Source organism: Bos taurus, chromosome 17 (assembly GCF_002263795.3).
Source record: "Bos taurus isolate L1 Dominette 01449 registration number 42190680 breed Hereford chromosome 17, ARS-UCD2.0, whole genome shotgun sequence".
NCBI classification, from domain to species: Eukaryota; Metazoa; Chordata; class Mammalia; order Artiodactyla; family Bovidae; genus Bos; species Bos taurus.
In genome coordinates this window covers 46,938,567-47,010,655 of record NC_037344.1, presented here as the reverse complement: position 1 = coordinate 47,010,655, position 72,089 = coordinate 46,938,567, and the positions used below count along the sequence as shown (strand labels likewise).

The following is a 72,089-nucleotide window of genomic DNA, read 5'->3' as shown; positions in this document are numbered from 1 at the left end:
CTTTGTCCCTGGAATTTCCCAGGCAAGAATACTGGAGTGGGTCGCCATTTCCTTCTCCAGGAGATCTCCCTGACCCAGGGATTGAACCTGTGTCTTCTTCATTGGCAGGTGAATTTTTTTTTTAGCACTAAACCACCTGGGAAGCCCCTGGTTTACCACTTTGGGGCTGTGTTTTCTTTTATTTCAATTTTAATTTTATAATGGAGTATAATATTGTGTTAGTTTTAGATGTAGAACAAAGTGATTCAAATAGATTCATATACATGTATCCTTTCTCAAATTCTTTTCCCATGTAGATTATTACAGAATATTGAGCAGAGTTCCCTGTGCCATACAGAGGGTCTTTGTTGGTTATCTATTTTATAGATAGATATAAAATGGGTAGCAACTGTGTTTTCTTATTCTACAGTCTTGAGTTCCTCTCCAAGATTTGTTCCAGAGGCCCTGGGAAGGAGTGTGGGTCTATATGTCTGCTCTGTATGTGTGTCTATACATGTGTCTTTTTAAAAATTAAAAATATATATTATTACTTATTTATTTTTGGCTGTGCTGGGTCTTCCTTGCTGCACGGGGACTTTCTCCAGTAGCAGTGACCAGGGGCTACTCTTCGTTGCAGTGCGCAGGCTTCTCATTTCAGTGGCTTCTCTCGTTGCAGAGCACAGGCTCTTGGTGCTCGGGCTTCAGTAGGTGTGTCACGCAGGCTCAGTAGTTGTGGCAAAAGGGCTTAGTGGGCTTCGTTGCTCCAGGGCATGTGGGATCTTCCCAGACCAGGGATTGAACCCGTGTTTCCTTGCATTGGCAGGTGAATTCTTAACCACTGCACCACCAGGGAAGTCCTACCCGTGTCTTTTCTATGTGTGCATGTGTCTGTGTTTGTGTGTGTCTGTGTGTATTTGTATGTGTTTGTGTGTGTGGGTGTATTGAAGAAAAAGGCAGCGTTTGCCCTTGTTCTTTTTGGAGTCAGATGCTGTGGAAAGCGCTTGCTCTTTCAACCACAGCCCAGGCCCTTCGAGTCTGAATGGCACTCAATGCCCTTGTTCTGACTTTCTCCACCCCCCCAACAGACCAATCACCCCAGGAAAGAGAAGAAAGATACAACCTCCTGATGCTTTATTTAGCATCTCCTCTCTCAACAAGGCTGCCTGCCTCCTTCGCTTACTGGCATCCTCCGGGTTCCTTTGATCCAGGCAATGGCTCCTAATCACAGCCAGGAAAACAATAGGGCCCTGAGTTGACCTGTTAGGGGCTCAGGACCCCTGGGAGGAACCTACTCTCTCCTAGCAGGTCCCTGAGTTACATTGGGCCCACAGACCCAGATTCTAGTCTCCACAAGTACCGCATCCAGCCAGGGTTCACACAAGTGAAAACCCCTCAAAGATTTGCCAGAGTTTTCAGTCAGGCTCTGTAATTGTTAGCCACCAGGGTTCTTGGCCGCCTTAATCTGTAGAAATGGACTGGAGGCCAGACAAGAAATTCAGACAAGGCTTTATTGGGGTTCCAGCTGCAGCAGGGGCAGCAACAACAAACAGGTTCCCTCCTTGCTTGCTGAGGAGTCTAGGGGAGCTGGTTCCTTATATGGGGTGAAGGCAGGCGTGTGTCCAGGGGTCAGGCAGGAGGAGTGGCTCAGGTGTTTTGCCCACCCCTGAGGTGGTATTGTGTGCTGGTACCTGCTTTTGCTCCAGGCTCTTCAGGGGTAGCAGTTGGGTTTTTGGTCTTTTTGTATCTTGTCCAGAATTTGGCCCATCTGCACATGCAAGCAATGGCTTAGCAGGTAAAGAATCCACCTGCCAATGCAGGAAAGCCCTTGTTACAGTATTGCTTCTGTTTTATCTTCTGGGTTTTTTTGGCCCTGAGGCATCTGAGATCTTAGCTCCCTGACTAGGAGTCGAACCTGCACCCCCTGCATTGGAAAGGGGAGTCTTAAGCACTGGACCACCAGGGAAGTCGGGACAGAGCACTTTAAACAACAGAAATGTACTTTCTCACCGTTCTGGAGGCCGGCGGTCCAAGATGGAGGGGTCAGCAGAGTTGATTCCTTCCAAAGGCATCGAGAGAGGGATCAGGTCAAGGCCTCTTCTTTGGCGTGGAGACAGCTGCCTTCTCTCCCCATATCTTCAGGTCATGTTCTCTCTGGACGTGTCAGTGTCCGAATCCCCCTTGTTACTTGGACCCCCGGCATGTTGGATTAGGGCCCCACACATAACCTCATTTGAAATTCATTACCTTTGTAAAGGCCCCACCTCTGGACTTCGCTGGTGGTCCAGTGGTTAAGACTTCACTTTTCAATGCAGAGGGTGTGGGTTTGATCCCTGGTTGGGGAACTAAGATCCCATATGCCTCAGGGCCAGAAACCCAGAACATAAACAACAGAAGCAATATTGTAACCGATTCCATAAAAAATTAGAAAATGGTCCATTTAAAAATATATATATTAAGAAAAACAACCCACCCTCAATACAGTTATATTGTGAGTCACACTGTGAGTCTACCCCACCCTGGAGGTCAGGACTTCCGTGTGAATTCTTGAGGGGACCCGATTCAATCCATAAAACTACTCTGAGAAATTGCTTGGCAAGTTCTTAAAAAGTTGAACATATACTTACCATACCATCTACTAGTTCTGCTCCTAAGTATTTACCCCAAGAGAAATGAAAACATATGTCTCCACAAAGACAACATATGAATGTCAAAGCAGTTTTATTCATAGTGGCCCCAAACTGGAAACCAATGCCAACTAACGGCTGAATAGACATACTTCACGGTCTGATCCGTACTTCATGGATCAGAACTCAGAAGAAGAAAGGGACTAGAAGTTTCAATCAGTGACATGGAAGAACCTCCCGAAGGATTAACTTGCTTCCTTTACATGTCCAGGCATTTACAAAATGTTTTAGGGGGTAAAATATGGGAAAGATTAGACTCAGTGAGTTATCTTTTTCTTTCTGACTTGCCAATTCTGAACTTCAAGATGGCCTTTGTACTCAGAACGAAAACATCTTCTATTAAAAATATCAAACAGGATGGAGAAGATGTGTGCTGTCCAGGGTCCCCAGTCCTGTGGGTGTAAGAACAATGGTCTGGAAGGGGGCCTTAATGGGAAAGGAGGAATGGCAGCTCTGGATCAGAAGAAACAGCAGAAAAGCTTCCATAATTTAAAAGCCTGTGGATACTTGTAATGAAACCACCAGTGAATGTGTCTGCGGGGAGGAGAGTGCATGTGTGTGTGCTAAGTCACTTCAGTCATATACCTTTGTGACCCTGTGGAATATAGCCCGCCAGACTCCTCTGTCCCTGGGATTCTCCAGGCAAAAGTACTGGAGGGGGTTGCCATGCCCTCCTCCAGGGGATCTTCCCAACCCAGAGATCAAACGTGCATCTCTTACATCTCCTGCATTGGCAGTCGGGCTCTTTGCCACTAGTGCCACCAGAATCCACAGGGAGGAGAGATGTCAGTGAAATTCTGTAATTTAAATAAGAGCCAGTAATATGGCTTCCCTGGTGGCTCAGTCAGTAAAGAATCCGCCTGCAATGCAGAAGACCCGGGTTTGATCCCTGGGTCGGGAAGATCCCCTGGGGAAGGGGATGGCACTCCAGTGTTATTGCCTGGAGAATTCCATGGGCAGAGGACCCTGGTGGGCTACAGTCCATGGGATCTCAAGGAATCAGACATGACTGAGCGACTAATACTTTCCTTCACTTTCAGTAATATGGGGAGTAGTAGTAGTCCCTGGTCATTGAGTTTTCTTTTCCAGTAGGAGTGCGCTATGACATAATGGTTTCATCTACATTTTTAAAAATTTTATTTAATTTTGGCTTTGCTGGGTCTTTGTTGCAGCTTTTGGGCTTTTCTTGTTGCGGAGCATGGGCTTAGTTGCCCCATAGTTTATGGGATCTTAGTTCGCCGAAAAATGATCGAACACATATCTCCTGCATTGGAAGGTGGATTCTTAACAACTGGACCGACCACCAGGGAAGTTCCCTCATCTACATGTATTGTTAGAATATGTGTTCCTGTTAATAAGACACAGAACGCTGACCAGGTATAACGTGGACACTTACAGGGGAGACACAGAAATTGCTTTCTACAGTTGGAGGTCACAAGCCTGAAGGTTAGTTGCCAAGGTGATGAGCAAGTAGAAGGGTAGTCATTTCATTTACTATCAAAGGTTGTGTCATTAAAAATGGGGGGTTGTGTTGAGAACAGCGAACTTCTTCCCTGAATGTTCTCTCAGCTCCAGCCAGATCTAAAGTTGTTTTTTTTTTAATTTATTCATTTGGCTGTACTAGGTCTCAGTTGCAGCATGTGGGATCTAGTTCCCTGATCAGGGATTGAACCTAGGCCCCCTGCATTTGGAGTTCAGAGTCTTTGCCACTGAACCACCAGGAAAGTGCCCCAGACCTAAAGTTTGACTGTGCAGCCACCCTCTTAACTCCTGGATCCTTGCCCACAGCAACTCCACTGCTCCCAGCTTTTCCCATCACAATGCTGCTTGTATTATAAGTGTAAATGCCTCCTCCTCCATGTAGCCTTCCGGATTTCTATCATAGCAGCTGAAGTACATCACTGGTTATTGGAAAGCCACACAGATAGCCCTGGGTCCACTTCTGGCCCACAGGCACGTCTCTGACTTGTTATTTTATGTTGAATCTGAACTATTTACCAACATTTTACAAATAGGGGTTGTCACATAAAAAAAAAATCCAAATTTCCAGCTTCTCTTAAAATATACGGAAATTTTGGCAAGAGTGGGACATATTTTATTGAACACAGATTTCTGTAGATCTTTCAATGCTTTCAAATCTTTCAGGCGGTTTTTAGTGCTTGGGTTTCTAACCCTCCTTACGACCCTGTAACCAGGGACTGTAAAACCCCATTCTGTGGCTGAGGACACAAAATCAGAGAGAGTTTAAATAACAGCTCGGGCATGGGTAACCAATAGGGATAGGAACACGGGTGGTCCTCTCTGGGGTCCATGCTCTTAAATTATCCATGATTCTGTGCAGCTTCCTGCATGGCTGTGTTCCCTGGGGCAAATATTACTGTTTCATGTCTCCATCCAAAGGGGGACAGAACAATAGTGTAGCCACCGTGGAAAACACTATGGAGGTCCCTAAAAAAATAAACAGAATTTCCATAAGATTCAGAATGTCCACTTCTGAATAGAGACCGAACTGAAAGCAGGGTCTAGAAGAGATATTTGCATCCCATGTTCAGAATAATATTAATTCACAATAGCTCAGAGGAGGAAGCAATTTTAAATGTCGTCCAAAAGATGAACAGATAAAGAAAATGTGATGTATATATGTGCAAGGATGTACTATTCAGCCTTAAAAAGGAAAGGCGTTTTAGAGATGCAGATGCAGAGAATGGATGAGGATGATTTGGGAGAGAATGGTAGTGGGGGCAGGGAAGAATGGGGAGATTGAGATTAGCATATATACACTACCATATGTAAAATAGATAGCTAGAAGGAATGTGCTGTACAGAACACGCACCTCAGCTCTGTGCTTTGGGGTGATCTAGATGGGTTGGATGTGGGCAGTAGGAGCTCAAGAGGGAGTGGAGATAAGTCTGTATATAGCTGATTCACTTCACTTTATAGCAGAAACTAACACAACATCGTAAAGCAACCATGCGTGCTAAGTCGCTTCAGTCACGTCTGACTCTTTGCGACCCTATGGACTGTAGCCTGCCAGGCTCCTCTGTCCACAGGATCCTCCAGGCAAGAATGAATACTGGAGTGGGTAGCCATGCCCTCCTCCAGGGGATCTTCCCAACCCTGGGATTGAACCTGGGTCTCCTGCATTGCAGGCAGATTCTTTACCACGGAGCCACCTGGAAAGCCCCAAAGCAACTATACAGCAATACATTGTAAAAAAAAAAATTTTTTTTAATTTAAAAAGGAAGGGAATTCTGACCCAATCTCTAACATGAGTGAACCTAGAGGACATGATGCCAAGGGGAAATGAGCCAGTCACAAAAGGACCAAAACTGTGCTTGTGAGATCAAAAGTCCAAGAACTGATTGTTCCTCTGAGATGTCTCATCCACCATCTCTCCCCTAATGCAGAATGCAGTGTTTGGACCACAGGAGATGCTCAACAATGAACCAAGAAATGCCAGCGAAATGGTTGGGTACAAATATGGTCTTCAGGTAAATAGAAGGTTATTTGTGATGCCTTAAACCCAGGTCTCCCGCATTGCAGGCAGATTCTTTACCAGCTGAGCCACAAAGGAAGCCCAAGAATACTAGAGTGGGTAGCCTTCTCCAGCAGATCTTCCTGACCCAGGAATCGAACCGGGGTCTCCTGCATTGCAGGTGGATTATTTACCAACTGAGCTATCAGGGAAGCCCATTAAACTCTCAGGAGTTATTTAATAAACATGTACTTCTAGTTCTTCCCAGGTCTGGAGATGTGACATGAGCATTCACGTCTATGGTTCCCATTAAACCTGGGATATGATGCTGTCTACAGTCAACATTCTCTCATGAAGGCAGCCTTGCTGGAGCTGGGCAGTGGCTGCCCTTACTGACAGAGCACGTGCCCTCCCATTTGCCACAGTCTTCTCTCCTAGCCTTGGGCCACTCAGCCTATACTGTAACCTCTCGTGTCACCAAGCTGTACCTGGGAGCATTTGCGTTTGTAACCCCTGCTCTAAAAGATGAGTTAGGAGTCCTGTAAAATTGGCAACAGTGTCTCATAGAAGAGACCCTGCTTTTAGTTAAGACCCAGCTTCAGCTTAAGGGCACACCTTGGTTTTGTTCTGGTAGAATGACTTTTCAGAGAAGCAGTACCACTCCTCCCATCTGTGGGGTGACTCCCTCACTGTGCCCAGAACCCCAGCCAAGCCAAGGCTGTAAAGAGACAACGAAATCTGTCTGCAATCTGGTCTCTGATTTAAGAAATGACTTGGTGTCGTGAGTTGAGACCTCCAGCCCTGGCCTCCAAAGAGAGTCCTGCCTCACGAGGTGCGGTGAGATCCAGAGGGTGATGCTCGAGAAAGCAGAGATTCTAAGGGGGTCATAGGTTCTGGATGAAAAGCTGAAGCAAGCAAAATTATATGCTTTAGGTGCACAATGAATGGCTTTTGATTGTAGCAATTGAAGACAGGGAAAGAAACCAGGGAGGATGGCATAGAAAGCTGGCAACATAGCAGTGTGGAAGATGGATCTTAATGTCATCAGACTTTTAATGGCTTGGACATTTAGTGATTTACAAAGTAATTCAAGATTGATTCCTGCAAGAATCTTTGATTGTCAGATTGATTAAAAGTCTGTAATTTGCTCTAACTGGCCCAGAACTTCAGCAGCTCCACTTTGGACTTAATTCGGGCTCTCATTTTCCCTGTCCTCCATCTGCACCCCATCAAATAGCCAAATTGCTTTTTGAATCTGAAGTTGGCCCAGCCCTTTCTGAAGGCACTTGAGGGGCCAGAGAAAAACCATCTCGTGCACACCTTGAGCTGTCATCTACCTCTTTCTGGGTTGACATTTTGGACTGGTCAAGAGACTTTCCTGAAGATGTCCCCCCATCTGTTATTTGGGGATAATTATGCCTCACCAGGAAATGATTTTTCTTAGTATTTATTTATTTGGCTGCGTCAGGTCTTGGTTGCATCATGGGGGATCTTTCTTTGTAGCACACAGACTCTAGTTACAGTACAAAGGCTTAGTTGCCCTGAGGCCTGTGTAATCTTAGTTCCATGACCAGGAATCAAACCCACATCCCCAGAATTGCAAGACAGATTCTTAACCTCTGGACCACCAGGGAAGGCCTTCACTAGGGTATTATGAGGATCAAATGACCTAACAAAAAGGCCAGTACCCAGAGATTGACCAGTCCCAGTTACTGCTGGTGGAATACTTGTTGGGGAGGGAGAGGGAGAGGGGTCCAGGCTCTAAAGGCAGAGGTTCAAGTCCCACCTCTGACATTGTCAAGCTGGGTAGCTTTGTCTCCCAGTTGAAGAAACAGGTGTAATAACAGGATTCAGTGAGAAGAATCCCTAACTCTTGAGCACCTACTATGTGTTTGGTTGGTCTGAAGCACTGACCACACTCCATCAATGCAGCCCTCGATCTGGTCCTCTGAAATGCAGGCACTCTTACACCTTGGGAGGAAGGTGAGCCACAGAGAGGGCCAGTGACCCAGATAAAGCCTTCCAGCCAGTGGTTGATGGAACCAGAAGTCAAACCGGGTCATTCCAGGACAAGTTGTCATGTGGTTTTCAGTGAAGGGAGACATCATCAGCCAGAACACCCAGGAAAACAATTTGTAGACACAGGAATTGAGCTTAACCCAGATTCTGTTGTTTTGAATTATTAATTGTGCCCTGCCTGCTCCCCTGGAATCTCTCCCCAGACACTAAGCAAACTGGTCATTCACCCCAAACTAATTTGCATCTTTGCACTGCTGTGTGCCATAGACCAGGAAGAAAAGTCAATATCTTAATTGACTTCCATAAATGTTTAAATGAGAATAATTCCATTCAGGGGCAATGAATACCATCATTAATTCACCAGAATACGCTTCATCTAATACAGAGATCTTTGCAAATTTATCTCTGGGCATATAATTCAAGCCAAAGGAACTATTTGATGGCATTCATTCCCTTCCTTCCCATCTCCTACCTGCCCCTCTCAAATGCACATATCCTTATAAACAATTCCAGGGGCTTCCCTGGCTGTCCAGTGGTGAAAAATCAGTGCTTCTAATGCAGAGGTCATGGGTTTGACCCTTGGTCAGGGGAACTAAGATCCCACATGCCCCATAGCTTGGCCAAATTAAAAAAAAAAAAAAAAACTACACACATCCCAAATTATTTTGCCCACCCTAATATATCCCCAATGGCCCTTACATCCCCATAGCAACAGTCTGGAGAAAGTAAACTTTTAATTATACCACATTAAAATGGAGAGCTCTTTTGAGTCATCGTCTCTGGCACTTTATTTTCGTGCAAATACGATTCCAGGTTCCATGGGCGGTCTTGATTTTTAAGAACTCCAGATGTTCAAAGGAAGGCAATCGTCATACTTCCCCTCTAAGTGTCTTAATGGAAAGTTTGCATCTAGTGTGTTTCAAAGTCCCTGAAAGAGAAGCTTTCATACTCCAGAGCAAAGTAACTGAATTCAAACTTTTATTAATAATGTAAAAGGCTTGTGTGACACACAGAAGCTAGAAAAGTATGGGGAAATCAGAGGGGACTTTGCTTTATCAAAAAGAGGCCAGAATAAAGGTTGGTCTTGATTGGAGGGAGGGAGGGGGCTGTGGGGGATGGGGGATCTCAGCACAGAGGAGGTCAATGTCTCAGGGTCTTTCTCTCACTAGAACTCAACTTTGAGGCCAGGGTCTGTCCTGGGGAGTGCCTGGGGGCTTTATAAGGACACTGTGGGTTTTGATTTCCAATCCTGTTCAGCTGCCATCCTTTCTGGGAGCATTGAGGCTGTTAAATATTTTCCCTCGATGCCTAAGACAGACCCTCAGCTTGTACTACCAGGTGAAGAGGCATCATTTGCTTCTTCCTCTTTTTGAAGGGGGAGGGGTCTTCCCTGGTGGTTCAGCGGTAAAGGATCCGACTGCCAGTGCAAGAGATGCAAGTTTGATCCCTGGATTGGGAAGATCCTCTGGAGAATGTAAGGGCAACCTACTCCAGCACTCTTGCCTGGGAAATCCCATGGACAAAGGAGCCTGTGTCTACAGTCCATGGGGTTGCAAAGAGCTGGACATGACTTAGCAACTAAAACAAAACAACTTTAAAAACAGCTATTTATTTTTGCCTGCACTGGGTTTTAGTTGTGGCGATTGGGGCTACTCTCTAGCTGCGCTGCCGGGCTTCTCACTGCACTCTAGGCACTCCGGCTCAGGAGTTGCGGCTTTTGGGCTTAGTTGCCCTGTGGCATATGGAATCTTCCAGGACCAGAAATCGAACCTGTGTCCTCTGCATTAGCAAGTGGATTCCCAACTACTGGACCACTTGGGAAGTCCCTTCTTTTTATGCTTAAAGCAGCAAATTGCCCACATTAATACCAGGTGCTGACTGATAGGATCTTCCAGACTTCCATAGCTGCTTTCTCCAAATCCTTAGTTTGTTACTGGAAGTGGAGTCTGGCTACTTGCTCCTCAAAAGCTAATACTTGAGAGGCAAGGTTGGTGAAAAGGAAAGTTTGCTTTATTTTGGAGGCTAGCAAATAGGATGGGGAGGGGGGAAGGCAGGCTCGTGTCCAGAGGTCACTCCCCACTGACAATCAGTGGGCAAAAGCTTTTAAAGGGGAGTTTCAGGGGTGCACAGGTGGAGGGAGGGGGCGCCGTGCAGAAACAGCACAGTCAGCTCTGACAATCATCTTGAAATTGGTCACTGGTGGTCTGACCAGCAACATATTGATTGTTTTAAGTGGTTAATCTTCAGTTCCAGGGTCAGTTTGTTCCCATTTCTTTGAGGCCAGTTTTTGAATCTATGGCAGCTTATGTCATGGCTACAGTCCAGTCATCATGCAGCTAACTTCTTCCACCTGGTGGGGGTTTCAGTATCTGTAAGACAGCTCACAAGATGTGGCTCAGAATATTATCTCTAGCTCTTGAGAAGGAACTAAAGGTCCTTGACTTTGTTTAATGGCTAAATTATTATTATTTTGTCCTGTTTGCTTTTCTTTGCTTCTGCATTTTCTTCCTTCTCTGATTAAACCTATTCTTTGGCTAAAAGACTTTCTACAGACAGAAGACAGATGGAGGACGTGAATGGGGAGGGGGACAGGGACCATAGGGTCCTGCTCCATTTCAAGTCTGATTTCAGAAAATGTGGATGTTTGATTTCACTTCGGATGTCTCCAAATAAAAGGTCAGCTAACCAACCTTGATGAAATTTACTGAGTTATTGAAGTTAACTCAATAACTATATTAACTTATATCACTCTCCTTTTCTCCCCAATCCAATGTTAGAATTATTTGTATTCTAAGGAATTTTTTTTAGGTATCTGCAATTAGGAAACAAAAAGAAACTCAACTATCTGTTTTTTTTTTTTTTTTTTTTAACTTTATTTGGTTAGTCTGCTTGCAGAAACTTAGGTAAAGGCCTGATTCTATTTGATTTAATTTCTATTTGATTTTACTCAAATACAGTATCACATTAATAAGAAAGTCCTAGTTTTGGTAGCAGATGTGTTTTGAAGATTACGTGTATATTATTTCTATGGGCACTGCAAATAGAATCCATCCAGGGAGAGAACAATTACTAGGCCCTCCCAGGCTTTGCATCCTAAGCATTTTTGGTTTTATACTGTTTTGACCACACTGCGTGGCATACACACCCTAAGTCCCTGACCAGGGATCAAAACCACGTCCCCTGCAGTGGAAGTGGGGAGTCTGAACCACTGGACCACCAGGAAACCCCTACCTAAGTATTTCTTGTGGAAAAAGGACAGGTAGCCTGTTCAAATCTTAACTTTTTATTAAAGTGTAACGTACAAGGAAGTGTCAAAGTCATCAGTGTGCTACTCAAAGAATTTTCTCAAAGCGAACACACCTTTATAACCAATACCACACTTATAAAGAGAATTTTGTTATCTTCCCAGAAGTTCTCCTGTGCTCTGGTCACTAACTCCCACAGGTTAACTGTATTTCTCACTGGTATCATACTATGGATGTTGCCTAAATTGCTTCCAAACTGCTTCCACCAATTCACACTCTCCCTGTGAGAATCAAAGAGTGTATGTCCCCCACACCCTCCCTAGCCACAGCTATAGCAAAACTTTTTAATCATTGTCAATCAAGAGATCAAAATCACCTTAATTTGGACTTTTACAATGATTAGTAAAGCGAAGGCTTTTTTCCCTTGTTTATTGACCTTTTTCTGGGACACATCTGTATTGCTGTCTTGTTACAATAGAAAAAAAGAGAAAAAGGAAAAACTAACAAAAAACATCTGGTATACCCATTAAAGTGGAGTGAAGTCGCTCAGTGGTGTCCGACTCTTTACGACCCCATGGACTGTAACCTACAAGGCTCCTCTGTCCATGGAATTTTCCAGGCAAGAGTACTGGAGTGGGTTGCCAATTCCTTCTCCAAGGGATCTTCCCAGCCCAGAGATCGAACCCAGGTGTTCTGCATTGCAGGCAGATGCTTTACTGTCTGAGCCGCCAGGGAAGCCACAGTATACCCATTGGGATCTGGCTAAATAAATTATGGGAGTATACTGGCAAGGTATGACACTGCAGTTACTTGAAAGAATGAGCACAGCTTTAATTGCTCTACAAAATTATCACCCAGATATGAATGAAATGAAGAAGACAAGAAATCAAAGTTTGTATGATAGAATCCAATCTTGATTAATTTTTTTTAAAGTATGCATTTCACAGAATTCTGGATGAATACTCCAGAAATTGTTGACAGTGCTTATCTCTGTCTACTGAGACCAAGGAGAAGATGGAAGATTTTTAACCTTTCATTTATTCTTAGATAAATGTTTTATTTGGAAAGCTTTTGATTTACAGAACATTCATAAAGATAATACAGAGAGGCTAGGAACCTAAAACTGCTCTAAAAATGAAAGTGTCCTCATTTTGTAAAAAGTAGCAAAGAGATTGTACCTTCTTCCCCCACCCCCACCATTGTGCTATACAGTAAGTTCTCATTAGTTATCTATTTATACAGAGTGGTGTATATATGTCAATCCTAATTTCCCAGTTTATCTTACACACTCTTTCCCCACTTCATGCCCACACGTTTGTTCTCTACATCTGTGTCTCTATTTCTGCTTTGCAAATAGGCTCATTTGCCCTGTTTTTCTAGATTCCACATACATTCCACTTATATGAGGTATGTAGAACAGTCAAATTTAGAGTCAGAAAGTACATTAGTAGATGCCAGGGACCAGGCGGTGTGGGAGGGTGGGAAGAGGCAACTGGGACTCAGTGTTTAATCAGGACAAAGTTTAGTTAGGAAAGTGAAAAATTTGGGAGATGGATGATGGTGAGAGTTGCACAACCATGTGAATGGACTCAATGCCATTGAAATGTACAGTTAAATAGCGTTAAGATAGTATGTTTTATAATATGTGACTTTTACCACATGAAAAAAAGTATTACAGAGGGTTCCTGTGTGTCCCTCACTCAGACCCATTTTCCCCCATGCTGGCATCTCTCATTACCAGGCACATCTGTCAAAGCTAAAATGCCAACCCCAGGACATTCCTGTGGCCTGGACTCCACACTCTGCTCAAATGTCATCGTCTTCACTAATGTCCCTCTTCTGCCCCAGCATCCCATCCAGGTCCCACAGCAGATGCAAACCTTGGATCCCCTCACTCTCTTCTCACATCTGTGGGCATTTGAATCTTTCCTTCTTTTCCAGAACCTTTGCTGATGGTATAGAGGAGTGTTGATCAGGAATCCCTCAATTTGGGTTTGGGAGATGGCTTTTTCATGATGAGACTGGATGTGGGGAGAATGCGGCAGAGATGCTGGATCCTCCTCTTTGCATCACATCAGGGATACAGGACATCCACCTGGTACCCTGAAGATGTCACCTTTGACACCTGCAGTGCCTCCACAAGGGACACTGCTTGTCCCTTCCGCATCCTCTCCTCACAAACGAATGTCTATTAGATTCCACAGAAAAGTGATATGATATTTATCTTTCTTTATCTGACTTATTTTACTTAGTATGATAATCTCTGGGTCCATTCTTGTTGCTGTAAATGGCATTATTTCATTCTTTTTAATGACTAAGTAATATTCCATTGGGTATGTGTATCATATCTTCTTTATCCATTCATCTGTTCATGGATATTTAGATTGTTACCATGTCTTGGCTATTGTAAACAGTGCTGCAATGAACACTGGAGTGTATGTATCTTTTCAAATTATAGTTTTCTCCAGATACATGCCCAGGAGTAGGATTGCTGGCTCATATGATAATTCTACTTTTAACTTTTAAAGGAACCTCCATACTGTTCTTCATAAGGGTTGCATCGACACAAATGAACTATTTTTACCCAAAACTCACAGATCCTGGAATCCAACTTAAGGTTACCAAAGGGGAAATGTGGGGGAAGTGATAAGTTAGAAGATGAGGATTAACACATACATATTACTATATATAAAATAGATAACTAACAAGGACCTACTGTATAGCACAGGGAGCTTTACTGAATACTCTGGAATAACTTATGGGGGAAAGAATCTGAAAAAGAATATATATTTATTGCATATATAACATTGTATATATAACCGATTATATATATATAACTGATTCACTTTGCTGTACTCCTGAAACTAACACAACACTGTGAATAAACTATACGCCAATAAAAAAATTTTAAGTTTAAAATATTTATTAAGCAAAAGAAAAAAAGAAAGAAAGAGAAAGAAATGCGTCTCTAGTGCAGCCCACCCTGGAAGGATGGGGGCGGGGGCCAGAAGGGCTCCCCTCCAGGAAGGGGAAGATCCACAATATTTCCCATCTTTCTTTTACCTTGAAGCCTTTCTGTAGCATCATCAACCTGTGCATGGTACTCCTTCTATAATTTAAAAATACAGTTTCAGAAGCAAATGGGAACAGCTGATCAAAAGTCAAGGGAAGGGCTCCTTCATATTTTGCCAAAAGCAAATCTTTCTGTTCTCTGGAGAAAATACACACAGTTCACTTCCCGATAGATCCTGGGCAGGGGAGATCAGGATGACTCCACCCATCTGTCACGATGGGCAGGCAGGTGTCCCAGATGAAGAATCAGTTGAGCCAAGACCCCAACCCTAGGCTGAAGAAGGCTTCCAGCCAGCAATCCAGGGACCTGCTGGAGGGGCCACGTGTGGAATGCGAAAGAGGAGGAGAGGCACTGAGGCGCTGTTGGGAGCACGGAAGAAACCAGAAACTCATTAGCTGCAACCCCAGCTGTGACCTCTGCCCCACATGTGACCTTGAAAAATCCTCTTAGCCTCCATGGCCGCTTCCGTGGGGATCAAGTGAGCATTCCGAGTCCTGCCTGCCTGCGTGGAAAATATCTTTTGATGATTGATTAGCTAATGCTTGGAAACAGCGCTGGCGCTAGAAGCCAGTTCCCCAGAAAGTGCTAAGCAGTGTTATTAAGGGATCAAACAGGAGGGCTTTTGTGTGTGATGCCAAGATGATTTTGTTAAATTATGAAACTTGCTTTGATAAACTGCCTGGAGGTGCCATCTGTGACATGCTTAATGTTTTTTTTTTTCCCCCACTTCTCTGAGCTTATTGAATTATTTGTACACAATTTATTTTACTTTCATAGGGCATTAAATTACTCTGAGACCTTGAAATATTTTATAGCCAATTCAAGAGATCTGGAGACTGTCAGGAGAGTTTTTTAAATTTTTTGTCTTTAGGAGATGAAAGAGGGGGAAGGATTCTGGAAATTGAGGGGGACCCATGGCATGGAAAAGGAGCTTTCAACTCTGTTGGATGTGGGTCCTTTAAATTTGCAGCTGCTGCCGAAATGTTTTCGTGAACTAGATGAAGGCATCCAAGTGCATTTTGTTATCTCTGTATCTTAACCAGAAATGTTGATTGAAATCTTGAAATCTTTTATTTTATATATATATATGAAATTATATATATATATATATATATATATATATATATACACACAAACATGCTCAGTAGTGTCTGACTCTTTTGTGACCCCATGGACTGTTGCCTGCCAGGCTCCTCTGTTCATGGAATTTTCCAGGCAAGAATACTGAAGTGGTTTGCCATTTCCTACTCCAGGGGATCTTCCTGACCCAGGAATTGAAACCATATCTCCTGTGTCTCATGCATTGGCAGGCAGATTCTTTACCACTGTGTCACCTGGGAGGTCCATATGTATGTATGTGTGTGTGTGTATATATATAGGAATATAATGAGTCCTTGTCTGTATCATACAACATCAGTGAACAGCAGCTGAAGTTCAACCTCATGTTATCTCTACCCCTTCTCACTCCATCAACCCCATGGGTTATTTTGAAGCCAAGTCCAGATATCACAGCATTTCATCTGAAAATAAAAGACATCTTTTTTAATCTAAAAGACTGGTAGTCACATCCCCCTGGGATGTGCCACCTGTGGCTTTGAACAAAGCCCGGGTCTGTCCCTGGCAAGCAGTTGAAACTGCTATGAACCCTTGTTTTTGTTCTGGTGACCCTGAAGCAGCTCGGTGACTGGAACGATCCAAGCATTCAAAGGGCACTGTGGCCCTGGCTGCTCCACTTAGAGAGAGGGATGTCCCGACAGGTGGGCGAATCCCTGGGCAACCCCGCCTTACGCCCACGCTGAAGCCCCGGTCCTGGGAAAGTGAACAGAAATGTTTTTCTTGGATCACATGTTATCTCACTGAGCTGGCCCCTCCCTACTCAACTGTGCTAGCCTATGACCTCTCTTTTTTCACCACCTACCTGCGAAGCAGCCTTCTCTACTTTTCCTCGGCTATGACTTTCAGAAGCTAATAGCAGTACTTTGTCCTAAGCATCACAGCTCTCAAACTTTTCTATGCCTCAGATCTCCCAGGCATCTGGTTAAAAATCTTACTGACATATACACACTGCTATTTATAAAGAGATAACCAACAAGGTCCTACTGTAGAGCATAGGGAGCTCTACTCAATATTTTGTAATAACCTATAAGGGAAAAGAATTTGAAAAGAAAGAGAAAAAAATTAGATACAGATGTATGTATAACTGAAATCACTTTGCTGTATACCTGAAACTAACACAACATTGTAAATCAATTATATGTCAATCAAAAAAATAAAATCTTGTTTACTCTCCCAACATCACCGATGGAAGTGTCCATTAATGCTACAAGCCATAGGTAGAGTGCAATTAATCTGAAACGATCACAATTTTAATATGCACATATATTTGACCCTGAAAGAGGACCCTGTCTTAGGAAGACTTGCCCATGTGTGAATGACATCCATGTGGCAATTTTTCTCATAGTCGACGACTGGAAGCAACCTACTTTGCCTGTGGCATAAGAGCTTAAGTGATCCATCCACCCAGGGCAGTATGGTACAGGCATTCAAAAGAGAAAGGAACGTTCCCAGAAGTGTATGGTTACATGAAAGATCCAAGGTAGGGAACTACAGAAATAGAATGTTGCCATTTGAGGAGGGAAATAGAATATATGTGCATGTATTTATGTGCAGATACAGATATATACACATGGACACATATATCTACTCTCACAAAGAAGACCAAACCTATTTATATACATTGGTTATGCACACAAATGTTTTATAGACACAGGCTTGCATATGCTTATATCTACTTTTTTAAAAACATGCATGTATGTTCTGGAAATGGGAGCTCACTAGTGAGGATCAGGGGCACAGGTAAGAGGGAAGCTTACTTTTCATTTTATATTTTCTGCTCCTGATGAATCTTCACGCTAAACATACATGACCTTTTCAAAAAGATAAATAATCTGTTCAATGAAGCGGCATGGACCCATTCCCCATATCTACAGAAGGAAAATTTTAGCTGTGGGACCCAGGAATTCATATTTTTAACAGACCTGCTCTGGACTTTCTGAATGCACTCTGACGCTGAGAATCTCTGCCTTCTGGCTCTGCACTTCTGGTGCACCTAGAGCCAGACATCCTGGAATGCAAAGTCAAGTCGGCCTTAGGAAGCATTGCTATGAACAAAGTTAGGGGAGGTGATGGAATTCCAGTGGAGCTATTTCGAATCCTAAAAAATGATGTTGTTAAAGTGCTACAGTCAATATGCCAGCAAATTTGGAAAACTCAACAATGGCCACAGGACTGGAAAAGGTCAGTTTTCATTCCAATTCAAAAGAAAGACAATGCCAAAGAATATTCAGACTACTGCACACTTGTACTCATCTCACACACCAACAAAGGTCCATCTAGTCAAAGCTTTGGTTTTTCCAGTTGTCATTTATGGATGTGAGTTGGGCTATAAAGAAAGCTGAGCACTGAAGAACTGATGCTTTTGAACTGTTGTGCTGGAGAAGACTCTTGAGAGTCCCATGGACAGCAAAGAGATCCAACCAGTCTATCCTAAAGGAGATCAGTCCTGAATATTCATTGGAAGGACTGATGCTGAAGCTGAAACTCCAATACTTTGGCAACCTGATGCAAAGAACTGACTCATTAAAAAAGACCCTGATGCTGGGAAAGATTGAAGGCAGGAGGAGAAGGGGACGACAGAGGATGAGATGGTTGGATGGCATCACTGACTCAATGGACATGGGTTTGGGTGGATTCCGGGAGTTGGTGATGGACCGGGAGGCCTGGTGTGCTGTGATTCATGGGGTCACAAAGAGTTGGACACTACTGAGCTACTGAACTGAACTGAACTGAACACACATCAGTAAAGTAATGCTCAAAATTCTCCAAGCAAGGCTTCAACAGTATGTGAACCATGAACTTCCAGATGTTCAAGCTGGATTTAGAAAAGGCAGAGAAACCAGAGATCAAATTGCCAACATCCATTGGATCATCAAAAAAGGAAGAGAATTCCAGAAAAAGATCTCAGTTCAATTCAGTTCAGTTGCTCAGTCATGTCCAACTATTTGCGACCCCATGGACTGCAGCATGCCAGGCTTCCCTGTCTATCACCAACTCCTGGAGCTTGTTCAAACTCATGTCCATTGAATAGGTGGTGCCATCCAACCATCTCATCCTCTGTCGTCCTCTTCTCCTCCCACCTTCAATCGTTCCCAGCATCAGAGTCTTTTCTAATGAGTCAGTTCTTCGCATCAGGTGGCCAAAGGATTGGAGTTTCAGCTTCAGCATCAGTCCTTCCAATGAATATTCGAGAATGATTTCCTTTAGGATGGATTGGTTGGATGTCCTTGCAATCCAAGGGTCTTCTCCAACACCACAGTTAAAAAGCATCAATTCTTCAGTGCTCAGCTTTCTTTATAGTCCAACTCTCACATCCATGCATGACTACTGGAAAAACCACAACTTTTACTAGACAGACCTTTGTTGGCAAAGTAATGCCTGTGCTTTTTTTTTTTTTTTTAATATACTGTCTAAGTTGATCATAGCTTTTCTTCCAAGGAGCAAGCGTCTTTTAATTTCATGGCGGCAGTCACTATCTACAGTGATTTTGGAATCCAAAAAATAAAGTCCCTGTTTCCATTGTTTCCCTGTCTATTTGCCATGAAGTGAAGGGACTGGATGCCATGATCTTAGTTTTCTGAATGTTGAGTTTTAAGCCACCTTAAAGTAGAAAAAGTAGGAAAAAAGTAGAAAAAGTAGAAAAAGACCTACTGCTGCTGCTGCTGCTAAGTCGCTTCAGTCTTGTCCGACTCTGTGCGACCCCATAGACAGCAGCTCACCAGGCTCCAACCTACTTCTGCTTTATTGACTACTCCAAAGCCTTTGACTGTGTTGATCACAACAAAGTATGCAAAATTCTTAAAAAGATGGGAATACCCAATCACCTTACCTGCCTCCTGAAAAACCTGTATGAAGGTCAAGAAGCAACAGTTAGAACCAGACATGGAACAACACACTGGTTCTAAATTGGGAAAGGAGTATGTCAAGGCTGTATATTGTCACCCTGCTTATTCAACTTCTATGCGGAGTACATCATGCAAAATTCTGGGCTGTATGAAACCCAAGCTAGAATCAAGATTGCCCAGAGAAATATCAATAACCTCAGATACGCAGATGAAACCACCTTTATGGCAGAAAGCGAAGAAGAACTAAAGAGCCTCTTGATGAAAGTGAAAGAGGAGAGTGGAAAATGTTGGCTTAAAACTCAGCATTCAAAAAACGAAGATCATGGCATCTGGTCCCATTACTTCATGGCAAATAGATGGGGAAACAATGGGAACAGAGACTTTATTTTCTGGGCTCCAAAATCACTGCAGATGGTGACTGCAGCCATGAAATTAAAAGACACTTGCTCCTTGGAAGAAAAGCTATGATCAACCTAGACAGCATATTAAAAAGCAGAGACATTACTTTGCCAACAAAGGTCTGTCTAGTCAAGGCTATGGTTTTTCCAGTAGTCATGCATGGATGTGAGAGTTGGACTATAAAGAAAGCTGAGCACTGAAGAATTGATGCTTTTGAACTGTGGTGTTGGAGAAGACCCTTGGACTGCAAGGAGATCCAACCAGTCCATCCTAAAGGAAATCATTACTGAATATTCATTGGAAGGACTGATGCTGAAGCTGAAACTCCAATACTTTGGCCACCTGATGCGAGGAAGTGATTCATTAGAAAAGACCCTGATGCTGAGAAAGATTGAAGGCGGGAGGAGAGGGGGACGACAGAGGATGAGATGGTTGGATGGCATCACGGACTTGATGGACATGAGTTTGTGCAAGTTCTGGGAGTTGGTGATGGACACGAGAAGCCTGGCATGCTGCAGTCTATGAGGTCGCAAAGAGTCAGACAAGACTGAGCAACTGAACTGAACTGAACTGATAGCGTGTGCAACAAAAGATCTTTTCAAGTAGGTATGCTTTGTCTCCCCACTTACTCCCCAGTTACCTAAGGCAGGGACCAATTTTTACATCTGTGCATGGAAGATAGGAAGGTTTCAAAATGCACTGACTTAAATAAGTGCCCAAATGCAGAAAGACTATAGCCTAGTACTCATATCACTTCTTGGTCCATGTGGGATAGATAAGGAATGACTGAAAATTCTTTGCTACTCCTCCCGTTGAGTGATGGAATTAAAGTCCCTTTCTCTTGAATATAAGCTAGCCTTATTGGTTGGCTTGATCCATAAATATGGTAGAAATAATGAGACTTCTAGGACTTCATGGTAAGAAGCCTTGCAACTTGGAACACTCACTCTGGAGGAAGCCAACCACCTTATCATAGACCAATCTACCACAAGACCACCGTGCTCTGAGGAAGCTCAATAAACTCTAGAAGAGATACCTGCAGCCAACAAGCCTTGTAGAGCTCCCAATCAAGAGCCAAGACCATGTTCCACCCATATAGGGTGAGTGAGCCTCTTGGAAATGGATTCTCCAGCCCTGATTGAGTCATGACAGTCAATACTATGTAGAGCTGAGACAATTCAGTCCAACCATCTTCCACTCAAATTGCAAAGTCACGAGCAAAACAAATGCTTGTTTTTTTTTTTTTTTAACCACTAGACTTTGGGAGTAGCTTTTTATTCAGTAATAGATAACTGGAATATTCTATGTTCATGAGGCAATTGTATACAAGTGTTGATTATACTATTTTAATCAAAAAGTTCTCTGAGGTCTGATGAATAATTGCTCTGAGTTTTGAATATTTACTGTATGCCAGCCTCTATGCCAAGTACTCTCAGGAAAACCTGTAATTATCCTATTTTTCAGGTTTTTCAGGTAATATGGAGAAAATAAATGTGAAGCACACTGCCAACTGCAATGTCCATGCAGATCCCTCAACCACATGGATGCAGCAGAACGTAATCAATAATCGTGTTGGGATAATATGAGTTGTCATCTAGACAACTACTGATGGAACCAGGAAGGAATGTTTTACCTGAGCTGGACCACAGTTCCTCCTCTGAGAATCAGGAAACGGAACTAAGAGATTGTCAGCTCAATCTGACTTGACAACTTGAAAACAGGAGAGAAGTGAGTGGCTTTGCCATCACATGGACAAAGAAGTGATGAGGCTCAGGTCTGAACCGCAGCAGACATGCCGGGTACCACTGAAATAAGACTAGGACACAAATACCCCCATACCAATCCTGGTCCGAGGTCCAAGTAGTCCGGAGGCATCTGTCCTCTTGGATTTTCCCAGTAAAGTTTCCATTCTTTGTTTCTGATGGCTCTAACTGGTTTTTTGTTGACTTGGATAAAAATAAATATTATGAGGTTCAAAGAGAATCCTTTTCCTCAGGCCCCAAAAATCACAGCTCTCAAACTTTTCTATGTACCAGGATCTCTTGGGCAACCAATTGAGAATCTTGCCTGCTCTCACATATCACCGATGGATGTGTCCATCCATTAATGCTGCAACCCATGTATGTGTTAGTTTTTCAACTGTGTCCCAGTCTTTGCGACCCCACAGACTGTAGCCCTCCAGGCTTCTTTATCCATGGAATTCTGCAGAGAAGAATACTGGAGTGGGGAGCCTTTCCCTTCTCCAGGGGATTTTCCAGACCCAGGGATTGAACCTTGGTCTCCCACCTTGGTCTCTAGGCAGATTCTTTATCATCTGAGCCATGCTGCAACCCATAGTGAGTATATTTAGGCTGAAATCATCACAATTTTGAAATGTGCACACCATTTGACCCTAAAAGAGGACCCTGTCTTAGATTTTCCCTTGTGTGAATGACATCCATGTGGCATATTTCTCATAGCCAAAGACTGGAAGCAACCTACATGAGTTGCAACATGATAGCCTAAGTGGGGCTCCATCCACTCAGAGCGATACATGCAGGCATTCAAAAGAATGAGGACCATTACCGGAAATGTATGGTTAAGATCCAAGGTGCAGAACGCAGAAATAGAAAGTTTCCATTTAAGGAGGGAAAACAGAACATATGTGCAAAATGTAGATACACATATATATGGATACTTATATATATCTACTTTAATAAAGGAGACCAAACACATTTGTACATACACACATAAATTTTAAGACATGTGCTCATATATACAGATGGGAAGGTCAAGGTGAAAACCCGGGTCTGTGTTCCTGACTCCTGAATCACCATGGCAGGCTGGTAGACTTTCTTCTCCTCTCTCTATGACTTAACGCCAATATCAGCTAAATTAAAACACCCGCAACAGCACTCCCCTCTCATTTGACCCTAGGAGTGCAGCCATCTCGCCATCCATTCAGCTGATCTTTTGGATACACTTTGGAGTAAGTTGCAGACATCAGTATCCTCCACCCCTAAACAGGGCAGTATGCAATGTTCTAAATTTAATCTTCTGTTCCAAAACCTTGCCACATGCACCCCCATGACTTGGTGTTTAAAAAACTTGCTGATTTATCCAGCCAGGTGAGTGGTGGGAATTTGTTACAACAAATTATTAAGAGGCGATGTGGTTACTGCACCAGAACTTTCATACACAACAGTTTATGACAAAAATGTTAAACGTACAGAAACGTCGAAAAACTCACGCAACATATCTATGCACCTACTATCTAATTTCTACTATTGATATTTTCCTAATTTTATTTACCGTATCTTTCCAGCGATTCGACTCAGCATTAGCACATCTTTTAAAATGCATTTTCCGGTTGGCTGCTAACATGAGGATCATCTACCACATCCCACAGCCAGCACCAGACCTGTCCTTGACTGTGATCTGTAACCAAGGCATCTGATGTTCATTCCCACCATCACCACGGTTATCAGTAAATTTAAAAGGAGAAGGAAAAAAAGTCAACTTTGGGCCATTAATTTAGAATAAACTGTGATGTTTATCATTATGTCAGGAAAGATCAATAGTGGCCTCTGTTTCTCAATTACATTTCCTCCATGCTAAATTCTCCCCGTGAACACGGACAGTGAAGTAAAAGGAAATACAGCCTAGTTTTGGGTCTTTAACATTGCCTGGAATTCAATAGCAGATCTGATTTTTTTTTTAATTTGCTTGTATTTACCTATCAGCTGAACGACACTCCTGTTTCTTTCCCCTCTAGGGAGCACTTTTATTAGTTACTAGATCTCTAATATAAAACATGTGGCTAAGAGAAAAATAGTCTCTTCCTTTCTCCCCGTGTCTGAGGTCTGCATCTACAGATTGACAGAGATTAATGGACAGTTAACCACGTGTGTTTTCTCTCAGCTTCATGCCCTGCAAGTTTTATTTTTCCAAGCCTTTGTCAACTTTTGGACATCAGATACCTGGTGGATCTTAGCAGTGCTGGGCAAAGATAAGAGAGAGAAATCAAACGGAGAGTTATAAACACTGATAATAGTACTAAGATGTATTCAGCAATTACTATGTGCCAGGCCCGTTGCACATTCAATCCTGTCGACAGTGCTGTGAGATGTACCACAAGCAGTGAGCCCTCTTTAGGAGGAAAGGCTGAGCAAGTGAACTGAAATTTACATGAACATGGAGCATCTCTCTGTTGGGTACACAAAGCCCAGCTTAGGAATTTTCATAAAAATGAACTCTTAAGGTGGACCTCGCTTTGGAAAGAGTAACAGAATATTCATGGTGCCATGCTATATCCCAGGCACTGACTGAACACACAGCAACCTGTTGTCTGAGTTGACTTCTGTGATGCTCCAAGGGAGGGCTTATTATTTCCCCCCATTTTACACATTGGGAATGAGAATTACAGAAAGCTGAAAGGATGTCAATCTTTCTGGAGAGTAAACATTTCGGAAAAGGGCTGTCTACAGGTCCAGGTGATGCTGAGTGTGAAGAGTTCAGGAATTTCATTGCTCAGCTCAGCAGACACACTGATGCAGGGCCTGCATTGTACCTGGGGCCAGGGTCAGGAAGCTGAATAGTGTACAGCCTTACCCACCCTCCTTGAGCATTTAGTGTCACTAGATGGATCCATCAATATTCCACTCACTCATTGTGTGATTGGCCCCAAGGAGAACTGGCCAGATGGTCCAGAACCACAGGACATGAAATCAAATGATGGCTGTTGGGGCGATGCATTACACAGTGGAAGGTTCGTGGACAGCAGCTCTGTGGGAAGACAGCACCAGATTGGGGGAAGGCCGGAGCTGAGCTGAGCTGTAGTCCTGCCACTCAGAGCTTGTGCCATCGCTCAGGAGCCCTGAGGCTGGGATGGCCCCGCAGGTTATCCCACACAGGGGCACAGGACATGCCTGCAGGCCCCGGCATGTCCTGGTCACCAGATGCCGGCTGGCCCTGTGGAGCAGTGTGATCTTGGGCCAGGAGTTCTCTGTAGCCTGGAGATTGCAGGGCACTCGCTGGGAAGGGATGATGGTGAGCTGTCAGTCATCAGCTGAGGGAGGAAGGGTCTCTGTCCAGAAAGGATGGAGTCTGTCCGCTCAGGCCCTGGGCACGCAGGACGACTCTGACTCCTTTTCAGCAGTGTCTGTCAGATCCATGCAGGCCCGTGGTTACCGTGATGGAGGGCGCTCACTATGGAAACAATCTGGCCATTCCTCAAACGTTAAACGGAGGGGCCACGTGACCCAGCAGTGCCACTAGTTGGGTCCAGGAGAAACGAAGCCACACATCCACACGTGTACATGAACACTAAGAGCAGCATCATTTGCGACGGCCCAAAGGTCAGGAGAAACGAAGACACACACCCACACGTGTACATGAACACTAAGAGCAGCGTCATTTGCGACGGCCCAAAGGTGGGAACAACCCCGAGTCCCTGCACTGACGACCCGACACACACACTGGAAGGTGACTCAGCCGTGAAAAGGGACGAGGCACCTACACCGAGGTTCCGCGTACCTTGAACTTCGAAAACCTTGCACTCAGTGAGGGAAGGCTGTCATCGCATGAGTCCATTTACATGAAGTATCCAGAAGAGGCAAATCCACGGGGCAGAAATGAAATAGTGGTTGCCAAGGGCTGGGGTCGGGGAGTGACCGTTCCTGGGTAGGGGCTTTCTTTTGGGGGCGATAGCCATGTTCTAACATGAGACAGTGGTGATGGTTGGATAATTCTGTGAATATGGTGAAAAGAAATGAAAGTGAAAGTTACTCAGTCGTGTCCAACTCTTTGCAACCCCATAGCCTGTACAGTCCATGGAATTCTTCAGGCCAGAATACTGGAGTGGGTAGCCTTTCCCTTTTTCAGGGGATCTTCCCAACCCAGGGATTGAACCCAGGTCTCCCACATTGCAGGCAGATTCTTTACTAGCTGAGGCACAAGAGAAACCCTGTGAGTATGGTGGAAACCACTAAATTTTACACATTTCAAGTGATGATGGTAAATGTATATGTATATATATTTATATTATATATTTTATATGTATGTATCATCTACGTTTATATATTTAGAATATATATATACACACACACACAGTAAGTCCTTGAAGGTTATATACGAACCTTCAAGATGTGACTTTCAAAGATGTGAATGTGTGTTCACATGCCCATCACACAAGTAACTTCACATGTCTCATGCTTGCATCTTCCACAAGTTGTTGTGCTTTTGTTTCCTTCGCTGTACAGCACTGGGTAGAGCATAGTCTGCAGTGTCTTTATTTCAAGCCCAGGATGTCCAGAAGCAAACATAAAAGCAGCAGTGATGTAGTAGTACCGGTAGGAAGCATCTGCGGTTGTACTGTACTACTGTACTTTTCCAGGTACTGCACTGTAAGATTTTCAAAGTTTATTTTTTTGTATTTTTTAATGTATTATTTGTGTGAAAAGTATTATAAACCTATTATAGTACAATACTATATAGCTGATTGTGTTAGTTGGGTACCTAGGGAACTTACTGTACATGGAAATACGATTTTTTTTTTTTTTTACAGAGCCAGATTAAGACGTTAGAGACCAAAAGTTCAGAAAATATTATGAAGGCTCCCATATTGTATTCAAAAGTAAAACTGTACTGAAATGCTTGTAACTAGTCTAATGAAGAGCTTAGTTATAAATCATTCAGCAAATACTGAGTTTTTGATGCACAGAAAGCATGATTCAGATGCTTTAGATTTAGCAGTGGGCAAAACCAAGTCCTGCCTTCATGATTCACGGAGGAAAACAGGAAATCCTACATTCATGTATATATATCTCCTATGCTGTGTGTTACTTGTTCAGTCATATCCGACTCTTTGCAGCCCTCTGAACAGTAGCCTACCAGGCTCTTCTGTCTATGGGATTCTCCAGGCAAGAATACTGGAGTGGGTTGCCAAGCCTTCCTCCAGGGGATCTTCCCAACCCAGGGATTGAACTTGGGTCTCCTGCACTGCAAGTGGATTCTTTACCATCTGAGCTACCAGGGAATTACAAATATAGTTTCTTTACAACATAGTTTCATATATATACTTTACAGGGGAGGAAAGTAGGAGACATTTTCTTATAAATATTATATCCTGTATAACCTATAATATATAGCTCCATATACAGGCAGTATATACACTATATATACTTTCACATGCTTATATAGTTTCACATGTATAGTTTCCTCCATAGAGGCAAAAAATAGGATATCTGTGCAAATATATATTATGTATGTATATTGTATCCTATAGAAAGTTTCATTTTTTTAAAATTAATTAATTAATTAATTTTATTTTTGGCTTTGTCTGTTCTTAGTTGCAGTACTTGGAAACTTTCGTTGGCAGCCTGGGTTCTATCGCTGGTCAGGGAGCTAATATCCCACAAGTTGTGTGATATGGTGCCAAAAAAAAAAAAATGCAGGGGACTTCCCTGGTGGTCCAGTGGTTAGGACTCTGTTTTCCCAATGCAGAGGGCCTGGGTTCATTCCCTGGTCAGGGAACTAGATCCTACATGCTGCAATTAAAGACCCCTCTTGCCACAGCTATGACTCAACACAGTTGTATAAATAAATAAATAAAATTTTTAAAAAAATGTAGGAGTCATAAGAGACACTGGTTTGATCCTTGGGTCGGGAATATCTCCTGGAGGAGGGGATGGCAATCCACTCCTGTATTCTTGGCTGGAGAATCCTGATGGACAGAGGAGCCTGGCGCGCTACAGTCAGTAAGGTCACAAAGAGTCAGATACGGCTGAAGCGACTTAGCATGCGTGCACACATATGTATATACATGTATATGTTTATATTTTTTATTTTTGGCTGTGTTGGATCTTCAGTGCTGCGCAGGGCAGGCTTTTGCTCTAGTAGTGGCGAGCAGGGGCTACTCTTCATTGCAGTGCGGCTTCTCTTGTGGAGCACAGGCTTCAGGGCTCACAGGCTTCAGCAGTTGTGGCGCACTGGCTTAGTTGCTCTGTGGCATGTGGGATCCTCCCGAATCAAGGATCGAACCCGTGTTTCCTGCATGGGCAAGTGGATTCTTTATCCCTGAGCCACTAGGGAAGCCCCGACAGATTGCTCTTTTAAAAACTGTTTAGATAACTTATTTATTTGCCTAAATGTTTTAAAAGGCCTTAAATGGAAATGGGGAACTCAACACAAGCCTACAGAAGAATAAAGTCTTAAACATTTCAATTGCTGAAAGATTGACTGGGTTCTGTGTAATTATTAGTGCTATAAAAAGTATATAATATTTACCTGGCCATAATAGAACTGTATAAAAGTCACTTATCTTTCCTGCCACATTTCTCACAGTTATTAAAAAGAATGAAAAGAAATCTTGTAAATGACCTTTAAACACTGTCTTGTAAACGAAACCAGCAATTAATAATAATGATAATGATAATAATAATAATGGCTATAATTACCAGCTCGGTGCCAGGGATGAAGTGAGCATTTTTCTAGTATTCCCTCTTTAATTCTCATTCTAGTCTTAGAAGATAGACTGGATGAAACTCCCCTTTAGGACTTGGAAAAAGAAACTTCCTTCAGCTCACACACCTAGTCAGAGACAGAACCAGATTTAAACTCATAGCTGAGAAGGTCCCTGCAGGTGGGGTTTTAGGGAGCTCAGCTCCATCCCTGAGCCTCACACAGCCTCTGGTGTGCACACAGGAGGGGCTCAAAGAATACTCTGTGAATGAATGAATGGATGTCTGATTCTAGCACATCTCATGCAAAGGTTCTTGGAGACAAGCCATTATTAAATGAAAAACCCCCAAAGAAGGAAGGAGGATACTGTGGAATGCTTGTCCAGGCTTAACTCAGCTCCACATGTGCCAGCGAGCTCAGCTGAAAGGTTATCAACTCTAACTCCACCCCTGGGTGCAGCCGGCCAAGTCCTAGTCCAGCGACTGCCACCTGCCATCAGCAGCCCCTTCTGTGCCGACTGAGCTGTGCTGCCAGCCCAGGGAGCTGTGCATGGCTTCACACGTCCCTCCTTGTGTGAGCTGCTCACGGGTGCTTTGCTTGTGAGCAGCAGGGGTGAGGTGGTGATGGTAAGCTTGTGCAAAGAGCAGGGAGCCCAGACAGGGCTGCACTCTCCGGGGCTCCGTCCCAGCTCCCGGCTCCCTGCCTGGCAGGTCCCCAGGCAGGGCAGAGCCTTTAAGCCCCCGTAGGGGTCGCAGACCCCAAGCAAAGGCCCGGGCCTCGGCCCTGGGTTCCCCGCCGGCCACTGCTCTTTTCTTTCCCTGGAAACTCGCTCTGAGATGCTGGGGTCACAGGAGGAGGGGGAAGAGGCCCAGGCCAGTCTCACCCCTCAGGGGTCAGCAAAGAGCACTGCCTCTCATTGTCTGAACTCCATCACAGTCTATTAAGAAAGGAAGCCTGGGGGCCTCAGGACCGTGCCATCTTTTATTATTCTAAACTCAAAGAATGTAACAGTTAAGTAAATGTGGCCAATCCAGACGGTCAGGATTTCTCCAGAAAAGTAAAGGCAATTTTCTCGAGAAAATGCGATATTGATCTTGGCCCTAAAGTTAGCTATTTGCCCTTTATAACACAGAGGGTGAATTCTGCTCAAGTGCTGGCTACCCCCAACCCCCACGTGTAACTTCCTAGGCACCACAGTGCTGCTTGTAAGATAGCCACACGGTTTATTTTAGAAGTACTGACTTCTGGTCCGTACTGAGTACTCAGTACTGAGCTCGGCCTGGTAGAATGCAGCCTTCCTTCCTGCAGACATGTTTGGGGCCGTGGCAGGACCCCATTTGGGGCCCGTGGGTGTGTATGCTGGAGGTCTTTTCTGGAAGCAAGCTCATGCCAGGCTGAGGAGAAGGAGGGGTTGGGGGTGGGGGACTCCATGAACCCTCCCAGCTGGGCCAGCTCTGATCTCCATGACTACGAAGAATATTCTAGAAAAGCCAGGACAATGTTCACCTCGGGGCAGAAGACCTGGTGAGCAAGCTGCCCATCAAACTTCTTATGTTGTGGGTTCAATGTGAGCAAAAGTGGAAATTCCCAGGAACCCCTTCGGGGACTGAGACCTCCAGTGCTGGGATAGGGGGAGCAGGAACTTAGGCATGGCCCTCCCTCCCCCAGCTTCCTAGGGTTTGTGTGCCTGTATATTTTTTATTTTATTCCCTAGAAAACTGCTGTTTTCCAGGCAGCTTCAATTAAAACTGGGGCCCCTTACCTCCAGTAATTACACTGCTGACATTTCAAAGGCCTGATCCTCTTGTTCAGTTGATGTTTTTTCTTGAAGGATCCTTGATGAAGAGCATTTGTTTGGGATTATTTCTGAGCAGCAAACGAGTTCCTCCAAGACAGTCAGACTGTGAGACGGGCCTCCTGGCTCCAGCAGGGGGCGAGGGGACCTTGGCAGGGTGGGTCAGGGCCAGCCCGTTAACCTCTGCCTCCCCTTGGCTGGGACACCCAGGCCTGGCTGGAAATCTAGGACGTATCACCATGGGTGCTAAGGGAGCAGGCCGGGAGCAAGCTTTTGGTGGTAGGATGCAGGAAACACAGAAAAACTTGGTTTTCTAGTGGACTGTTTGGGTTTTGAGTCTGTGATTCTGAAATAGGAGGAAAGAGGACAGGGCACAAACTTTAAAAGAGTAACATGGTTATAGGGCATGACAAATTGGTTAGAATCGGGACTTCCTTGCTGGTACAACAAGGATAAGAATCCGCCTGCCACTTCAAGGGACATGGGTTCGATCCCTGGTCCAGGAAGGCTCCACATGCTGTACAGCAACTAAGCCCATACACCATTACTACTGAAACCCAAGTTCCTAGAGCTTGTGCTCTGTGTATGGGAAGCCACCACAATGAGAAGCCTGTGCATTGAAACTAGAGAGTAGCCCCCACTAGCCACAACTAGAGGAAGCCCACACGCAGCAATGAAGACTCAGAGCAGCCCAAAATAAATAAATTAAAAAACTATAGAATCAACTAGGGCCAAGATGTTGGAAGATTTGACTTCCAGTGGACCTTGAGCCTCATTACACATTCATTGTAACATTGTTGTTGTTTTTTAGTGGCTAAGTCATGTCTGACTCTTTGAGACCCCATGGACTGTAACCTGCCAGGCTCCTCTGTCCATAGGATTTTCCAGAGAAGAATACTGGAATCGGTTGCCATTTCCTTCTCCAGGGGATCCTCCCAACCCAGGGATCAAACCCACATCTCCTACATTGGCAGGCAGATTTTTTTTTACCTCTGAACCACCAGGGAAGCCCTCATTGTAACATACCAACAAGCTACACACCCACCACTGTCACAACAGTTCTGAGGCCAACCATCAAAGATCAAAAAGTGAGTGGTGGCCCTTTTCCTGTAAATTTCTGTCCCTTTCTCCAAATAATTGGGATAATCCTCCCACTCATTAGCCTATGAAATTACCCAGCCCAGAAAAACTAACCACGTCATATTTCGGGGCCTCTTGCCTTCTGAAATGACCCACACTCTGTCTGCGGGATGTGTTTTTAAATAAATCTACTTGTTACCTATCACTTTGTCTCTCAATGAATTCTTTCTATGACTGAACATCAAGGATCTGAAATTCACTGGGACCAGGTCCCCCTGAAAAATGTTTATGTCCTGATCCCCAGAATCCGTGACTATGAGACAGGAAGAAGGCATTGCTGGCATGGTAGGCTTGCAAGAGGGTAGTCACCGGTGGAGATAATGAGATGGGCAAGAAAGTGGGAAGAGGAGGCAGATGTGGTAACACAAGCAAGAGGTCAGAGCTATTTCTGGAGGGGCTTGAGAGCTAAGAGATGTTTGCAGTGGCCTCCAGAGCTGGATGAGGCAAGAAAATGTTTTCCCCCATAATAGTCTTCTGGAGGGACACAGCCCTGCCCACACACGATTTTATTTTATTAAAAAAAAATGTTATTGGAGTACAGTTAATTTACAACATTGTGTTAGTTTCAAGTGTACAGCAAAGTAAATTGGTTATACATATATATATATATATATATATGTGGAAATAGGTTATTACAGAGTATTGAGTAGAGTCCCCTGTGCTGTACGGTAGGTCCTTATTAGCTATCTATTTAACACACACACAGTGTGTATATATCAATCCCAATCTCCCAATTTATCCCACCCCCAGACCCCCGTTACCCCCTTTGCCCTCTGGTAACCATAAGTTTGTTTTCTATGTTTGTGACTCTGTTTCATTTTTGTAAATATGATCATTTATACCATTTTTTAGATTCCACATGTAAGTGATATCATGTGATTTCTCTATCCGACTTACTTCACTCAGTAGGAAAATCTCTAGGTCCATCCATGTTGCTGCCAATAGCATTATTTCATTCGTTTTTGTGACTGAGTAATATTCCCTTCTATATATGTACTACATTTTCTTTATCCATTTCTCTGTCAATGGACATTTAGGTCATTTCCATGTCTTGCCTATTGTAAACAGTGCTGCTATGAGCATTGGGGTGCATATGTCTTTTCAGATTAGGCTTTTGTCTGGATATACACCCAGGAGTCCAATTGCTGGATCCTCTGGTAACTCTATTTTTAGTTTTTTAAGGAACCTCCATACTCTTCTCCACAGTGGCTGTATCAACTTACATTCCCACCAACAGTGTAGAAGGGTTCCCTTTTCTCCACACCCTTTCCAGCATTTATTGTTTGTAGATGTTGTGATGATGGCCATTCTGACTGGTGCGACATCTTAATTTTAGCCTGGCAAGATGGGTGTCAGACTTCCGGCTCACAGAGCTGTATGAGAACAGACTTGTGTTGTTTAAGCCTCCAGGCTTGTGGATGCTTGTCCAGCAGCCAGAGCAGACTGATGCAGACAAGGTCCTGTCCCATCCTGACCTTGACCCTGCTCAGTGCCCCACAGCCCGCAGGAAGCCCTCCTTCCATAAGGATCCAGCTGGAAGGCAATTAGCAGACGCAGCCTCAGGACTCTACAAGCAGGAATTCTTAGCCATCCCCCATGCAGACACAGCTTTGGCTCCCAAGAAACTGGGATCCAGAGTCAAGGTGGTCTCCAGCTGGGCATCCAAGGCTGTCTCTGCCACATTCAACCCCACCCCCACCCCCTGCAAACCCACTTTGGACTCACTTTTCCCTCCCCCTCCTTTCCCCTCTCCAGTTGACCTGCAGTCCTCCAGCAGAACTAATCAAGAAGATTACAGGGCAGGCCGTTCGAGAGGAGTCCTCAACCCTGCTCGCAGGGAGAAACCAGAGGAAAATCCCCTGGCCTCATTTCTCCAAACTTTGCTTTGATTTTTTTTTTCTTCTTCATTTTTTTCCCCAAAAGTTTCTTCATCACGGATTTCCGGAAGCATCGTCCCTGGCGGCTCACGCAACAAGTTTTGGCAAAAACCAAAGTCTTAGTTTTCATTGGGCTGGAGGAAGTTCGAACCATGCCCCGCCCCCTCCACCAGATGCACAAAGGAATAAACTCCCCCAGCCCAATTAAGGAGCAGGGGCTGGGATGAAAGGAATTCCAGCCTGTTGACAAACTGTATTTCTCATTTTCACATAAAAGTCACAAGATGGAACTTGTTGGCTTGGGGCAGGGGGTGGGGGTTGGCGCCCGAGTTGGGGTTTAGAAATGTCGGGGGCAGGAGGCTTACAGGGGAAGTGGAAGCTGGAGCATCACCAGCTGGGGCCCAAGCGGCCCATCTCTGCCTAGCTGTGTTACCTGCGCTGTGGGTTCCCATCTGACACACTCCAGCCCACTCCACAGAGCAAGGCAGGTGTGGGGTGGCTGGGGCGACAGGTTCCTAACTCTTTGCACGCTTAGTCATGTCGTGTGTAAGGCAGGGACGATAACACCACCCACTTGTGGGCTATGAGCAGGTTCAAGTGGTATCGGTGTGAAACACAGCTTCTGGCAGGAGGGTGCTCCCGGAAATAGTAGTGGTATACTTATTCCTCAGCAGCACCACTCCCACATGCCACCCTCCTGGATTAGGAAAACTAGCTCCCCTGCTTCCTCCTCATAGAGCTTCCCAAGGCCCAGGGGAGAGCTGGGCACAAAATAGGTGCTTAATAATGGTTCAGTGCTGCCTGGCTGCTGGGGGTTGCATTTATGTTGTGGGTCCCATGCTGCATGTCCCCAGGTGTGGGTGGCTGTCCCTGTTAGAGGCTACGTGACCAAATCGCCTGGGGCCTGAATCTGTGCCCCTTACACATGCCCTCCTACACACATTCATGCACTTACACACACACACATTCACATGCTTGCCCACACGTTCACATAATCACATATTCATTCACACACATCACATGTTTGCACATTCACACATGCCAACACTTGTTTGCATACATATACACACATGCTCATGCAATCACACACGTATACACACTCCTGTGTGCTCACACTCCAACACTCACGTGCTTATGCATTCACACATGTATGCACACTCCCAGGTACTCACACTCGCACTTGTTTGCACATGTCTGGACACTCTCCCATTCACATACATCCTCACTCACTCACACCCCTTAATGCTCACACAGCATGTACACTTGCCCACATGCTCACACCCAGCTTCACAGGACCAGCTGTGCAGCCTCTCCAGAGGCACTTGCGGAGGGGGGGGGGGGGGGCAGGGAGGGGCCACTCCACTGGCTGCCCAACATTCCTCAAGGCAGGAGGCCTGGCCTAGGAAAATTCCAGTCCCTCCGGCCAGCTGACTCTGCCCTTCTTTCTCTGGCGGCCTGACCTCGTGCTGGGGACGCTGCCCACAGGCCGGCCTGGGGACGCCATTCCTTCCTGAGCCTTCCCGGGGGCCCTGGGACACATCTGCTGCTCGCAGAGCCGGCCTGGGGCGGATCTGACACCTGGTCTAGAAAGCCAGGCACTGGCCCATGTGGCATCCACGCCTGTCACGCCGGCGATTCCTCCCATGCTCTTCTCAGCGCCACAGGTCACATCCCAATTGAGGGCCACAGTCTACTCACAATCACTTTTCACAGACATTCCTGGAAACTGCATCTTTTTGGGAGCCCTCAAAGCAGCCACCTTCACCATCCTCTCCACTGCTGGCCTCTCAGGGGTCTTGATGGGCGTGTGCAAGCAAGGGCCTGCTCATACCCCCCTCTCCCCCACAGTAGTCATCACGCCCAGGGCCACAGCCAGAGGCTGAATCCAAGTGAACCCTGGAGCCTGGTGACAAGCTGGTCACCTGAGGGTGGGGATGTGACTCTGCAGCTGCTCCTAAGGCCAAAGCTATTCAGAGGAGGGGGAGTCCTCCTGGAACATGGCCTCTCCCAACCTCTCTGGAGTCCCCATCAGATCCAGGGTTTTCAGGGACAGTGGGGACCAATTCTCTCAACAAGCCCTACGAGAGCCAGCTTCCTAGTGACAGGGGGCAGAGCTATTTCTGAGCAGGCTTTTAAAACCGATCTCTGTGGAGACAGCCCATTTATCCATCAATGGATGAGTGGAGGCACACATGTGGTCCATCCATACAATGGAATATTATCCAGCCTTGCAAAGAAACAAAATATTGCATGCTACAACGTGGATGAACCTCATAAACACTAGGTTAAGTGAAGGAAGTCAGGCACCCAAAGCCACCTGTTGTAGGATTGGATTTATAGGAAAATGACCAGAGGAGGTATATCCATAGAGACAGAAAGGAGAGTGTTGGTTGCCAGGGTCTTGAAGGAGGGAGGGCTAGGGGGTGATGGCTAAGGGATACAGGGTCTCCTTTTGGGGTGATGATAATGTTTGGGACTAGATAGAGGGAGTGGTGGGCTTCCCAGGTGGTGCTGGTGGTAAAGAATCTGCTTGCCAATTCAGGAGACATAAGAGATGTGGGTTCAATCCCTGGTTGGGAAGATGCCCTGGAGGAGGGCATGGCAACCCACTTCAGTATTCTTGCTTGGGAAACCCCATGGACAGAGGAGCCTGGCAGGCTATAGTTCATAGGGTTGTTAAGAATCAGACATGACTGAAATGACTTAACACGCAGAATGGGTGTTTATACAACATTGTGGATACTAAGTGCCACTGAATTGTACACTTTAAAGTGATTTATGTGGTCACATGCATTTTACTTCAATTAAAAAAAAATCTGATCCCTGATTTTTAAAAGGATATTCATTATTCCAGAGGACACATTTGACAACAGGAAAGTCTATTTGATTTATGGCCCAAACACTTAGAAGTCAGGAGCTCTGCCCATCATGGAAATTTCAAAAATAACTGGGCATTGGTTTTACTTGGAAAATTGGATCAGGCTGCTTCCTTGGCTGTTAACTTAGTTATGTGTTACACGCAAAGGGTTGGAAACCTCTAACTCACGATTTCAGTCAAGTGGGGGAAATGAAGCCACAGCAGCCTACATTACTATGTTAAGGTGGAATCCTTTACCATGCTTTTCCAGAGGGCCCTTGGTGAGGGGCACCTAGCCTGTCTTGTGACAGAAGAGGGGAACACAACCACCCAGAATGTCGGTGTGAGGGGCAGGTGGTGAGGGACCTGGAGACGGGCGCAATTAAGAAGAAAATGGAAACAGAGCCGTTTGACTCATGCAAGATTTTCCTGTTGTGTATTTGCTGAATGTCTTCCAGGCATGAGAATTATTCTGGGTGCTGGGATGGGGGAAAGTTAAGGATCAATGGTCACCATGGCCCCAGCAATAATAATAACACCAATATTGATAATGCCCTTTACTAGGTGGTCACACTTCAGCTTCTTCAGTAACTGGTATGACACTGGGTGACCCAAATGATCCTTCTAAGTCTGCATGTCCAATCTGTACAACAAGACAAATAACAGTGTTCACGATGCTGTTATAAATATTAAACTAAGGCTCAGTGACAAATAGTCCATTTTTAACAAAAGGTTCGACTCACACTGATTGTCAAGCATTAATGTCATCTGGGTCCAGTTCAGCTCTGCTGATAGGAGAGACATGCATTCATATGACACAATATTTCTAGAGTTTCACCTGCATTTGGCAAAGTGAAGATGCAGCCACTAGTCTTAAGTGAGGTTGGGCTTTGTAGCATGAATGATAAGAGAATGCAAAGCAAAACAGATAGTGCAAAACTAAGTAGATAATATGAAATAAAATAGTGCTCTAATAAAACTATGCTATTTCCAACATGGTCATGGGAAGGCAATTTCTAGATTACTGTCCCAAGCTGAATTTGAAATGTCTACTGAAGGTAGAAAGAGGAGGGTGGAGGAAACAAGGGTGGACATGGACCAAGAGCAGGAGTCTGAAAGGACACGACGTGGGGAGGATTTGAACACTCTGGGAAAGGCTATAACACCACCCTCCCTGCAGACCTGGCCGAGGTTATGAAATGCCCTCCAGACAGAAAGAGCCCTAGGCAGAGAACTTGCTAGCCTCAACTGAAGTGGAATAGTTAGTGCAGCGTGGGCAGGAAAGGCACATTGGGGGGAAAAAAACCCCTAAAAAACCAGTTCTGTCATCATCATTGTCACCATCACTGTCACCATCAGCATCACCAGCATCCCCAGCATCATCACCATCACCGCCATAATCACCATCGTTCTCACCATCATCAGAGGAGCCTGCCGACTATAGTCCGTGGGGTCGCAAAAGAGTCGGACACAATGTAGCAGCTAAAAACAACAGCAATCACCACCATCATCATCGTTAACAATTTCTGAGCTCTTACTCAGTTCCAGACATAGTACAATGTACTCCGTGTGCATTATTCATTTAATCCTCCCAACAGCCTCATGTTGCAGGTTCTACAATGGCCCCTTTCAACAGATAAGAAAACTGAGGCTCAGAGAGGCTAACTTGCCCAAGATCAGAAACCTGGGAATAGCAGGATCAGGACTTGCTGGAACCTGGGTATTGTAAACACACGTAGCCACTGTAAGTGTTCAATGATTAAGCGCCGTGCAAGGGAAGCTGCGTTCTCTCTATGCCGCCTGGCAGGGGGTATTTTTTGCTGGGGATAATTACCATATGTGATTCTGCCAACTCACTGCATTTTACTAATTCTAAGACACATGTTTTTCATATTTTAACATCTTTGAAGTTGGGATGGTGTGTCATATTTTGGTCTTGGATGACATACAATAATGGAGTCAATGATGTCTTCAACTCAATGAAAAGTGAAGACTTAAGTTCCTGGAACAATTATGTTTCCTTCTCATGGCAGACACTGATTGTGTTATTGTTGCCATTGGACTTAAACATTAAAAAGAAAAAGCAACTCCTAGATTAACTGTATATATAAATGATTTGTTGTTGTGTAACAAATAATCACAAAAGTTAGCAGCTTACAAAACCATTGTATTTTATTTTGCAATTTTGGAGGCTTAAGCTCACGTGGGTGACTTTCTTTTCTACCTGGCATTGACAGTTTCCTTGGAGGTATTCAGCTATGGGAAGGGGTGTTCCTGAGGGCCCAAATGATGTCACTCACACCTTGACAGGGCTGGCTGGAAGGCTGGGCTTAGCTAGCAGCATTGACCAGAGCACTACCTGTGGCCTCTGTAACATGTTGGCCCCAAAGTAGAAGGGCATCTTCCATAGTGGCTGAAAACTTGCTTCAAGACCCCAAAGCAGAGCTGCAAGGTCTTTGATGGACTAGTCTTGGAAGGCAAGTGACATCTCTCTGATTCCATGTGGGAGAGAAGTTTGTGAGGGAGTGAGTGCTGGAAGGTGAGGCTTGGACACCGTCTTGGAAGCTGGCTCCCACCCTAGGAATGAATATGGCCTCCTTCACCTTCCACTCTGGATTCACTCGGGGGCTATTATTGGACCTACTCTCTGTCAAGCATTGTCCTCAGCAGCAAGTAAACAAGAGGCACAAAGTCCTATCCTCACGGAAATGACACTGCAATGGGGGTGGAGTAGAAAAAAGTAGAAAAAAAGGCATCAGTAGGGGAGTTGGGAGTAGTGACCACCATTTTAAATAAAGATCTAGAGGGAATTCCCTGGTGGCCCGGTGGCTAAGACTCAGCACTCTTATTGAGTGCTAGTAACCTAGGTTCAGTCCCTGGCTGGGGAACTGAGATGCCGGTAAGCCATGTGGCACAGCCAAAAAAAAAAAAAAAAGTCTTAGATAAAGGATGGAATTATGATTGCTCCAAATGATAAACAGGAAGTGAATTTGTTGGAAGAGCATTATGGGTGAGGGGAACAGCAGATGCAAAGGCTGTAGGGTGGAAAGGCGCTCAGGTTTTCAAGGGACAGAGGACAGGCCAGTGAGCAGTGACATGTGGGGAGCTGGGGTGAGCAGCAGGAAGAGCTTTAGAGGTGGGAAGGCCAGACTGGGTGGCACTGGGGACCATGGTAAATGGTGAGGACTTTATCCCAAGTGCGTTGGAACTGATCCAAGGACTTGCCCCAAGGCGCGAGTCAGCTGGGCACAACCAGGGGTGAGGTGGTTCAGCAAGACGAGCCTGCCCTTAGCACAACTGTGACACAGGTGAGGCCCGTCTGCGGCACCACTCACCTCCCAGGCCCTCCCCAATGCCTGGGTTACTCCCTCCTGGGGCTTGGCACTCCTGCCTGCTCTTGGGTCATGCATCTCACACCCACACCAGGAAACCATATGCAGGGCCTCAGTTAGCCAGGCAGGGAGAAAAAGGTGCTGAACGAAGTTGATGACACGAAAAGTCCCGAGAGAAGGCTGCCAAGCTCAGTCTGGGAAGGATTCCTCCAGTCTCTCTGTGTTATTTCGGATGTGCCTTTCAAAAAAAATCAAAGAAGGAAAAAAGTGACTCTTGTTCTGGCTGTCGGCAAGGAGCCCCAGGGTTGCTCCTAAGTTCAGGGGAAGCAGTTCAGTTTTCAGAGTTCTAAACACATCAAACCTTCAATCATGGGAACCTCTGAACCTGTTGTTTCACTAAACTTTCTTGATTTGATTTTTTACTTTTTCATAACCCCTTTAGTGGGCTTCCCCTGGTGATTCAACGGTAAAGAATCTGCCTGCCTATGCAAGAGACACAGGAGACACAGTTCCGATTCCTGGGTTGAGAAGATCCCCTGGAGGAGGAAATGGCATCCACTCCACTATTCTTGCCTGGGAAACCCCCATGGACAGAGGAACCTGGCGGGCTACCGTCCATAGGGGTCACAGAAGAGTCAAACATGACTTGGCAACTAAACAACAACAAATCCGTTTAGCTCTCCCCAAAGAGCATGGTATACAACTGATGAATAATAAATGCTTGAATAATAATTATGTGATTGTGGTAGGCAGAATGATGTCCTCTCAGCCTCCTCACTCCCAAAAGATGTCCACATCCTAGCCCTGGACCCTGTGGCTATGTTACCTTCTAGGATAAGAGGGGACTTGGCAGATGTGATTAAAGTTAAGGATCTTGGGAGGGAAAATTTTCCTGGATTATCCAGGTGGATCCAATCTAATCACAAAAATACTTTGAAATGAGGAACATTTCCCAGCTATGGTCACAAAGAGATAGGATTACAGAAGAAAGATCAGAGGAGAGACAATGATGACTTTGAAGATGGAGGAAGGGGGCATGAGCCAAGGGATGTGGGTGCCTCTAGGAGCTGGAAAGGGAAGAAAGTGACTTCTCTCCTAAAACTTCCAGAAGGAACACAGCTCTACTGACATCTTGGAAACCCATTTTGGACTTCTGACCTTCAGAACCATAAGAGAATAAAAACTGGGGTTGTTTTAAGCTACTACATTGGTGATAATTTGTCGTGGCAGCCATGGAATCTTGTCCAGAAATTCTAACTCATACCTGTTTCTTCTGTGCCCATCATTTTGGAAGATATGTTATTTTTGAGATGGCATAGGTTTTAGCCAGGACTTTTTCATTTGTAAGCCCCAATTCAAAATGGCTTAAGAAATAAACAAACAAAGGAGTGTATTGATTCATTTTAATGGGAAGTTAAGAGTCTGGGGCATGGTTAGACTTGAGTGCTATCATCAAGATGTGATAGATTCATACAACTGAATATTACTCAGCCATAAAAGGAATGAAATAATGCCATTTGCAGCAACATGGTTGGACCTAGAGATGATCATATCATACTAAGTGAAGTCAGTCAGACAGAGAAAGATATCGTATGATATCACTGATGTGTGGAATCTAAAATATGATGCAAAGAACTTATTAAACAGAAACACACTCACAGATTTAGAAAACAAATTTATGGTTACCAAAGGGGAAAAGGGGAAGGAGGGATAAATTAGGAGTTTGGGATTAACATAAACACATCACTATACATAAAATAGACAGCCAACAATGTATAGCATAGGGAACTATAATCAATATTTTGCAATAACTTATAAGAGAAAAAATCTGAAATATATATATACATATACATATGTATCAGAGAAGGTGATGGCACCCCACTCCAGTACTCTTGCCTGGAAAATCCCATGGACGGAGGAGCCTGGTAGGCTGCAGTCCATGGGGTTGCTAAGAGTCAGACATGACTGAGCGACTTCACTTCCACTTTTCACTTTCATGCATTGGAGAAGGAAATGGCAACCCACTCCAGTGTTCTTGCCTGGAGAATCCCAGGGACGGGGCAGCCTGGTGGGCTGCCATCTACGGGGTCGCACAGAGTCGGACACGACTGACGTGACTTAGCAGCAGCAGCACACATATGTATGGACTTCCCTAGTGGCTCAGACAGTAAAGCGTCTGTCTACAATGCGGGAGACCCGGGTTTGATCCCTGGGTTGGGAAGATCCCCTGGAGAAGGAAATGGCAATCCACTCCAGGACTATTGCCTCGAAAATCCCATGGACAGAGGAGCCTGGTAGGCTACAGTCCATGGGATCGCAAAGAGTCGGACACAACTGAGCGACTTCATTTCACTTCACTTCATACATATGTATATGTGTGGGTGCATGTAACTGAATCACTTTGCTGCACACTTGAAATGCATTTTAAATCAACTATACTTCAATGAATAAATAACTCTATCTCCCCTCCTGCCCTCTTCTGTGTGTCCCCAAGCTCAGCATGTAGCCTCACCAGGCATCCCTAACTTAGAGTCCCCAGCTGACAACCTCTGTGCTTTAGGCCCAGTGGAAACAAAACCTTCTCTCCCTCACGAGTGTGAATTGAAGTTCTCAGCCTGATGGTTATTGACCAGGATTGGGCCCCACAACTATCCCTGAACCAATCACGAGGCCAAAAAGATACAGTGCTTTAATTGGCCAGGTTTGAGTTCCATGACCATCCCCTGAAGTCAGTGAATGATGAAGCATAAATGGAGAGGGTTTCTCAAAAAATTTTCATAGACTGTTACCCAAAGATGGAGAAATGGGTGATAAGTGCCAAAACAAATGTCTACTACAGGAATGCTGGGCTTTCATTTGTTCACTAGAAGGCCAACTGGTCGACCACTGTGGACGGACCCTTCCCTGAAACAGTGTTTAGGAGATATATTTGGGCATAATTTGTAGAAACCATACTTGCAGTGACCTCTCAGATCTACCCTTCCTGGCAACTGCAGCATGGGAAGAGAACATGTCACAGACGCTTTATTCCCATGTGAAAATTTACCTCTGGGTCCCGAAGCAGGCACTTAACCTTGGGGTCTTTTCCAGTTTCTTTGCAAACAAGTTTCCCATCCTGCAGCCGCCCTTTTGGAATCCCTCCTGATTGTCTTCTGTCATGCTGGGACTGGGAACATTCACTCGTGTTTGTTTTCACAGAGTTTGCAAACTTGAGTCTTGGCCCAAAACCAGGGAAATAATCGGCTTTTTCCATCCGCCCACCGCCATCCCCAACTGGCCTCCAGAAAAGCCCTGGGAACACTGTGGGCAGGACTTCTGATGAGATAGAGAGAAGGGTATCACAGTTGAAGCTTCTGAACAAGCTAGGCTTGTTTGCCAGCCCTTAGCACCTGCCCATCATGGTTGGACTCCATGTCTATTGCTTAAGCCGAATCCTTTCCCATAAGTGAGGATTTATCCTGTCCCAGCGATCCTGGTACCTTGTCAGATGCTCAGCAATGACTCCAAAAATGGAGATTCCATTGGTACATAGATCCCAGGTCCCAGGCCCCCTCATGTTTCTCTTAAGTCTCTGTGATACCACCCCCACCTTCAAGGTCAGATACTACAGACCGAAGGTCAAAATACATTCACCCCAGGACGTTGGTTCTTCAGTTCAGCAACAGAATGAGTCACAGATAATTCTGCTTAGGCTACACTCAGTTGGCACAGCCAGACCAAAATACTTTGGGCTAATTCATTTGGCAAGAGCATCAAAGCCCAAAGAGGATTGAGTCCAAGTTTTCTCCTCTTTTAAAAATAAAATAAAACAGAAACAAAAACAAACCCTGGCATGAAGAGAAGCAAAACTCTGATTACCTTTCATCTTCTGCATTTGTTAGAACAGAGGTGCCACGAGGGCATGACTCCTGGCTGGTTTTGCTCACCATCATACCCCCCACCCCGCACTGCACATCATCCCCGACGCATAGTAGGTGTTCAAGAAGTGTTAGCTGGATGCTGTGTCAGTTACTATCATTAGATAAGAAACCACTTGAAACTTAACAATCTTTTATCCATGAGTCTGTGGGTTAAGAGTTTAGATATGGGGACTTCCCTGGTGGTACAATGGATAAGAATCGTCTGTCAATGCCGGAGACATGGCTTCGATCCCTGGTCCAGGAAGAGTCCACAGGCCGTGGAGCAACTGAGCCCATGCAGCACAACTACTGCGCCTGTGCTGTAGAGCCTGAGCTCTGCAATGAAGGGTAGCCCCACTCTACTGCAACTAGGGAAAGCCCATGTGGAGCAACAAGGACCCAGCACAACCAAATAATAATAAAAACAAAATAAATAAAAATGAGTTACAGTAAAAAAAAAAAAAAAAGAATTTGGATATGGCACAGCAGGGATGCCTTGCCTCCGCTCTACAGCATCTAAGGTCTCACCTTTGAAGACCCAAGGCTGGGGGGTGACTCAAAGGCTGGAGACTGGAGTCACCTGGAGATCTTGTCACTCAACATGCCTGGTGTTTGCTTTCTGTCAGTGGGAACTCAGCTGAGTTGTCAGACAACACCTATATGTGGTCTCTCCATGTGGTCTTTCCACATGGGTAGCTTGAACTTCCTCCAGCATGACAGCATCTTCAAAAGAACCAGGAGGAAATGGCATCACTTTTTGTGACTAATTCTCAGAGGCCCAGTAGCATTACTTCTGTCATCATCAGCCCGCTCAAATTCAAGGAGAAGGAACATTGATTTTTCCACTTGATGAGAGAATTTGGGTCAAAGTCACCCTGTGAGAAGAGCGTATGGGATGGATGGTGATGCTTCAGCCGTTTTGTGACATATGGTCTGCCTCAGATGGTGAATGGATGAGATAGTCCATCAAGGCATCTTTGCAGTGACATGCTCAACCCATTCCACTCATGTTCAACTTTTTAAAAGTAGCCTTAAGCATAATAAAATAGCCTTAAACATCAACAGTGGACAGATTGACCTCAGATTCAGTGTTGGATTCAAAGCACCATCCTGAAGAAAATAACATATCAACCTGGGTGGTAACAGTGTTGGGTTAAAAGTGAAGCCAATTCCATATCAATATCCCAGTCATAATATTGTGCTGTAGTTTTACCAGACATTATCGTTACTGAGGAGACTGGGTAAAGATACACCGGATCTCTCTGTGTTATTTCTTATGACTCTCCAATTATTTCAACAAAAATTTCAGTGAGAAGAATGTAAAGCCAGGCTCTGGGGATTCGAATCCTAATTCTGTCACTATTCAACTGGTCCCTGCAGACCCACAGTCTAATATATCTGTGCCTAGTTTCTCACCTGTAAGATGGGGCCAACAACAATATGCTGCTGCTGCTAAGTCGCTTCAGTCATATCCGACTCTGTGCGACCCCATAGACGGCAGCCCACCAGGCTCTCCGTCCCTGGGATTCTCCAGGCAAGAACACTGGAGTGGATTGCCATTTCCTTCTCCAATGCATGAAAGTGAAAAGTAAAAGTGAAGTCGCTCAGTCGTGTCCAACTCCTAGCGACCCCATGGACTGCAGCCTACCAGGCCCCTCCGTCCATGGGATTTTCCAGGCAAGAGTACTGGAGTGAGGTGCCATTGCCTTCTCCGAACAACAATATAGACTCCCCATAATGGGATAAAATGCCTTTCCATTGGATCCACAAGCATTCAAGACAACACATACATTCTGAACAATTGGCAAGAGAAAGCTAATGCCTACCCTGGAAAGATTACCATGCCAAAAGTTTTGCCCCAGACATCCGCTGAAAAGTTGTCTGTTAGCAGGCTGATGTGGACTGCAGGCATTGCCTGGGACATTAGTGAAAAGAACCAGGGTGAGAAAATATAGCCTATGTTTAAAATATCTGGTCTGGGACTTCCCTGGTGGTCCAGTGGTTAAGAATCTGCCTGCCAATGGAGGGGACCTAGACTCAATAGCTGCTCCAGGAAGATTCCACATGCCAAAGAGCAACTAAGCCTGTGTGCCACAACTACTCAGCCTTTGTGCTGTGATTACTAAGCCTGCGTACTGTAGACCCCAAGCTCTGCAACAAGAGAACCCACCGCAATAAGAAGCCCACACACCCCAACTAGAGAAAGATTGTAGGCAATGACAAAGACCCAGCACAGCCATAAATAAATGCAGAAATAAATAAAACACCTAGCCTGTGGCCAGGGAGTCAGGACACATGCAACCCCACAGAACGACTTGGCTGAGAACCTACATACTCACCTATTCCCAGATGCCAAAAGGCCTGTGAGTGAAAAATAGAACATCTTAGTTCAGGATCTAGAGGCCCACGTGATGTGTCAAGCTCTTTGGCTCTTGTCTCCCATCTTATACTTAGAACAGCTTATAAGACACTCATGATTTCCCCCTTTTGATAGATTAGTTCATGGAGGCTCAGAGAGACTGCCATGTGCCTAAGGCCACACAGCTCAGATGTGGACCAAAACACTGTTGGAAGCCAGCCGGCTGGCTCAGAAGTCAAGTTTCTTCTGCTGCTCCTTCTCCTAGGCCTGCTCCTCCTTGTTGTCAGAATCAGAGACAATCCCCTAGGCGTTCTGCACACCAGGCTCCGACCTGCCCCAGAGGAGCCTTGTTGTTAACTCCTGTGCTTGCATTTTGCCTGTAGACATGCTCAGATGGGAGCCTCTCCCCTGCCAGACGCACGGATACTGCAACCGACAGCAACAGAGTCCCTCCGCACCCCGCCCCCAGAGCTCTACTGGGGTCGGCTGTGCCTGACCGTGGTCACACACACGTGCCAGAGAGGGTGACTCCAGAGAGGCATCCAGAAGGGCTCTGAAGCTAGACCACATGCATTTAAATCCCAGTGGGGCAGTCGTGGCCTCAGTTTCTCCATATGTAAAAGGGAGCATCACAAGAACGCCAACATCACGGGACCCTTTTGCGGATGAAACGAGATGATTCCTGCACAGAGCTTTGGGTTTCCCAGAGGGAAATCTAAAGTGAGCAAAAGAAAGGAAACACCAAGCATCACATTCAATGGCACGTCCTTCTTGGACTGTCCATCTTATGAGGGGGCATTCTAAAGCCTTTTCAGGACCCTTCCAAACAAAGGTGGAGGAGTTTGTTTGCTCTCAGATCCTGTCTGCAACCTCTCCATCCTGCTGGCATTAAAGCGAGCTTCACTTCTGGGCTCCCTTGCCATCTAGCTTAGGGTGGGTTCCAACAGAGGAAGATGGACCATGGCAGGCAGAAGTCCGGAGGGCGGGGCAAGGTCTTGCTCCCCTTCCCTCTGCTCTGGGAGGTGTAGCTTTTCCTCCATGGCTTCAGCACCACCGGAGGGTCTCTCCTCCTGGGTCCCACTGCTATCTTAGAAACCCCAGCTTCTGGCCTAGCTCCGGCTGGTTTCCCAGGTCAGGTGACATGGTCTCCTCCTGTTGTCCCTCCTGCCCAGGCAGGTGGTGGCTCCCTGCCCCTGCCACTCTCTGGGTTCTGCGCATGCCCGATTGGGATGCTGCTGGATCCTCTGGGGGCAGGGATGGGATTTGAAGCCAGATAGCCGTGTGAAGTCAAGAACCACTGGTCTTGGATCACAGCATCCCTGACCTAATGAGTCCCTCCCCAACAAACCTCAGATACTCTTGGTCAGGAGTTGAAGGGTGTCTCCCCAAAATGCATGTTCACCCAGAATGTGACCTCATTTGGAATAAAGGTCTTTGCAGATGTCATGAACGTGAGGCCTGAATGAGATCACACTGGATTAGGGTGCCAGCCAAGTTACTTCAGTCTTATCCGACTCTGTGACCCTATGAACTGTAGCCCACCAGGCTCCTCTGCCCTTGGGATTCTTCAGGCAAGAATACTGGAGTGGGTTGCCATTTCCTCCTCCAGGGGATTTTCCTGGGGATTGAACCCATGGCTATTACATCTCCCTCATTGGCGGGCGAGTTCTTTACCACTCTGCCACCTGGGAAGCCAGGATTAGGGTGGGCCCTCTATTCAATGAGGGATGTTCTTAAAGAAGAGGACAGACAGAGACACATGATGACAAAGGTAGAGACTGGGATGAAGGTTCTACCAACCAAGGAAGGCCAAGGACTGCCAGCCACACCAGGAGCTGGGGAGACAAGGAACAGACACCCCCCTCTTCCCAGAGGTTTCACCAGGAACCAGCTCTACGGACACCTCGGTTTTCAGATGTATGGCCTCCAGACCTGTGACCCTTGGGCCCTTCCTCTGGGATCTGATTCCACTGGCCCCTCGACCAACACAGCGCCCCTGGAAAGTGGGCTCTCGACGAGGGCCAGGTGCAAAGTGTACAGTTGCCCTTTAAATACATGAAAAGGGATCCTGTGAAGAGTGAAAACAAATAAACCTGATGAACAAGATAAGAATTTAACTTGAAAGATGGGTAAAGAACAAGATGAAGCTGGGCTGGGCAGAATCCACCCAGCTCTACTCGCTCTGCCTCAGGCCATAAACGAAGGGCGATCCCAGGAAAACAGCTCAGCAAGGAAAGCTCCTCCCGTGTGGGTATCTGGGGCCTGTGCCTGCCCAGGCCCAGCTGTCTGTGTGGCAGTGGCAGACACTGTGGCCCACAGCCCCGACCCCAGGGCTGAACACACGGAGGTTGCTTCCTGCTCATATCAAGGTCTGATGGGGGTGGGGCTGTAATGACAGGTGTGTGTGTGTGTTTCTTCGAGTGTATATTTGTGCAGGTGGGCAGGGGTATGTATGTGTGAGCATGCATGCAGGTATTCACATGTGATGTGTGAATCTGTGTATATGCATATATATGTGAGTGGGTGTGCGTGCATACATTTGCATGCAAGCATACATGTGTGATGTGTGTACATGTATGCATGTCTGTGTGTGTGTGTGCATGTGTGGTGTGCATGCATGTGTAAGTGTGTGTGTGTGGGGGGGTCTGTTCCTTCCACCCCGTGGTTCCACCATCCCCTGGGGCTCTGAGACCCCACCAGTTCTCCATATGTGGCTCACAGATAAGGAAAGGGAGGGTACATCCAGGAGAACTGGAGAATTCCCAGGGTCCACCCTGGAAACATGACGTCACTACCTGCCAATGCCGTTGGCCACACTGGGTCACGTAGCCACATGCAACTATTGGGTAGCAAAAATTTCTTTTGGGGTTTTCCATAACATCATATGATAAAACCTGAATGAACTTTTGGCCAATCCAACACAAGGGGACCGAGAAGGGACCCTTTCTGCATCCCCAGAGGAAGGGGAATGGAGCCTGGAGGGGTCACACAGCACTGCCTCCACCACCCGGCTCTGACGTTCCCATTCTCAGTCCTTGTTTCAGGTGCGGGCAGCCTCCTGCCTCTACCAGCTTTGGGGTTGAGGGGAGAGGGCCGGTCACAGGACCCAGGAAGGCAGCCAGAGCCCTTGACCCACTAGACAAAAGCAGGGCTCATGGCTAAGAGTGTGAGTTGACCTGATCAGTCAGAGTCAAGAAGGACTGGGTCCCCAGAGTTTTGCTGGAACTACTGGGGAAAAAGTGCCCTTATGTCCACTCTGTTCCAAATGCAAGTGTGTAGCTGCCAAAAGCAAGCTTGCTGTCAACAGATAGGAGAACAGAACTCAGAGAGAAGAAAGATAGATTCTTGATGTCATCCCTTGAGACTCTGGATCCACCCATACCTGAAGCTCTCCCTGTGGACTTAATGCTGGCTCAGCTGCTAAAGAATTTGCTTCAATGCTGGAGACCTGGGTTTGCTCCCTTGATTCGGAAGATCCCCTGGAGAAGGAAATGGCAAGCCACTCCAGTATTCTTGCCTGGGAAAATCCCATAGATGGAAGAACCTGGCAGGCTATAGTCCAAGGGGTCGCAAACAGCTGGACATGAATGAGTGACTTCAAATTCAGGGGGCTTACCTAAGTTAGAATTTTCAGGATTGTTTGTCATTTGCCACCAAAGAGTTCTCATGAAGGTGATATGAGGTGTGGTGGCTCTACTTTGTTCTAATCTGAAGTATGAATTTTTCCTCCTTGGTAGAGTGTCTATTGCACCACCTTGCTGTCCCTCTCTCCGCCCCCCACCCCCTCCACCATGAACATTAAGAGATAGGGATGCATAGAAAAACACAACCAGACTCAAAAGTCTTTTCAGCCAGTCTTCCTTGAGAAGGAGAAGACACTGTTGAATATTTTATGGGGTTTTTAAAAGTTTAGCAACATGTAGGTAGGAGGCAGGGGAGGAAGCCCCAGGACAGCTGGCCCCAAGCAGGCCCCTCACTGGGGCAAGAAGATTTATCAGTCTCCTATTGCTGCTGTAACAAATGACCACAAACATAGTAGCCTGAAACAACAGAAATCTATTCTCTTACAGTTCTGGAGGCTGGAAGTCCTAAATGAGTCTAACTGGGCTAAAATCTGGGTGTTGGCTGGGATGTGCTCCTATGGAAACTCTAGAGGAGAATCTGTTCCTTGCCTTTTCCAGCTTCTGGAGGTTGCCTGCCTTTAATCCATGGGCCCTTCCCCCATCTTCAAAGTATATCCCTTGGACTCAGCTTTCATCACCATGTCTTCTCTGACCATGATCCCCTGGCTCTCTCCTATAAAGACCTAGTGATGACACTGGGCCCACCCAGATGATCCAGGATAATGTCCCAACTCACTTCCTTTCTGTCATCACATCAGCAGAGTCTCTTTTGCCAGGAGGCAGCATCTTCACAGATTCTGGGGATTAGGACACCGGCCTCTTTAGGAGGCCACTCTTTGGTCGACCACAGAAGTGGTCCATGACCTCCTGCCCTCCACTTCTTCCCTCCCACAGTCAGAAAAAACAAAATGCAAAGTTTTTAACAAAGTCTCTTTTGTTACCAAGATATATAACGTGGGCAATCTCACACCAAGCCCTAATGCGCAGCATCTGCTGAAAAATCAAAAGATCCAGCCCTCCTGAGTTGCCTTTCTCCATGGTGAGAACTGGTTGGAATTGTACAGGAGTTGCTTCTTGCAATGAAGTGTGGACTCTCCAGTGTGCCCCAGACCTCACCACTCCCTCTCATCTCTCAGTCCCTGAGACCAGAAATCAGCTGACACTTATAGCAAACTGAGGCTTCCTTTTAAAACGTCTTCTTATAGAGGAGATAAGATGAAAGCAAGATGTTTCTTGCACACACATCTTGACTGCAGGGCAGAAATCCCAGCTGGAGTTCTTACACGTGGCTGACCTCCCTGACAGATGCTCCCAGTTGAGCCCTACAGGCATATTCATTTGTGATCCTCCCACTGAGTATTTGTCTGTCTTGCTGTCTGCAACCAAATACTTTGTCTACCTTCTAGCCTAACTGCGGACCTCCCATTTTTAATGGAAATAAACAGTTCAGTGTTTCAAGTTGAACTATGCCCCCTCGAAAGGATTAGGTTGGAGTCCTAAACCCCAGAATCTCAGAAGGTGACTAATTTGGAAATAAGATCATTGCAGATTAAAGGATGCTTGCTCCTTGGAAGGAAAGTTATGACAAACCTAGACAGCATATTAAAAAGCAGAGACATCATTTTGCTGGCAAGGTCCATATAGTAGAAGCTATGGTTTTTCCAGTAGCCATGTATAGATGTGAGAGTTGGACCATAAAGAAGACTGAGAGTTGAAGAATTGATGCTTTCGAATTGTGGTGCTGGAGAAGACTTTTAAGAGTCCTTTGCACTGCAAGGAGATCAAACCAGTCAATCCTAAAGGAAATCAACCCTGAATATTCTTTGGAAGGACTGATGTTGAAGCTGAAGCTCAACATCTGTTGTTGTTCTTCAGTTGCTCAGTCGTGTCCAACTCTTTGCGACCCCATGAACTGCAGCACGCCAGGCCTCCCTGTTCTTCGCCATCTCCCAGAGCTTGCTCAAACTCATGTTCATTGAGTCAGTGATGCCATCCAACCATCTCATCCTCTGTTGTCTCCTTCTCCTGCCTTCAATTTTTCCCAGCATCAGGGTCTTTTCTAATGAGTCAACTCTTGCATCAGGTGGCCAAAGTATTGGAGCTTCAGCTTTAGCATCAGTCTTTCCAATGAATATTCAGGATTGATTTCCTTTAGAATTAACTGGTTTGATCTCCTTGCAGTGCAAGTGACTTTCAAGAGTCCTCTCCAATACCACGGTTCAAAAGCATCAGTTCTTTGGCGCTCAACCTTCTTTATGGTCCAACTCTCACATCCGTACATGACTACTAGAAAAACCATAGCTTTGACTAGACAGACCTTTGTTAGCAAAGTAATGTCTCTGCTTTTTAATATGCTGTCTAGGTTGGTCATAGCTTTTCTTCCAAGGAGCATACATTTCAAGGCTGCAATCACCATCTGCAGTAATTTTGGAACTAGAAAAAGTCTGTCACTGTTTTGTTTCCCCATCTATTTGCCATGAAGTGATGGGACTGGATGCCATTCATTCTTTGAATGTTGAGTTTTAAGCCAGCTTTTTCACTCTCCTCTTTCACTTTCACCAAGAGGCTCTTTAGTTTCTCTTTGCTTTCTGCTATAAGGGTGGTGTCATCTGCATATCTGAGGTTACTGGTATTTCCCCTGGCAATCTTGATTCCAGATTGTGCTTCATCCAGTCTGGCATTTCACATAATGTACTCTGCAGGTAAGTTAAATAAGCATAATGACAGTATACATCCTTGATGTAATCCTTTCCCAATTTGGAACCAGTCCATTGTTCAATGTCCAGTTCTAACTGTTGCTTCTTGACCTGCATACAGATTTCTCAGGAGGCAGGTAAGGTGGTCTGGTATTCCCATCTCTTGAAGAATTTTCCACAGTTTGTTGTGATCCACATAGTCAAAAGCTTTGGCATAGTCAATGAGGCAGATGTTTTTCTGGAATTCTCTTGCTTTTTCTATGATCCAACAGATGTTGGCAATTTGATCTATGGCTCTTCTGCCTTTTCTAAATGCAGCTTGAACATCTGGAAGTTCACGGTTCATGTACTGCTGAAGCCTTTCTTGGAGAATTTTTAGCATTACTTTGCTAGTGTGTGAGATGAGTTCAATTGTACAATAGTTTGAACATTCTTTGGCATGGCCTTTCTTTGGGATTGGAATGAAAATTGACCTTTTCCAGTCCTGTGGCCACTGCTGAGTTTTCCAAATTTGCTGGCATACTGAGTGCAGCACTTTCACAGCATCATCTTTTAGGATTTGAAATAGTTCGGCTGGAATTCCATCACCTTCACTAGTTTTGTTCATAGTGATGCTTTCTAAGGCCCACTTGACTTCGCATTCCAGGATGTCTGGCCCTAGGTGAGTGATCATACCATTGTGGTTATCTGGGTCATGAAGATCTGTTTTGTATAGTTCTTCTGTATATCCTTGCCACCTCTTCTTAATATCTTCTGCTTTTGTTAGGTCCACACAGTTTCTGTCCTTTATTGTGCCCATCTTAGCAGGAAATGTTCCCTTGGCATCTCTAATTTTCTTGAAGAGATCTCTAGTTTTTCACATCCTATTGTTTTCCTCTATTTCTTTACACTGATCACTTAGGAAGGCATTCTTATCTCTCCTTGCTATTCTTTGGAAGTCTGCATTCAGATGGGTATATCTTTCCTTTTCTCCTTTGCCTTTCTCCTCCAAAACTTTGGCCACCATATGTGAACAGCCGACTCATTGGAAAAGACCCTGATGCTGGGAAAGACTGAAGGCAAAAAGAGAAGGGGATGGCAGAGGATGAGATGGTTAGGTAGTATCACCGACTCTATGGACATGAATCTGAGCAAATTCTGGGTGATAGCGGAGGACTGAGGAGCCTGGCATGCTGCAGTCCATGGGGTCCCAAAGAGTCAGACATAATGTAGTGACTCAACAACAACAAAGATAATAGGTTCATATGAGTTAAACTGGAATAGCTGGGACTCCTAATCCAATATATATGATATCCTCATAAGAAGAGAAGAGACACGTGGGAGAAAGTCAAGGGCAAAGGGGGTTAGACATTGGAGTGATGCAGCTTTCAGCCAAGGACCACCAGCATCCAAGGAATATACCAGCAAGAGGCAGGACAAATGCCCCTTAGAAGCATCAGAGGGAACACGGCTGTGCCGACACCCTGATTTCAGATCTCTGGCCTCCCAAATTGTGCGAGAATAAATGTCTGTTGTTTCTAGCCACCCCGTTTGCAGTATGCTGCTTTGGCAGCCCTGCAAAATGAATACATTCAGTAAATAAATGTAATCACATTATGTTCTCCATCTGAACTGAGATGATTGCCAGCTGAGTACAGACAGTTCACTGACATCTGAAAACAAATACTGTCCACACTGCAGTAAAGAGCTATTTAAAAAAAAAATTTCAGTTAAAGCCTCTAGGCCAGCTTTCCTAAATGGGATGCAGTAAATGTCTTGTTGGCACAAGTCTCCAAGGACTTACCTGCAGCAAAAGCCCATGACAGGCCCATGCAGCATCCCTAAGGTCATGTGATGGTGTTTGTGCACTGAAACAGTCCGGGATCAGCTGTTCCAGGAGACAGCCTTCCAGGTCGTCAGGACTGCCTTTGACCTTCCAGTAGCTTGCAGGGCAGAATGATGACAAACTAAACAGGGCACTCTCCATATTGCAAAAGTGTACGTTTAAGCCTAAAAGCTATGCAGTGTGTTTACTTTCTCAGCCCGGCCTTCCTTGGGTACGCAGTGAGCCCTGTCTCAAAGATTACTGGCACACTTGCTACCCAAAACAGCTTAAACTGGCCCAGTTGCCAGTCCAGAGCATTAAAAAAAAAAAAAGCATTTTCTATGGATGATTCAGACTCTCCAGGTGTTCTGGTAGTTCGTTGTTGGAGATGAAGAATAAGGAAGCTCAGACTCGGGACAAGCCATGGGCAGCTTCTAGGATAAAAGTGCTCAAGGGCAGGGCCAGGTGTGGGATGGACCAGGTGGGGAAGGTATACCTGGATTCTGGGTCTTCTCAAAGCAGCTGAGAGTATGGCAGAGGGTTGCTGTGAAACTCAGGCACTGGGGAGGCCACTTTGCTTTGAACAAGCCTGATTGGGGAGGGAGGCAGGAAAGGAGAAGGACACAGGAAGCTTGCATGGCTGGTCTCCCCCATTGGTGACAGATGTGAATAAGAATGCACCCCAGCACATGGGGTGTCTCCTGAAATCTTCTTGCTCTCAGGTATGATTTCAGAATCCAATGTGGTCGTTAAAGGGAAAAAAACGCTGCTTTCTGTTTTCTTTAGAGTGTGTCCCCATGACAGCTTTCATCCAGACAGATAAGAACCTAGTTAGACAGGTTCCTTACCCAAGTTCCCCCAAACAATCTGATATCCATGTGCTCCTGGAAATTAATTTTGTCTGTGGTTGTTAATTTTGTTTGTGGAATGTGTGTCAAGCTCTCTCCTTCAACTGGCATCTTAAATTGCCAAAAATGTAGACTTCAACTTGACTTAACATAATTCTGCTTCTCACTGTCATTTACTGAAGATCTATAGTGTGTCTGGACCCAAGGCTAGATCTTAGTAGAGTGACTCATCTAATTCTAACTGCTAGCTCTGGGTATCAGCCAGAGTTCCCCAGAAAACAGAACCAATAGAATATAATGGATACAGGCATAGATATGTTAGGGGAAGCACACTGATTGAAACCGCCCACCCTGGCCAGGCACCATAGTAACCATTTGCATGAGTTGTTTTATGACAGGAGATCCTGATAAGGAATACGGAACTAATAAGCCACCACCAACCGGAAGAGTTCAGGAGAGGTCTAAAGGAGACACCGCGTGTCCGTCCACTTCCCAGAATCCCTCTTGCTAGCATCCATCTTGGCTGAGGGATGCATGCACCACCAGGAAAGACTCTGAATTTGAATGATTGGGCAAAGACCACCTGGAAACTAATCCCATCACCATAAAACCCGAGCCACTCGGCAGAGAAGTTCTTCTGGGTTCCCTTACCCTACTGCTCTCCACCCGGGTGCCCTTTCCCAATAAAATCTCTTGCTTTGTCAGCACATGTGTCTCCTTGGACAATTCATCTCCGAGTATTAGACAAGAGCCCAGTTTCGGGCTCTGGAAGGGGTCCCCCTTCCTACAATGGATATATATGTATTTATTTAGATAGATATTAGATTAGATGGATCAGTAGATGATCTATCTATAAATGAATAGATGGATAGATGCATGGATGGATGGATAGATGATCGGTAGGTAGATGCTAGATGATTGATAGATATTTATTTCAAGGAACAGGTTCATGCAGTCGTGAGGGCTGGCAAGTCTAAATCCTTTGGGCAGGCCAACAGGCTGGAGACTCCGACACAATTTCTACATTACAGTCTTGAAGCAGAATTCCTTCTTCTTCAGGAAATCTGTGTTTGCTCTTAAGGCCATCAGCTAATTGCATAAGGACCACCCACATTACAAAGGATAATTTCCTTAACTTAAAGTCAGTTGGTTGTAGATGCTAACAACGGCCATGAAGGAACTTTGCAGCAACACCAAGACTAGGGTTTGATGAAACCCCTGGGTAGTCTCACTGAGTTGACACATAAAACTGATCATCACATGCTATGTTTTTCAGATGAGAAATTAGAGGCTCAGAGAGGTCACTAGCCTGCCCAAAGTCACAGAGCTAGCAATCAGTGGAGCAGACTGGGTGGCCACATCTTTGGGTCTCTGCTGTCTGTGCTTCAAAACCAGCTAAGTGTTACTTACAAAAAGAAAGAGACTCAAAGAATTAGAGAACAAACTTATGGTTGCCTGGGGGAAGAATGGAGGAAGGGATAGTTAGGGAGGTTGGGATGAACAAGTACACACTGCTATATTTAAAATGGATAACCAACCAGGATCTACTGTATAGCTCATGGAACTCTGCTCAATGTTATGTAGCAGCCTGGATGAGAAGAAAGTTTGGGGAATGGATACATGCATATGTATGGCTGAGTTCCTTCGATGTTCATCTTAAACTATCACAAATCATTTGTTAATTGGCTATACCCCAATACAAAATAAAAAGTTGAAAAAAAAAAAAAAACAAAACAGTTAAGTTTCAACCATCTCAACTTCTGTTGACCTGAGTCCCAGGTGTGGGGGATAAGGGTGACCCCAACTCCGAGGGGGACCCAGAAAGGCAGAACCTCCACCATTAAGCACACATTGTTGCCAAGAACTCTGACTTTCTTCCTGAGAAGTTCCTCCGTGCAAGGGGATGAATGGGGTGGTGACCCCTAGGAGATCACGGTGGTACCCCAGCCCTGTCCTAGCTTTGCAGACCACCCAGAAAGGTCTCCCCTGCCTCTTCTCCTGAGCCCTCCTGCCACACCCAACCCAGCCCCAGCTAATGGATCTCTACAGTAAGAGAAGTTTTCGGCAAAATACCATCTCATAATCCTTTTAAGAGGGGCCCTTGCAAAAGTAGGCATGCAACAACACTTAGCTCTCAAAAGCAAAGCAAGAAGAAAGCATCTGTCCCCACATCTTCCACAGATCCTCCCTCGGGGTCTCCATGGGTTGTCATATTGTTTCCAGTTGTGTTTATGGTAAACTTAGGACCATAAAATGCCTCCATCATAGTAAAAAGATAGAAGGAGCCTTAGGAGACAAATTTTCATTCCAAAACTTTCAGGTGCATTTTCCAGGTGGTAGATTGAAACAGAAAACAAGAAGCAGCTCAGTTTTTTTTCCCCTCAGAGCCACAGATTAAAAAGTGAAAAGCATTAGGTTAAGGTGGAAAGGTAGAGAGAGATTTTGCAAATTGAATGTATACAGCTCCCAAGGAAAGGGCTGGGGATTTAGCCTATGGAATGTTAAAAACGCTCCAAACACAGGCAGAGATGGGGAGGGAGCATTGGGGGATAGGCTTCAGAAAGGCTGATGCATAGCTTCTGGGTTGCGAAGAAGAATTCGGCAGAGACCCTATTCAGAACTGCCAAAGGGAGGGAGGTGCTTGTCACGGGTGAAGCTTGAGGACTGAGTCCCAACCCCGGGGGGAGCTACCCCAGGGCTCTGGGCATCACTTGGCTGTGTGCCCTGGGGCTAGTGGCTCCACCTCTCTGGTTTTACCTCGTCTCACCCCTGGAAACCTGTCCATCCAGATGGGAGATAGGGGTTGCATGGGGCTTGCCCCCTCCCACCTTCTCAGCCCAACCCCAAAACTAGATGAACAGCCAACTGGCATGCTGCAGCAGAAACAAAAATCAAGCTTGGCTTGTGTGCACCCCACACCAAAATTCAAAAATCAACCTCCTGTTGGCCCAGAAACCCAATCAACAAGTGTTTCATGGAGAACAAAATCAAAGCTAGGGTGATTTTCCAAAATGATACAAATAAGATATTGAAGATTAAAAGTTACATTGAAGGCTTCCCTGGTGGCTCAGTGGTAAAGAATCTTCCTGCCACTGCAGGAGACATGGGTTCAATCTCTGGTCTGGAAAGATCCCACATGCCGCAGAGTAACTAAACCCGTGCACCGCAACTACTGAGCCTATGCTCTAGAGCCCGGAAGCTGCAACTACTGAGCCCCTGTACTGTAACTCCCGAAGCCCGTGTGTCCTAGAGCCTGTGTTAGGCCATAAGAGATGCCACGGAAATGAGAAGCCCGCGCACCAAAACTGGAGGGTAGCCACTGCTCACCGCGACTAGAGAAAGCCCACTCAAAGCCACAAAGATCCAGCAAAGCCAAAAGTCAATAAATAAATAAAAATTTTAAAAGCAACTTTAAAAATGTTACGTTGAAAAGTAAGAAACTGGAAATTATCTACATGTCCAGTACTGGGGAAAGTCATAAAACAGTATGACACAAGGGAGTATGGACTGGCCATCACAATGAACTTTTAAAAGAATATTTCATGATAGGAAATGATTTTCATGGTGTCTTATTAAGTAAAAAGTAAAGCGGTAATGAAAAGGTAGGTACAGTAAGATCACACTTATGGAACCATGCAGCATGAGGTAGGTAGCCTTTCAAAAAAAAAAAAGACCCAAACCAAAAAAAGAAGGCTACCATGAAACAGCAAAACCATGGGGGTCTCTGAGGGGTAGATCCCGGGGGATTTTCACTTTAATCTTTTCGCTTGTATTTCATGTTTTACACACTTTATCCACTAAGGTATTTATTCTGTGGCCAGAAAATGTCTATTATTATTATTAGGACAGCTTTGTAGAAGGAGTTTCTGGGAAGGATCAAATTTCGAGTGCCAGTTTCATGATAGCTCCATTAGGGACGTCCGGTCCCCTCCCAGGGTGCACGGCCAAGGCCACCCTTGGTTTGGATTCCCGCCAACATAATCATAACCTCGTCCCTCCGTCCTGCGGCTCCACCCACCGACCCACCTCCCTGTGACGTCAGCAACCACCAGGCAGGCTCGACCGAGGACACCCTGGATGAGTGATAGGCAGAGCCGCATGTGTGTCTCAGCCGTCACCCGTGGACCCAGCAAGCCAATGAGAGCCCAAAGCCCCCAAGTCCCAGAGCTGGATCAAGCCATCGGGTGCTTTGCCGCCGTGGGTTCTCAACCGCGAAGGGAGATATCATTTTCCAGGGCTACATCAACGCAAACTGTCCTTGTTCTTTTTTAACCTGTAAATAGCTTAGACGTCAAACTCTTGACCAGTCCCTTCAGGGGCTTTTTCCTCCCACATAACACCAGTGAAAGATGACAATTACAGGGTTCTGGAGGCAGTGGGGTACAGGCCCCGCCCCATGGCTGGCTCTCAGTGACCTTGAGCAAGTTGCTCAGCCTTCTCAGCCTTAGTTTTCCAGGCTGTAAAATGGGGACAGCAATGATCTACCTCTGGCCGTTGTAGGGAGAATTAGATGATGTCAAAACACAAGAAAGGTTTTCTCTCCAAGGAGGGAGCATCTTCAGAGGTCCAAGTCAAAGAGCAGAGGACAGCTCAAGCCACACGCAACAGAATGACCCTGATGGGAGGAGAGATGGGGGAGGGGACAGTCAGCCAAGGTTGGCAGAACCAGGTGCTCAGCTGTGACTGTGGGACTGTACAGAGCAGGAGTTGGGAAGTTTAATTACTGTTTGTGAAGCTCCACGTGGTGGCTGGTTTAGGGAGTGTGGGAAGGGCTCCCATCGGGATTTTGCCTCTGGTTCTGGCTCTAAGCTACGACCTCACGGCAGTATCTCCATGCTGTGTCCAAGGACAGACTTTTTAATTAAGTGCAGTCACCTCCCTGGCACCATCGCTGTGCCGCCACCCCCCCCCGAACCCCCACAGGTGACTTAATGGGGACCCAGGCAGTACTCTCCGTAGTAAGCTGCTTCCACAATGCCAGCCTGAGGCCTGGGGTCCTGCTTTCTCCTTTCCTGGCTTTAATCTGGGCACAGGGACCAGCAGAGCACAGCCCATGGGTCCTTAGGGCCCTGGGGGGAGGCAGGAAGAGTCCCCCACAGCTTGTTCACCGACCTCCCTCCCTCCATCCATGCAGGGGCCTCCTGAAGGCCTCGCCAGTCCCCAAGTCCAGAACCACCACCATCTGGCCAACAGCCAGCCTCCTGGGGCAGAAAACAGGCAAGGCACCCAGCAGAGCCCGCGTTCACATACGAAGAGGATCTTCCAGGGTGAGACAGCCACTTCAACCTTCCCACCTGGCGGGGGTGGGGGAGCGTGTCCTCCCCTTTCACCCAGAGTTCCCATCTGGTTAGGGTCCTTTTCCTTTCTGGAAGGTGCTGAATGATGCCAGGGCAGGAGGGTTGCCCCTGTCTGGTCCTGAGGCAGTGCTGGGAGACCTGGCTGATGATGGGTGGGGACCTCAGAGGAGCGGGCATTTGGAGTCCGAGTATTAATTATGCTGCTGTTGGCGAAGTGCCCTGTGCACTTGAGACATCCATCTCCATGGTGCGTTTGAGTTGAAGGTCTGAAGAAAGGGGGGCATCCTTTCCCAGACCCCTTCCAGAGTACTGGGCCCCAAGGCTCTTATAAGGGAAAGCCCAGGAGATTCAGATGAGCTGCTCAGCCCTAAGTCAGGGCAGGCCACCTTCCTGCGAGGCCGCTGCAAACAGCCCTCTGTTTGTGTTGGCGGGGCTGCCTGCATCCATTAACCCGATGACTCACCTGGGTTTAGCTTGGAGGCAGAACCAAAGGCAAAATCCCGATGGGAACCCTTCCCACAAGCCCTAAGCCAGCCACCACGCAGAGCTTCACAAACAGTAATTAAGCTTCCCAACTCCTGCTCTGTACATATAATTATGCCCACTTCACACATGGGGAAACTGAGGCAGAGACCTCTCCTGGCTCAGTCTTGGGGATTAGGTCATCTCCCGAGTGATCTTGTCTCAGTGTCTAGCCTGGAAGAAGGGGTCATCCTGGATGAACTGGGACGTCTTTCTCCCAGCCTGGGATCAGGGTCAGCCACCACCTGTTGTAGTCTCGAGGCCACGCCCCAGATGAGAGTCTCAGCAGTGGGGTGGGGCCCAAGGAGAACTGGACCCTGGGGTCTTGTCCACAGGGACAGTGACCACTGTCTCCAGCCATATCCATGCCCAGATCTGGAGATTTCCTGAGACTCTGAAAATTTCCTTTGAAAACAGGGCAATGTTGTTCATTTACTAATCAGTTAAAATTTCTCTAAAACACTGCACAGGCTAAACAAATCATGTGTGTGGAGTGGATTTAGAAACATGTTAACCCTAACCTTGTTTAGGGTAAAGAATCCACAATGCAAGAGACCTGGGTTCGATCCCTGTGACTTAAGGAGATTCAGCACAGTCTGATGGAAATGTGACGTGGGCCATATACGTGAGTCTACACATTTTCTAGTTGCCCCTTCGTTTTTAAATTATTTATTTGTTTGTCTTTGGCTGCGCTGGGCCTTGACTGTGGCAGGCACGGTCTTTCTTTGCGGCGTGTGGGCTTCTCACTAGTCGTGGTGCTCGGGCTCCAGAGCGCCTGGACTCATCAGTTGTCCCACAGCATGTGGGATCTTAATTCCCTGACCAGGGATTGAACACACATCCTCAGCTCTGGAAGGCAGATACCTAAACTCTGGACCACCAGTCAAGTCCCCAGTTGCCACTTTAAAAATGGAAAGGTAGGGAGTTTGCTGGTAGCATAGTGGTTAGGATTCCAGGCTTTCACTGCCATGGTTCGGGTTCAGTCGCTGGTTGGGGAACTGAGATCCTACAAGCTGCGAGGCATGGCCAAAAAATTAACAAATAAAAAATAAAAAAGTGAAGGTAAATTACAGGTACAATTAATTGTGATAATCTTTTGTTTAATCCAATAATGCAAAATATTATCAGTGCAATGTGAAATCAGTATAAGGACTGCCAATGAGAGGGTTATGTCCTTGAAATTCTGGGTGACTTTTCCCTTACAGCAGTGCTCCCCAACCTTTTTGGCACCAGCAACTGGTTTCATGGAAGACCATTTTTCCACAGACATGGGCTGGGGATGTTTTTGAGATGATTCAAATGCATTACACTCATTGTGCACTTTATTCATATTATTATTACATGGTGATATATAATAAAATCATTATACAACTCATCCTAACGCAGAATCAGTGGGGTGATCAGCACTGAGCTTGTTTCCCTGCAACTAGACGGTCCCATTTGGGGGGTGGGGGACAGGAGAGCAGTCGGAGTGGCTATAAACACATATGAAGCTTCACTCCTCGCCACTCCCTTCCTGCTGTGTGGCCTGAACGGACCGGCAGTGGTCTGTGGCCCGGGGGTAGGCAACCTTTGCCTTAGAGCACATCTTCTTCTGGACTAGAACTGTCTCAAGAGAGGGCGATCTGGACAAGTTCCCAAGGGGCCTGTGGCTGCCCTTGGGGACAGTTTGGCTTGAGATTCCCCTCCTATGATTAATACCTATGATTAGTATCTTCAATAGTCTTCTCCTCCCCAGCACACTTTGCACCCAGCGCTCAGGCCAGAAATTCCTTTCTCAATGACCCCCATTGCATCCACCACGCAGAGAGTATTTCCAAATGTTCCTTGAATACATCTCTTTAAATAAATGTCCTCACTCTTTTTGACCTAAACTATCTGAATGCATGTGTGTTCAGTTGCTCAGTCGTGTCTGACTCTGCGACTCCACGGACTGCAGCCCGCCAGGCTCCTCTGTCCATGGAATTTCCCAGGCAAGAACACTGGGTGTGCTGTGTGCTTAGTCGCTCAGTCGTGTTTGACTCTTTGCAACCCCATGGACTGCAGCCCGCCAGGCTCCTCTGTCCTCGGGGATTCTCCAGGCAAGAATACTGAGGTGGGTAGCCATTTCCTCTTCCAGGGGATCTTCCCTACCCAGGGATGGAACCTGAGTCTGCTGCATTGGCAGGTGGATTCTTCACCACTGGCCACCTGATACCTACTAAACCCACCTTCTGTCAGTGTACCCTTAGCCCCAAGCCCTTCACAGCCAACACCTGACCTCATCAGGCACACAAATAAGTCTCTCTGCTCCCCAAACATGCTACAAAGCGCTACAAAACTTTGAGATACTGTCTTTGTGTGTGCTGCTCCCTCCGCCTTGCATGCCCTTCCCCATTGCTCAGTCTTTGGAATTTCTACCCACTTTCTAAGACTGTTGCAATGTTGCCTTTTCTGGAAAACTCTCTCCTGTCTTCCAAAGCAAAGCACGTGCTTTATCCTCCCAGCCCCCTTTAGGACACTGGTCATGCAGTCCTGCACCTTTACATGTGTTCTCTCTCTTCCACGACTAGTCTGGGTTATTTGAGCCCTTGTTGTGTGGGGCTGCCACCTGCCTGGGGTGAAGTTGATGTGAACTGCACCCATAGGGCTGTGTGGTGCACAAACCATGTAAGTAATGGAGTGTTCTTCATACCAGACATTGCCGTTTGCCTTTACATGTTAGTTACCATGGCTCACTGAGTCCTACTATTATCATTCCCATTTTGCTGTTAAGCAAACCAGTGCTCAGAGAGGTGAAGCAATTTGCCTAAGGTCACACAGCACTTAAGTGGTAGAGCTAGACTTCAAACCTGGAAATCTGGTCCAACCACTATGTTAAGCCACTTGTGAATTCCTAAATGGCAACAGGGACTATGACTTTTTAATATTCTAGCATCATGACTGGCACCCAGAATGCGTCATGTGCTTACTGAGTAAGATCCACAGGACGGCGTACTCCAAGCCTCAGTGCTTGAACCTTTGCCTGCCAGGCTTGTTCTTGTCATCTACATTCAGGACAAATGTTACCTCTTAAGCGATCGTCCCTCACCACTCCATTGAGGTAGTCACTCTCCCCTCACTCAGCAGGCTCCAAGATATCACAGAGTTAGGACACAGTGCAAGAAGACTAGAGAATCTGCCCAAAGACAGGCAAATAGAATTGTGTGTCTCTGGGATCAGCCTCCTGCTCCAAGAGCCAGCAAAGGCTTTCTTTAAAGGTCGAGATACTTTACACCTTTCGGTCTAGAGGCAACAGACTCTGTTGCCATTACTAACCCTCATTATCTTGGGAGTATAGTCATCTGCAAAATGTCAAGGAGTGGGTGTGTTTCATAAAACTTTATTTACAAAAGCAGGCATTGGGTGGACCAACTCCTTGCCAACTCCTGCCTCCCCGAAGGAAATAGTTTTTGTATAAATAAAAGAACCAGCAGACAGCTAGCACTGCATTTAAACATTATCCTAAAATATAGGGCAGAAGCATTTTATACAGAGGATTTGTTAATGAAATCTTGCCTTTTGCAAATCTGCTGCATAATTCAAGGCTAATTTTTGCAAAGAAGTACATATTGAGAAGGACCTTTTCAGTATTTCTAGCTCAAAGGGGTCAGAGCTGCAGCCGTAGAGTAAATACAGTTCAATATTAACTTAATCTGCCAGGTTTCACATGATTGGATTTTTTAATTGAATTTTAAAATTGAGTGTGGGTACTACTATATATAAAACAACCAATGAGGACCCAGTATATAACATGGGGAACTCTAAGCAATAATCTGTAATAACCTCTGAGGGAAAAGAATCTGAAAAAGAACAGTTATGTATGTATGTAAAACTGCATCACTTTACTGTACACCTGAAATTAACACAACATTGTAAATCAAGTATACCTCAAAAAAATAAAGCAAAATAAAACGGGGGTGTAAATGACATTCTTCTCAATTTTGTTTTAGTGAATCTCTATTTTTATCTTCTGTAACACCCTTGTTGAAATTCACATGATGTGAATTTACATAAAAGGCAGCCACGTGGCATCTGCCCCTACCCTACCATGCAGGCATATGTGTGTGCATGGGTACATGCGGTTGCTTCAATTGTGTCTGACTCTGCAACCCTGTGGATTTCAGCCTGCCAGCCTCCTCTGTCCATGGGATTCTCCAGGCACGAATACTGGAATGGGTTGCCATGCCCTCCTTCGGGGGATCTTCCTGACCCAGGGACCGAACCCAAGTCTCTTACATCTCCTGCATCGGCAGGTGGGTTCTTTGCCACTAGTGCCACCTGGGAAGCCTGCCTCACCACCCCCTACCCCTGGCCATAAGCTCCCCAAGAACAAAATATCTTCTTCTTATCACCCCTTTCCTCCCTGTGGGGGTCCCATGCAGGGTGTGTGGCAGGCACTCAACACACGCGTGCGCACGCACACACACACACACACACCCCAGTGATCTGAATGGAGGATCTAAGAGCAATTTAGGAAGGAAAAAACTTCAACTGTAGCCGTGGTGATTTCAGAAAGATGTTGGTGCTTTCTGATTACAAGGAATATTGAACGCTGCAACTTCTGGTTATGCAACTTCTGCAGTCTTTTTCCCTGAAACTCTTTGCGAGTTTGTTTGTTTTCTAACAGCTATTCATGTCAGATGGCATAAAGACCTAGTCAGGCAGGAAGCACAAGGAGGGAGCAAAAAATATTCCCAACCTCTTTCCAAACTTAGGATCCAGGATCTGAAATTTCCTTCTCTACAAAGTATGTGCCTTCCCTCCGCCCCGCCGCCCCCCCGCCCCCGACAAACTGCACCAAGCTCTAAAAATTCACATGTCACCATGGCCTCGTAGCTTAATAAACCACATCAAAAGCATTTTGCAATGATGCTTCTTCCTCTATGAAACCTGAAGCCATAAGTGGACCTGCTATTAGGCGGGTAATTAAGCCACTCCCTGGGCCCAGTGGATATGCATTCAAGCTGCCAAAAGATGATGAAACTCGTGCCTTCCTCAGTGGGATCCTCGGGGCCTGACTCCCATGTTCCCCCAGATACCTTGCTCCAACAATGAGTGCAGTCAGGGAGATACCAGCATGTGAAACTTGGTTTCAAGCACACCCTTTCAAAACCCAACTGACTCCAGCAAGCAGCTTACCAAATAGCCATGGAGGAGACCAAAAACACGGCTTTCCACTGTGCTCCTGAGGAAAAACCAGCCACTGTAGTCAAAATGCTGCCTGCCTCAGCTGGCCTCTGAGAAAGCAAAACAGACCCTACAGATGCCTGTCTGACCCTGTCCATCTCCTCCCCTGCATCCAGGCAGAGCTCTGCTTGGGTAACTGCCCTCCTTCACAGGACTCCAGGGCTGCATCCTGATGGTCTATGCCAATCACTAGGCTCTTAGGTCCCCAGCCTCTGCCAAAGCATCACCCTTTGAAATCCCAGATAGAGGAAACTTCTCTAGTTTAAGCCAGCTCCAGTTGAGTTCTGTCACTTGCTAAGGAGATACCTAATTAATGCAATGAGAAACAAATGCTCTAACACTGCATGGGTGTGTGTGTATGTGTGTGCATGTGTGTGCATGCACATGCATGCACTCAGTCACCTCAGACTCTGAGACCTCATGGACTGTAGCCCACCAGGCTCCTCTGTCCATGGGATTCTCCAGGCAAGAATACTGGAGTGGGTTGCCATGCCCTCCTCCAGGGGATCCTCCCAACCCAGGAATTGAACCTGCATCTCTTGTGTCTCCTGCATCGGCAGGCAGGTTCTTTACCACTGGCGCCACCTGGGAAGCCCAGTCTAATACTAACAGATACTAATATCTATGGGTGCCCCATGCTAGTTACCATGATAAGTTTTTTTCATGAGTCATCTCATATAACCCTCTCCATTTTGAGGATATAACTCCCATCTTATAGATGAGGAGACGACACTCAGAAGGATTTAATAACCTATCCAAGGGGGTCCACAACATAGGTGCTTGTGTGAAGTAGGAAAAGGTGAAACCTCTCAGAGGGGAACACACCATTTGCTGGAATGAGATTTGTGCAAACTGGAGTAAGGGGCAGACACAGATCCAGGCCAGGAAGGATAACTTGGGAGTAAGGTAGGGGCTAGACTGAAGCCCGTTTCCCTCCAAAGCTAAGTGACTTTGTGCAGGTCATATCTGCATACCTGAACAGGGTACTGATGACCCCACTTGGATGTCATACAAGCAAAACTGGGATCTCCTGACCCCAAAGCCTTTTGACCAGTGCATCAGTTAGGGCCCAGCCAGAGAAATGGAGCCTATAGTAGGAGATGGAGACTTATTGTAAGGCAACAGCCTACATGGTTTTGAAGGCTGCTGGCTGGGCAAGCTTGAAATCCACACAGCAGGCTGGAAATCTTATTCTTATGACCTTTCACCTCTTTGGATGAGGCTCACCCACATTATTGAGGATAATCTCCTTTACTTAAACTCAACTGATGAGGAATTTCCTGTGGTCCAGTGGCTAGGACGGCACTTCCATTGCAGGGGTCATGGGTTCAACCTCTGGTTGGGGAACCAAGATCCCACATGCTATAATATGGCCAAAAGAATAAAATAAACTCAACAGATGGTGAACTTTGATCACTTCTATTAAAATACCTTCCCAGCAGGTTTTTCTGCAACCTCTGGATGTAGGTTTCATTGAAAAGCAGGGGATGATAGTCTGGCCCAGTGGACCAGTATATTTCAACTTTGCCCAGCCAGCAGCCCTCAAAACCATGTAGGCTGTTGCCTTACAATAAATCTGTATCTCCTACTATAGGCTCCATTGCTCTGGCTGCCTCTAATTGATACACTGGTCAAAAGGCTTTGGGGTCAGGTGATTGGAGACCCCAGGTTTGCTTCTATGACATCTGAGTGGGGTCATTAGTACCCTGATCAGGTGTGCAGATGTGACCTGCACTCAAGTTGACCATCTCAACCACCTGCAATTTCTCTTTTTGCTGTGTCACAGGCATTGGGCTGCTAAGGTCTCTGGTCATTCCTCTCCATCTGGGGGGGGTGGCCCAGACTTGTCTGGCTTCCCCTTCTTGTCCCAGTGTAATTAGTTATATGGGACACTAATCACACATAAACCAAGCCCTGCTAGCATTTTTTTTTTTTTAACCCTCCTGGAGGATCTATAAAATCTACTCCTTCCTTCCCGTCCCATCTTGTAAGCTCTGGTATCTGGCCTCTTCTGCTTCTACTATCAGAGGCTGAAGGGCAATGGAAGGAAGTGATGGGGAGCCTGGCTTCAGGGTCTGCTTGAGGTCTTCAGTCTTCTGTCTGAGTGACTTAACCTCTTGGAACTTTAGTTTTCTTCTCCGCAGAATGGAGATAACAATAGTCCCAACTAAGTGGGGTTGTAGCCAGGATGAAAAATGTCAGAGTTTCTAAGGGGCTGAGAACAGTGCCTGGCCAGTGGCATGTATTCAATAAACAGGGGTCACCATGGTGATCGGAAAGTTGAGGATGCTTCTCTGGCTCACTCATTTCCTCCTGGTCCAGGCGGCATCTCTCCAACCTTAGTCCTTGTGATGCAGCCATCCAGAGCCTTCCATCGCAGAGGGCATCTCAGGACGGACCGGTCCTTCCCACTGCCTACATACAAGGGAACAGGAGTGGGGAGGTTCCTTAACATCTTGAAATTATTTTCAATTTGTTAATATTACCTAGTCTTTCAAGAATGAAGGAAAAATAATAGTTTCTAATATTCAAGAAAAAAAACTGAAGCTCCTCTTTCAGCTGCAACCTCAGGGCCAATCCAGCTTTCTGAGTCCCTCTTCAGCATGTAGATAGGTCAGGAGCAACTTCAGCATCTCCCAGCCATCAAGAGGGGCACGGCCTTTTGTGTAGGATATCAGTGTGGAAAATAGTCACCCTTAGAATTATTGAAAAAACATGCATCAAGCATGGTTCTTGGTTCTGGAGCTGCAGAGAGGATTAAGTTTGGAAATTCAACTTCAAAATTAGATTTTGATCAGTATAAAATAAAAAGTTATAATAATTTAAATATCTCTTCAAAAATATTAGATTTTGAATATATATATGAATTAATGTATGTATATTTATATTATATAATTAGATTACATATATAATACATGTATATTAGACAGAAGAAGAGAGAGAAAGGGAGACAGACCAACCAGCAGACAGAACTGTCAGAACAGAGAATCTTTATTCTTCAAGTCACCATTCTCAGCTACAAGAACAGGCACAAAGAACTTCCCAAGTGTTATTTTAGAGAAAAAAAAAGGCCGGGGTGGGGGGGCGGGTTTGAAATGTATGCAGGGACAGAAAAACTATCTTCTCTACCCTGTTCTGGACCTTAGAGAAAAATGGGATTTTTGCATTTGAATTGTCATTTACAAGGAGGAGAGCAGAGCAGGTGATCTGAATGAGTTTCTTTTCTTGCCGTGAAATACACAAGGGAAACTTGAATTGTTTCTGAAAGCAGCAGAAATTCATCACTGAGTTTCAGATCTAGGCTGGAGGGAAAGGAGAAGCAGCCTTCCTGGAAAGAGATCTGCAGCAGCTGAAGGTGGTTCCAGGGGGAGGAAGGGACTCCGCAGCTGTGTCGCCAGGCCCACCCCCCATCGTTGCTTCCAACTTGTCAGCTGCTTATTCCTGGCTAAATTCAAGGAAGAAGCAGGAAGCTATGAGTGTTAGCAGTTCAGTCTGGAAAGAAAAATCCTCGTAAGTGGAGGATGCTCGTAATGGATGCTATTGGCAAACCATCTTCCCTTCCAACCGGTGAAAACAAAAGAAGAATTTAACAAAGAAAGTCAAAAGGCAACTGTCCAGAGAGTTTATACACTGGCTAATCCCAGTGCCAGACACTGTTAGAAGCACTTCATGAGTTGCCTCACTTAATCCTACCCCAGATCTTATAAAGGAGGTGTTGGTATTATCTTCATTTTATAACAAAGTTCAGAGAGGTTAAGTAACTTGCCTGAGGTCACACAGCTGAAGACAGGGGTAAATCAACCCAGGAACCTCCCACGTGGTGTTTCCTCCACTTTTTCTTCACTGTTTGTGACCCTAAAGAGTCCCTTCAAATGCAAGAAAGTGGAACATCAAGATGATAAGAAAGTGGCCAATGCCTTCCAATTCAGGAGGAAAGGGAAAAGGCCATAAACCAGGCCTTTATCCTTTTACTGGGCACTGACATGATACCCAAACAGGGCCTTTTCCGAGAGTCCTGAGTTTCTGTGCACCAGAGGCAGGCAGGGCAGTGGAGAGAGTACAGAGCCCACTGCCTGGTTTTAAATCCTGACTTTGTCCCTCATCTGCCATATGGCCTTGGCAAGTGACTCTTAGACTCCCACACTTCCGTTTCTCCTCTCAAAAATGGGAATCTTCCTACAACCTGCTTTATGGGGTTACATGAGTCATTTCACATAAAAGGCTTAGAACACTGCCTGGCATGGGTCAAACGCTCAATCAGTTTCCACTCTTATTAGCACTTCATTGTGTTTAGTCGCTAAGTTGTGCCTAACTCTTTTGTGACCCCATAGACTGTAGCCTGCCAGGCTCCTCTGTCCATGGGATTTCCCAGGTAAGAATATTGGAGCTGGTTGCCATTTCCTCCTCCAGGGGAAATTCCCAACCCAGGGATCAAACCCGTGTCTCCTGCATTGGCAGGTGGATTCTTTACCACTGAGCCCCCTGGGAAGACCTAGCACTTAATTGACATACGATTGTTGGCTTGTATTATTTTAGTTCTGACATGACATGTCATGGACCCCAACCCCTGCTCACGAATGTTATGCTCTGTTGTATCCTTGATGGTGTTCTTGCCTTCCATTGCTGCTCTCCTGCCATCATTGTGACAGCCGCTGTGAACCCAGCGCTTGTTGATATAGCTCTAAAAGCCTCCTGGTGTATTATAGCAGCATCCTCCCTGTGCCCTGTGAGGTTGCAACCCCACCGGTGCCCATTTTTCAGGTGAGAAAACTGAGGCATGGTGACAGGAGGGAACTCTTCCTGGGTCGCCGGGCTAGAATTTGGGGGTAGGGATTCGGACTCCAATCTTACAGTCACCACCACTGGTTAGGGGTACCCACAATTTGGGCCAAGTGGTTTCAGATTCAGCCGATGTCAGGGCGAAATCAGGAGGCTGGCTCTTTTTCCCTTTTTTTAAGGCAGGACCAGGCTTCTGAGTGCCCCTGCTTTGTCCCTGAAGGGAAGGTTTCCTCATCTTATCTGCCTCTCTCACCTGTGCAGGGGCAGCAGCCTGGGGTGGGGCGGGGGGCGGAGCTGACCTCTTTCTTAGCATCCCTCCTCCAGACAGGCGCAATGAAAGGGTCCCAGGGTGGAGGCGCAAAGCAGAAAGGAAACAGATGGGAAGGTGAGTAATTAAATCAATATATACCAAACAGCCAAGGGAAAGGGAAAAAGAAGCAAAGTAATTATGTCCAAAAATGAAGTTTGAGCTCGAACATCGTGCATTCATTTCCAAAACACTGTTTCTTCAAGCTGTTTGGAATATAAATGCAAAACAAAATAAAACACACCCCCTCCCAACACACGTATGCACGCACACATACAAGAATGCTCTTTTGTTTCATTTTCCTGGAATGCTGTGATTTTTCTTCCCGTAGACTTCTTCCCCCTTCCTCCCCCCTCAAAGCAGCTCCTTACAGAATTACAGGTTTAAGTACTTTTGATAGGGGCCAGTTCTGTCAGAGCCAAAGGGTCAATTTGTTTGTATTTTACAGCAGACATGTGCTAAGCCTTTCCTATATTTTAAACAGATAATGTCCTTGTAATTTGGAAGCACTTACATGGAAGGCGGGCTTTGTCCCCTCTTTCAGTATGTGTGTCGCTCTTGCCCGTCTCTGTTGAGATGAAAAAGAAATACTGTATCTTTAAATTAGGAGGCACTGAATAATGAATCTTGGGCAGTGAAAAGGCTAATGCCATGTGGAGGAGAAGGAGTTTAATCTAATTTAGTTGGAGGGTGTCTGTCTGCAGTGTTGTTTTTTGGAGTGTGGGAATAGAGGGGTAAGCTGTCCCCTTGAATGGTCCCTCCAGCGCCAGAAGCAGTGGGGAGCCGCGTAGACGCCAGTGATCCAAAGCCGGGCCTTGAAAGGGGGATTAGAGACAGGCTGTGATTTGCAATTCACACTAATGCACCCTGTGGAACCTTTGGTAATATTTCAAACCACATTTCAAGGGAAGTGGCCTTAAAATCGCTGCCTAAATTGTATTGGAGCAACAGAGGACCCTCCAGTCATCCGTTTTATGATGTGGATGCTTTTCTGTTTGTTTCTTGCCGCCCCGCCCCCACCCCAACATCCTCCGTCGAGTGTTTTTAGGTGGAATGAAAAACTTTGTGCCCGGTGAATTTGCCGCAGCTTGTGTGGCTTCTGGGGTGGTACACGCTGTGTGTGTTTTCTTTAGTAAGTATCCCTTCGGATGACCAAAGGTATTTTCTCCTAGGAGAAAAATGTGGGGTGGGGGTAGGGGGAAAGAGCATGCCTGCTTGCTTAGAAAACAGAATTCTCAGTGCCTGTTTTTTTTTTCCCTTCCTAAATCTCATAATAAGCTTCTGCACAAACATAACCCTAGATGGAATCGGGGAAAAAGGCACGTTTTGGTATCAGAGATCCCTCTACATGTCAGACCATTATTAGCATCGCATTCTTACTTGAAAGGAGAATCGGAAAAGTGCTGATGAAATACAAATATTGATGATAGTAGAGGATAAAAGAAGAAACATCAGACTCATTTTACCAGATC

The 72,089-nt window shown here is 45.7% G+C and overlaps 1 non-coding gene across 1 annotated transcript; it reads left to right on the top strand.

Annotated features, from left to right (window-relative positions):
• Positions 1-27,274: 27,274 nt before the first annotated feature.
• On the top strand, positions 27,275-27,347 carry TRNAG-CCC (transfer RNA glycine (anticodon CCC)). The gene has a single exon. It is a non-coding gene; the product is annotated as a tRNA-Gly (tRNA).
• Positions 27,348-72,089: the final 44,742 nt, after the last annotated feature.